Source organism: Zingiber officinale, chromosome 5B (genome assembly GCF_018446385.1).
Source record: "Zingiber officinale cultivar Zhangliang chromosome 5B, Zo_v1.1, whole genome shotgun sequence".
Taxonomy (NCBI): Eukaryota; Viridiplantae; Streptophyta; class Magnoliopsida; order Zingiberales; family Zingiberaceae; genus Zingiber; species Zingiber officinale.
Window position 1 is genome coordinate 97,469,551 of NC_055995.1, and position 72,089 is coordinate 97,541,639.

The window sequence follows — 72,089 nt, forward strand, 5'->3', positions numbered from 1 at the left end:
TATATTATATTACCAAACGTAATAATATAATGAAGATTACATTATAAATTTGATTATATTACAAGCTCGATTACATTACACCCAATTAAACGTAACTTAGGTGTTCAATTTTTTCCTCTTTGTAAAGTCATGCCACTAACTATTTCACTCCATTATATTACTTTTCATTTTATTCACAATTTTTATTATTCCGTTCGTTTTCATTTATGCATATCAAATCCAAGATACATATGTTCGAAAAAAAAAATATACAGTTTTTTATTCCATTATATTTCATTCATCCATATCAAAAGTATGGTTCTCTTCGCATCAAAGCATCAATTGTTTTTAACTAAACACGAATTGAGATACATATGTTCACATTTTTGGCAGATAATCCAACAAACAGAATTCTCAAGACATACGTGATAATCGGCTTTCCAACACATGCAAAATTATTTATCACCCTAACCCTGCAAATCTTAACTTTGAACTCATAAAGCTGAATACTACTCGTTTAAACAAAGAACATCAGGGGATTTCCAATGTATCAACAAAACCTTCACGGCGATTTCACGCACAAAACAATAGATAACCATAATATTCTCTTTTTTTCGTCAGGTACCATGTGATACTTATTAGAAAAGTTAATCCTCATCCATGCCGGGTTGTTGATCTCTCCTTGGCCCACCCGCTGGTTTCGACATTATTATCTGCACAATTGAGATTTTAATGCCAAAGAAATGAGAAATTCGGGAAACCGAAAATGAATCACACATGTGGCTTCAACAGGAAGAATGATATGACTCACTTGATCAACACGGAGAACAGTACAGGCAGCATCAGCAGCATACTTAAGAGCAAAATATCTGCCACAATGTTCCAGGGAAGGAATGTAGTTAGGGAGACAGCAGCAGACAAAATTCCAAGAGAAAAGTGAAACCAAAAGCATCCATGTTCCATTTTCTTTTGTTGTCACTTTGCCGTGTGTAACACAAAGATTTCCTAAATATTTACAACCCCAATTTCGCTAAGGTATCAAATCCAACATTTCTATAATCTCATCCAAGAGGAGTTATCTACTCTAAATTATCAAATGAATTTAGCATTTATCCATATATATGACTCAAAACATACATCTATAACCTAAATTATGTAACTATTCTTCTATGTTTTCTGAAGTGAACTTGAGAGCCATTCATTGATGCAGTATTACAGAAACTTCAAATTTATGTAATAAACAGAGTTATGAATGTGAGAACAGTCATGTTATCCAATTTCTCAAACTTACAAAACAATCTGTCCTCCGTATTTGCCTGTCCAAATATCTAAGAGAAATAAACAGCTGGGCTGATTTCAATTATGTATGACGCATGCACAACTAGCTTAATCACTAAATTCACATTTCCAGGAATTTAACAAATCCTTTAGAAACTAATACTGCCATGCTCATTATATTAATTTCAAGAGCCTCTCTGCCTACCCTTCTTCACAATAGGAAACAAAACAAAAAGAAAGCAGCAGAAGCCATAGATGAATTACAATGATAGGATTAAACAACTGAATTAGCATGTGCAAAAAAACCAACAGAAAAAACAAAAAGATAGAAAAAGGAAGATGAGCCTTAAGTTTCAATTGTAAATATTTAATTTATTATGAAGCAGAGGAATTGGAAGATGGACTGACTTAGTCACATATATGTCCCAAATATTCATGGTTGAGACATCTTTGCAGACCCCTTCTTCTAGGTCAATGCCGACACATGAATTTCCACTAGCATGCTCAGCATACAAGGAAGAAATTATCTCCATTGCATTGAGTCCAGCATTTTCAGCAAGGATTTTAGGCACCATTTCAAAACTCTCAGCAAATTTTGCAATTGCATATTGATCCAAGCTGCAATTGTGAAACAAAGAAAGTAAAATTGGTTAAGTTGAATGTCTAAGGTAGATAGTTCCCAAAGTCCATTAGCAGTGTCAATTAACACCAATTGATGATTAACAACAAAAACACACACTTGAATATATATATATATAGGAATTAAAAAAACAAATAAGTCTTAGGGCATTTATCAAGTACTGACTCTAGATTGGTAATTACAAAATGAAGCATGGCACCTGTGATAAAGGACTAATTATAAATTACACACTGTAAAGTCCTGGTTAATATCTTGATCATTTAACTAGCTAAATTCATCATAATTTTTGTGTAGGACACAGATCTATAAGGCTGACTCCTACAAGACTATAAACTGATAAAAGCCGGAATTTCAGCATTGCTGGTCAAATTAATAACCTAGCCCTCCTACAACACTTCATACTGATAGCAGTAGAAATTTCAGTATTGTTGGGCTATTGACTCCCAATTTGCCAGTGTGTCCGTCCTCGTATGTTTGTTTGTTTACACTCTAAAACAACTTCAAGCCTCCCTGGTTCTGCAATTCATAACAACCATCCACTCTAATCTCAGCAAAAAGTTCAGTGTACAGCTCTCCCTTTTCTCTTATAGATAGGACTCTCAAAGGAACTCAGTTTTCCTGAACATGTTGAACTCAACTTCAAAATTCATTTGGATTGAAAAAACATACAAGATCTACTCAAAACAAACATATGCATGGTTAAAACAACCACAACATGTGTTAAATAATTAACCCAAACGCTGAGTATCAGTCCTATAGGTCTAATATCATTTCTTCTACCTATACATTAAACTACAAAAGTAACTTAATTTGATGTCCTTCCTACATATTTCAAGTCAGATGATACCAACAAGATACTAGAGTTACTTCTGACTACTAACAGTACTGGTTGGTACTGTCATATATTCATGAAATTAATTTATGGTAGTTTCACTCAATATGGGTGACGTGAATTTTTCCCAAAAGGGGACGGAGAAACCAAATTGGCACCACTGTACATATCTCACCCGTGACAACCAAGGACCAGCATTGCATTGAGCAATACAAATATATGTCTTGGCCTGTACCAAGTTTGACAAACTTGAAAGATTAGTACCCTCTACGCATAACAAATACTATCCTAAAAGAGACTTCTAATTATTGAGAAGCTAAACATAATACCAAAGAAGGGAGTAGAAATATCATTGTTGTTGGATCATTGATTAAGAAAGAGAATTATTGAGAAGTGAAACATAATACCAAAGAAGTGAAAATATAATTAATGTTGAATCAATCTGGTATTATGTTGAGCACAGAAGAACCTCCATGTCTGGTCCTTTCCTTAAATTGCCACTTCTCCTTATGTCTAGTTCTCCAATCTTCCTTTTGCTTTGCACTTGCACCAGTGGAGCCAGTGAAAACTTAAATAGAGAACATCATATTCTCAATTTTCTATTTCTGGCAAAGGTTCGAGATTTTGAGCTATCATTTTCATCTCTAGTGAGGACCTGAACAAAAAAGTCATGTTCTCAGTTTGCTAGTTTTAGCAAAGGGTTGAGCTATTCTATCCATACTTAGGACACTCAAGTGCTTTCTTTTCCTTCACTCTATTGCATGCATGGGAGTATTTATGCACCAACTTGAACCAGAGTATTTAAAGAGTATTAGGTTAATAGGTGTAGTGAGTTTAGTTCCACATTGGCATTTTTAAGTCAAGGTTTTATCAAGACATATACACTCATTTAATTGTTATTCCATGATGAATGTAATACAATAATTTTTCTATTCTAAAATTCTACAAGAATGTTATATTTTAGTTCCTTATGTATTTATTGGAATAAATAAATGACTCAATAAACTAAATATACATTTCACGGATGATGTTGTAGGTAAGGTGCAACATGTTCCAAAATAAAAATTTCCCTGGAGAAAAGAAAAGGCTAGTTAGAGAAGCAGATCTGCTAAGTCGGTACATTTGTGTGTCAATATGAATCATACTTATCATAACCAGACTGAAATTTTCAGCATCAAAATGTTAATCCTTGCATTCATTAACACCAAAGTACCATTACATTTCACCCCAATAAATCGGAACATGTTTCAACTCTTAGCATGAGACTATCTGATTGATAAAAAAATCTCTCTCCATAACCCCATTTCTAGCAAATTGTAGTAAATTCCAATGCACAAAAAGAATAATAGCAAACAAAATTGAGACTAAAGTTTCAACGTCTATTCTAAGCTTAGAAGAGAGACAGGGAAGACTATATTTCAGGTCATTTTACTCCGAGAAAGGAAGGAGATGTGTACCAATCATCTATCTCACCTTATCTATGCAGGTAACATTCGACGAATGAAGCAACACTGAAGTAAAAAAAGAGGAAAGTGGGCACTTAACAATTTGCATTTTAAATTACTGTCATCTCCTTTTTTTTTAATCCTTAAAATCTACCAACTTTTTTTTTAATTTCTTTTTTTTTCTTAAGAAATGAGAAGGGATCCATTTGAACCTTGACTTGTGTTAAGACCAAAAGGAATTTAAATATCTTCACAATGGTATAATATTGTCCACTTTTGGCATAAGCCCTCATGGTTTTGATTTTACGCTCTACCCAAAAGGTCGTGTACCAATGGAGATATCTTTCCCTTATAAACTCATGATCTTTTCCATGTATTTTCAATATAGGACTTTGTTTGCAACCTTGCAACCCAACAATCCCTCCCCCTTTTCAAACGAAGGATCACAGGCTTCCCACGTCCGATCCTTGACCCACCATGTCCTCTTGCCCCTCGATCCACTCGACCTACTAGGATTTCCTTGCCTAGCCGCAACTAACACTTCTTGCCTGGTGTATGGTCCTCTTGATCCGGACACGAGAGCCCTCACTTCCTTTGTTCGAGGTTAATATTCTACTCATATAACTCAATTAGACCATAACTCTTGTGCACAGCGGTTAGACCTTTTAGCAGTCCAGACTCTGATACCAATTGTTATGACCAAAAGGAATTTAGATATCTCCACAATGGTATAATATTGTCCACTTTAGACTTAAGCCCTCATGGTTTTATTTTTGAGCTCTACCCAAAAGGTCTTATACCAATGGAGATATCTTTCACTTATAAACTCATGATCTTTTCTATGTGTTTTCAATGTAGAACTTTGTTTACAACCTTGTAACCCAACAACTTGGTCTAGTTCTCTGATTGAGAGGAGGCACAACAGGATTTATGAAGGAGATTACAGACTTCAATAACAATCATGCCAACATCCTAGTCAAATTTTAAATATTGATATATGTGCCCCCATAGGTGTAGCCGAGTTGGTACTCGGGTGGCTGGGCAAGGGTCGATTTTGGAGATCGTTCCCAGGATTAAATGTCCTCCCACCTAAGAGGTTGCTCAGTACCGTGATTTACCGCATCTCACTGTGAGGCCGGCAATGAGGGGCGCTCAGGGTGAGCGAAATCACCTTTTGCTTCATTTAAATCTTGATATATACAAGTGGCAGGAAAAGGATAACATGACTTATTGGTTTCCAAGGGTAACAAGGGCCATAATATAGTTATGCACATATGCAGCACTGAACATAGGGAAGAGTTGATTCATTGTCGAAGCCTTGTGGATGACGAGTGGTGGAAAAGGGGAATCTAGAGCTCAACCTTGATCAAATTGGACAGCAGGTTCAGCATCTAGTATTGAGTTGTTCCATGTGTCAGTTGGCGGACGGAGAGAAATATTTCGCCCATGCAGACCATAACAGAACAAGATCTTAGACCGTGATTTTAATTGCTCTCAGATAAAGTCAAGAGATGAATTACACTAAACAAGGACACCATTAGACCTAATGTAAAATGCTTATTGTGAACTAAACTATTAACTACATACAACTATCAACCTTAGAGTAAACCTTACACAAGAAACTAAAACATCTAAACACAACATTTTTGATTCAATCACATAGTGACAGCTAAGGATGAAACTTTTTTTTCACTTAGCTCAACCAAAGCATGAAATAGCACTATAATTCCAAAATACCAGGGATGGATATTTGAAAGCATGCATATTGGAACAAGTTCCATGGCAGATAATATAAATACCCTGAGTTGGTGCCTCTTACAAGCCTAGGTACTGCCTATGCTCATTGTGAGCACATCAATAAAACAATATTCCATTTAGTCATCTAGTAATATTTTTCACCAGTTCTTAACAATGGTTTCCTTACAATGGATCAAAACAAATGTGAGATATACATATGGTCTGATCAGATCCAATGAAGCCTTTCTAGAATCAAAAAAATAAGATTCTTTTTTATCTTAGACTATGATACTTAAATACACACAGATTAGTTGCAGGAGTTGCAAATCTGTGAGTCAAGAAGTCATGATTAGATCAGAAAGGAAAAATTACTCAGTTTCTTTCAATGCAAAATCCTTCAGCCTTCTGGCCAACTCTATCTCAGTTGCAGCAGCGCCAGGAAGAATGCGACTATCTCTGCACATTGCCTGATCAATGATGGAAACAATAAATAGAAAATTGTTCAGTCATGTGAAACATTCAGATACCTGTGACAGTAATCAGAGACCCTACTGTTAGACAACATATTCCAAGGATAACTTCATGGTGGCTCACCTTATAGGTATTAACACCATCATCAACAGCCCTCTCAAGGTCATCTAGTATACTATCAGTACTACCTCGTAGGACCACTGTAGAGACTGAGTTCCCACCTTGTTCATTCTTCACTAAGGTTACCTGTCCAAAAGAAAGTGAGCATGCAACTTAAGAAGCATGCGCCAAAAAAGAAAAAATAAACATAAATCAGTACAAAGAAAAAAGAGAAAAATACCCGGGCACCACCAATTTCTTCCACGGAAATGGAATCAGCATATCCCAGTTCATCAGGATTTGGCTGGCTGAGTTTGAGCTGTGACAAAAAATTTTGTTAAATTATGAAGCCTTTTTCCAAGAAAAGTGTACTCAAAATCAACTCACAAGCGCCACAGCACCAGTTGTGCGGCAAAATCTTCGCAGTTCGAACTTAGAGCTGATCTTTAGAACCACAAGTCTGAAATGTTAAAAGTAAAAAATTAATGCAAAATTAGATTGCATCTCTTGCATCATTATTTACCCATTTTTACATGGTTGTGGGAATAAGTTCATGTATGTGCTCAAAAAACACAACTTAAATCTATGCTTTGGTTTCGCATATCCAACTTGCAGGCCTCTTCTTCCAAGAAATCTCAAGGCTAAACCTAATTTATGTGAAAGTCTCATGTTCATTGAAAATCTTAGAAACAAATTCAGCATAGGTTTGTAAAGTCTGGTGGTATGCATAGGATATCAAATGCATATATGACAATCCTTGGAAGATTTCTAGATAAAGGTACAATGTGACACAACCTAAAATATTACTGATAAGAAACTAAACAAAATATCTACATGGTAACTACGCTAGAAGGACAGGCCAAAATAATCATTTCAATATTGAATTAATAAAAACTTTGAAAAAACATAAACAATTTTACATTACGCATCAACTTCACATACTAGTTCCCTCCATAACAAAATTCCAATATCTATCACTAAGTCTACCAAGAAGACTAGTAAAAATCAACCAAATGTAAAACAAGAGGTACTGCTAGCGTTAAGGAAACAAACTAATTACTTGTAGCGTTCACAAAAGTGCAATGCCATATCTCCAACAGCTGCACCACTGACGACCACCTTTGCCCCAGAATCAACAACAGCTTTGACAAGCTCCTCAACTTTAGCTTCTTCAGTTTTAGCATAATTTTCTAGCTGCAAATTAAAGATTATTTGCATCACAATAGATATAAGCATATTATCCCCAGAGCACACATTGCTAGCACTAAAGCACATCCTCCAAGCAGTTTGATGCATAAAGTCTAGAAATGTAATAGTGTCAATACTACTAGAATCTAAATATCACCAAAAATCCAACCAGTTGTCTCACCTCCACAGTTGAAGACAAATGATAAATTTCATAGGTTTCATTGAAGTAATATGGAGTACTATACAGCATGACATGAGCAAAGATCCTGAAACACGACTAATGCAATGGAAGATTTGAGTACAGAATGAAATAATTCACTGTTTAGAAGGTGATAGACAGCTCTTTTGCTGATGAAAGTAGGGGTGAGCAAAAGTTCGGTTAAACCTAATAAACCGACCAAACCAACCAAAATTAAAAGTTTGGTTCGGTTAATTCAGAAATTCATTTTTTTTCCCTTCAAATATCGGTTATATCGGTTTAATCGGTTCGGTTTCGGTTTTGAAAATTGGAATTCGGTTAAACTGATATTATAAGTTGAACCGATGCAGCCCAATCGATTGGTGTCAGTTCCTTCACTGAGTATTGCGACAAACCCGCATTCCCCAATCGATTGGGGAACGATTGGGGATGTCACAATCGATTGGGTTGGGAACATTCCCAATTGATTGGGGAAATGATTGGGGACATTTCCCAATCGATTGGGGCTAGTTCCTTCATGATTCCTCGCGATAAACTAATTCCCAGTTGATTGGTGATGCCGGAATCGATTGCAATCGATTCCGGATAAAAAAAAATCGATTATTTCGGTCAAAAGCCAAATTAACCGATGTTTTATTGGTTCGTTCGGTTCGTTTTTTTTTTTTTGAAAAATTTGGTCGGTTCGGTCGGCTCAAAACAAGTTCGGTTTGTTCAGTTATCGGTTTAATCAGTTCGGTTTTAACTGATTGCTCAACCCTAGATGCAAGGTTCATGTCCCCAAGTACAAATGCACACGTGTACACACACAAAAAACATTAGAGAAGTAATGATAATGGGCTTTAAGTTATAGTTTTGGACTTGGGAAGTGGGATGAGGTGGATTTGGCTAACTGATGTTGAGTTTTTTTTGTTAGTGAGTCTTGGCTGGCTTATTGGAATGTTCTGACATATTCATATATACAGAAATGAGAAATACCGTGAGCAAGCAAACAAATAAATATAATGCATATTGTGCAACAAACTCCAACCCGCAAATTATAAAAGTATTCAACCCTTTATCTAATCCTCACAATTGGGATATTGAATTGTACATTGGGCATAAATGAGTAACCATCCAAAAAATTCTAAAAACAATGAGTTATGACTGCATCATAAGGCCTATAATTTTTAAGTCAATCTATGTATCACTCCATATACTTGACCAAATTTGTGCAAAGAGAGTAGTTACACAAAGGAACCAGAATCAGTGCATCCCATGAATGTACCATCTATGTTGGTAGGCTAAGCAGATAGCGTGGTTGTCAAAATAAGTGCAAGCATCAAGACCATTTGGTTAAAGAAAATCTAAAGTATCAACCTATCAGATTTGTATGAATGGCAAAATAAGAAACTGTTAGAAAAATTAAATAGTTTGATATAAAGATTACAATGATGTTCGATCATAATAAGATACCATATTGGCTTATGAAATAGCATAATAACACAATAAAAATAATAAACAATATAATTTATAAATTAAATTACTCATATTATCAACAATCCCATACTGTTGTTATTCCATGTCAGTTGGATTTAATTGAAACGGGAGTTTTATAAGGGGCTAATAAAGAGTATTTGCTAAAATATATTATCATTTACTAAAAGACTTCTATAACAACTTAACCTATCAGCTCTTGTACTATATTTTATGCAAATGGTAGCATTATTTTATTTCCTGTAAATTTCATATCCCACTCAACATCTGTAATTTTTTTAATTAGCTGCAACATATTTAACTAACCTACATTAGCTATGGTGAACAAGAAAGTTACAAACTATCAGAAATTTCTTTAGACATAAACAGGAAAAAAAATCAAAACAATTAAGCACACCCAAAACTTATTATACTGCCCAAACCAAAAATGAAAGAAGGAATAGAGAAAGAGCCATACACATATGAATTTTTAGGTAACAGATTTAGTACCTGTTCTGCAGTGTGAATAAGAACAGTGCCCTTTGTCTCAGTTGCTGACGTATCAATACCACCAGCAAATACAGCAATCTATCAAAAGGGAAGTGCATTAGCCATTAGATTATGAGTATAGACAAGCAAACAAATTGTCCAATAGAAAAAGAAGTAAGGATGGTGGTGAGTCTAACATTTTTCAGAGAAATAAATCCTCTATATTCCATGGGCAGGAATTTTCCAAAAGATACCCACCCACAGAAAACACATGCATCTCAAAGTACAGTCTACTGTCGAATTCTTCCAACCAAATCATATGATCCCTATCTGATCCTCAACAGATCTGGGTTCATTTTACTATCTCAAATATGGAGGTACATGAATTTTTAACCAATTCAAAATACGGATCAGACCTAGGTCCAGGTTTACTATCCTCAATAGCTTTGTATTATGTTCCAGCTCTAACTTCAAGCAGCCAAATCTTTTTCCAATTAATAGGTTGTCCTTGAATTGCAAGTGCAATGCTGCAACACCCCCTTTCTTTTGAGGAGATGGCTCATCTCTCTTTCACTGTCGCTAGCCTTTCTTTCACAGGGAAAAATGACTACCCTAATTTTCCATTCTTGCTTTCCTCTCTGTAGCATAATATACATGCCACTGCCTGAACTTAAATCCATTGTTTTTTCAGTTTTTATTTGTGAAATGACAGATTTTTGAGAAAAAGACTGTCAAGATTACTATCTACGTGAATGGTGAAAGATCTTTGACTCCATGGGAAAAATCTTAAGTTACTTTAACTAAACTACTGATAAATTCTGAAAACAGTTAGCATTATTATTTATTACAAGTGCAAATTTTCACGATTTCATCGTTCAAAGGTGAAAACTTAGAGATCAATAATTAATATTTAAAGAAGACAATCACATTTGCAATTGTTTGAAGAAGAAGACTTTATACCATAAAATTGCTTTTGATTAGATGTATAATTCTTTAAAAAAATATGGAAAATTACTTGTATATCTGAATGCCATGCTGGCAAACTAACAAGTAGGAAGAGAACTTGTCTGCGTAGGAAAAAAACTGATTGCACGAAAGATTGTTTTCTTATACCAAATTTGTAAGATCCACAACACTACCAAGGAATGATTTGGTAAGATCAATTGTGAAATAGAAAGCCTGATACAATAACTATACTTCTTTCAAGGATAGACTAAATTCATGAAACCAGTTCTACCTGTTCAATCTAACATTTGCCTGGAATTTGATTTGATTCAATCCCAAACTGATTCTGTTCCCATGTGAGATGAATCACTGGGACTGTATCTGCTATGCAATCCTACAGTCCAGTACGTCACAGAAAACATTTCTGAAATAACCACCAACTTGGATGTAATCATCTGTTGACATGAAATACAAGGTCCAAGATCTTCCAATATGCCCTAATTAAATGTTTCTCTTGAATTGCTTCTAATGTTTGATGTGGGGCATTACTATGAAAGCTGTACAGGGTAATATATTGCGTTGGTTTAGTTAACTATAATAATACTGTATACATTTGTAAGTTTAGTTCTTGGAATGTAGCCCTACCACCAAACCGGATTTGGTGTGTCTCTCTATCCGTTATATTGCATATTGATATAGGAACTGATTTAGAGTTACTACTAGCATCTTCTCCCATCCGAATAAGATGAGCTAGCCTATAACTTGTTTGTTATAAGAATTTGAAACCAAAACAGATCAGTATGATTCTGTTTTCCCAACAACGAATTAGAGCAGGAACACAATCATGCGTTTTCGTAACACATTAATCCAAAATTCATAACAAGGACATCATTTTCATAAATTAATGGCAACTGATTAGGAGCTAACAATTTGAGTTCTAAATTTTCCAACTATACAACACTGGACCCTTTAGATTGCTTGTTCTTTGATCAATCCAATCATAAGGGTTGATGCGATAATCAGAGCAACCCTTCAAATAGCACACTCAAGCTTACTTAATGACAGTCAAAATATGTTTATATTAGTACTTGAAAGTTTTTATTATAGTGACATGGATACTTGGATTGCAACTTTGCAAGCACAATTTTTATTAAGGAATTTACTCTTTTTCTTTCTTTTTAAGTTCGTTTAATCTATAAAAGTGAAATTATGTAAATTTTTTGAATTTAAAAAAAAATAAATATGAATTATCTTACTCTTTTTGTTTTAAGATGGATAGCTTCATGTCTATTGAATAAACTGGTTTCCTTGTCAATTCTTTTTGAAGATGGATCCTTGGTAATTATCTCCCTTTCTCTCTTCTTATTGGATTCTTATAAAAAGAATGCTATTCTCTCACATGGTTTGGTTATCTAGTGTAGCATCAACTACTATCTTTTCAACAACTTTTCTTTCCTCATCCTTAATTAATTTCGCATCATAGCCTAAGTTGGGATAGCTAGATGTCTTAGACCAACCCTATCCTTCCCACCAAAACGTGATTCGTGTGAGGTAGAGATGGAGAAGCTAAGAAGGTAATTTAGCTTCTCCGAGAATGTCTTGCACATGTGGAAACCTTGGGACAGGTTGTTCATCATGTTTTGGAGCATGAATATCAAAGTGTTAAAGAAAGAGAAGGTAATCCATTTCACTATTCTAGAAATCAAGCATCAAGTGACAGAGTCACTTTTATAATCGAAATGCAAAACATCCTGGCTCAACTCAATTGAACTTCAATGATAATATATTCGTTTGGGCATCCTTCTGTATTGCAATTAATTGCAGAACTAATGTTATATTATGGAAAGAAATAATCATGCAGAACTCCTGTATTGTAAATGGCGGTAGGCGGTGGCAAGCCTACTGCCTCGGCTACCGAGGCAGTGCGTAGACGGTTGAATTTTTTTACTATTTTTTATAATATAATATTATAAATAGTCATTATTATTATTATATTTACTTTTAATAAAATATATTAATTAAATATAAAAAATTTAATCTAAATATTTAAAAATAAAATAATATAATATATATATTAAATTAATAGGATAATTTTATTAGACTTTAATTAAGTCTATTTAAATTATCTCAATATAAGAGTTTATTAAAATTATTAACCTAAAGTTTAATTAAACCACGTACCCTGTTTTGGTCAGGCGATGCATCCGGGCCCGTCGTGGGGCTCGGGTGACGCTTTCGGGCCCATCTTCAGGCACGAATGATGCATCCAGGGCACAACACATCCAGACTCGTCACAGGGCCGCAACGCGTTTGGACGCGTTGCTGTAGTGAAACAGCGGCAGCAACAGTGGTTCCAGGCGCAACAATGGCAGAAGAAGGTGAGTTACCACCTAAAGCACCACCTTTGCCTGAGGCGATGCAGTTGATGCCTGGTGGGATGCCATTTAGAACACTGATAGTCACCCACAAGAAAGAATCATCATATGAAATCCAATATGTGCATATATATAAGTATGTTTGTTTGATACTTGAGAAACTGTATTGTATGGACTAGATACTTAGGTTCAGGACACAACTTATGTTAGAGAATTTTCACTTTTTCTTACTTCCTATGTTTCTAAGTTTGTCTATAATCTATAAAGGTCTCATTGTAAATAGGATAGTTCAAATGAATGAATTAACTTATTCTTTTGAAGATGTGTTTCTTCATGTTTCCTAAATAAGGTAGAGTCCTTCTCAATCCTTTTGAAGGTGGATTCTATATCCTTTTTTCTCTCTTCTTGATGATTCTTTCTCAATTCTTTTGGATTCCTTCATAGTTACCCCCCTTTCTCTCCTCTTGATGGATTTGTCCTAAGAAAAAAATTGTTCCCTTGATGTGATAGGGCTACATAGTGTAACATCGACTATTTTCCTCCTTCCTCACCCATCCAACATCAACAACCATGACAGATTTTGAAAAGATAGTAATAACTTAATAAAAGAAACAGAAGAACATACAAGTCACCTAAAAGGATCAGTAAGGTGGGAAAAGATCACTAATATTCCAAAGTATATACACTTCCACTGGTTATTTTTGTTGCAACACATTAGGATAGTAACTCTTTGTCGAGTTTGGGTCTACACCAGCACAGCCATCTAAAATGTCAAATTTCAACACCAATAAGAAAGCACATCTAAGAACCATTATAGATAGTACCTTTGCTTTCTCAACCCGCTTAATTGTACCAACAGTGTCACCCTTCAAGACCATACCACGTACAACTAATGAATTGTGCAAACCACCTCCAAGTAGTTTGGCAACTCGAACGTTGTCAACATTAAAGTTTGCTGGATTCTTTGGGCAAACTTGGATGCACGCCTGCATGTGATAGCACAGTAAACCAAATGTCAGAACAAAACCAATAATTGAATGGGTGAAGCACTGAAATCCTCACATCAGCAATGAGAGGGCATAGAACATCTTCTTGTCCAAATTGCTTGCTTGCAACAGAAGCTCTCATTCTGTTAAAGACTTCGTCTTTATTCCTAACATCCATGGTTTCTGATCCTTTCTCCACCAGTTCATCCAAAATTGCAACTGTCTAATCATAAAGATGAGAGAAGTATAAATTAAGCTGGCCTTAAATCTGTGCATTTAAAACTAAACAGTGTTTAGTTCAAGACAGAAATAACCTTATTTACGGCTTTTGTATAACCGCTTATTATGTCACTAGGGTGCAAACCCATCCTAATCAGTTCCTCTGCATTCTGAAGAAGCTCTCCTGCAAATGATATGGTTAGATTAGCTCCATCACCAATCTCCTCCTGTTGGGCCTTTCCAGCTAGCACCAAAATTTTTGCAGCTGGATGCTGCACCTCAAGCTCATCCACTATAGTGGCAGCATCATTTGTCACAAAAAGCTTATCCAGATGGTTGATAACCATTTTGTTCATACCTAACAAGTACCATAATCAAAAGAGCATTAGCTGAACTCGGATAAGAAATCAAAGTTATGTGAAGTTCAATCATATTATAGCCTTCGTGAATGAGATCAACAATCCGTAATCCCAAAAACAAACACAAAAGAAAGCTAAACATCTATATACAGTTTGTAATGTGACAAGTTAACTTAAGAGAACGAAAAAGGCAAGGATCTAATGCCAAACAGATGCGCACGGCCTATTTGGCATCTTCATGAACCAGAATGGAATCCCAAGGCAATTTATCTATCTAAGATAATTCAATAAGAAGCAGTTCACCTACAAAATGACCACTTGGATATGATTTTGAGACTAAAACAACAATACGTATCCGACATTCTTATAGATAACTGGGGTTAATAAATGAGATCAGCACTTTGAGCTCAAAAGAAAGTTCTTTGGATAGACAAACCGTTGGGGCCGAGCGAGGTGCGTGTAATGTCAGAGAGCTGCTTGCATGCGTCGATGTTCTTGAGCACGGCCTCATCGAGACCAGAGAGGTGCTTGTGCCCTTCCTTGAGCATCGCCTGAATGCCATAAGCCGGCAACCCGAACGACATCTCGCCAAACCCTGGACGAACGACGAGAGACAACCAAGAAGAAAGGAGAAGAAGCGAGAACGAGTCGAGATCTCGGCCTCGAAGCCTCTGGAAGAAAAGGAGACGATCCAACTGAAACCTTTCAGCAAAACCACCCAAAACCCTAGGTTCACTTGAACCGCACGGCCGACGCGAGCGTGCGTTGCACGTGTGGGTAAAGTCGACCAAGCGACTCGACTCGAGTCAAGCCACTATTTTAGTCACTAAAGCAAAGCTCCGCACAAATATCATCTTGGTTATTTTTTAAGACAGTCTCCGTCTTAATCGAACGGTTCTAAATCGAATCATATCTCATTAATGGCAAATATTACTAGCATACCAACTGAAACCTTTCATTAATGCTAATTGAATTAAATAGTTAATCCTGAAGATATCTTTTCTAAACGTTCTGTGAGTATTGCTCTAATGAGTTTGTACATTCTTCATTTATCCTTTCATTCACAAGTTGGAGATTGGATCAGAACTAAATGGCTATCAAAGCACAATTCAAAGCTCAGCATTCGTCAGTCTGAGCCAGCTTATGATGCATGTACATTCCCAGTGCTCCCGCAACGATCACAGCGCCGGCCAGAGTCATCGCAAGCTGCTTGACTTCATACAGCTCGAAGTCCAACCTCCCAACCTTAAGCTTCCAATCGCCGAGTCTAAGCTCAGGCATCGCGCGAGCCGGCGCACCGAGTCCTCTCTTCCCCGGCTCCGTTGTGTCGCCAAATTTATCTTTCTCATACTTTTCCTCTTTCGGAGGGGACTTGAAGGACAGTTTCGGCAGCGAAAGGCAAAGAACTCCGTCGTTGAACTTCGCGCCGACGCCTCGTATGTTGCAACAGTCGGGGACGCTGAATTCCTTGTGTAAGCGGCTCCAGCGGTTGCCGTCGGCGAGGGGGCGCTCGCCGATGATCACTACTTTTCTGCTCGGTCTCTTCACTTGGACCCTGAGTTGTTCTTTGGCGAAGCCTGCAGTGTGAGTTTTTCATGAAATATTAATAATCATCCACTGGAATGAATAATAATCTCTCTTGCCAAAAAAAAAACAAAACAAATATACCCGTGAGATTAATGATGAATAATTCTTCGTCGTCTTTTTGAACAAGCTCATGGGGCGGAGTGAAATCATCATAAACACGGCGACGAGGAGCAGGTCTCTGCCTGAAATCCATCTTGATGAATGATGCAGTCAGAGGACTCGCTGCGATGTAACGCAGGTTGGGAATGGGATCATTCCAAGTCCACAGGGCATCCGTTTGGGTTTCCTTGAAACAGGGGAAAGGGAGGATTCCTGGTTTGCCATGCACTCTTCCATTAGCTTCACCTCCATGCTTGGACTGTGATGTTTCAGGAGATGACAACGCGATCATTTACCGTTCACGATGGAATCAAACAACAATATAAACTTTCATTTCAAAGTCAACCAAACATTGTTCATTGTTTTGGTAAAGAATACTTTTATCATTACATAGCGGTACCCTTCTCTAAGATAAAACAATGGACGAAGTCTTTGAATTCTTCTTGTAAAATCGAAATCATAGAGGTGCACCAGAAATCCCTTGAGAACATAGCTAGACATTTGACCAGCGCCCTACAATAAGCCGTAAACAACAAGTTTAGCACGACCAACAAGGCGCCAACTCCTGCCGTCGGAGAGCAAGTTGCTGTCCTAATTTGTGCCACCAGGTTGTGCTAGCCGACGGGCACAAATTGGATCATGGGTTCTTCTCTTATATCACGTCATCTCCTATCTTCGGTTAGTATCGAAACAGGCATGTGACTTATGACTTTGCAAAGTCATCTTAAATGTATCTCAGAGGGTTGGACAAATTATCTGTCAGAAATTTTGAGAATTAGTCAAATTTAAATTACACTGAATTAAAATTAATTTGTTTATTGAGATGACCTAAGCTAATAATTTCATACTATTAGCAGAGGCTGATTTCTACTACATGTCGAACACAGACTACACAATGATCGAGCGGACCCAACGTCCGGGTGGCTAAGAGGTTGAGCAGTGGAGACGGTCGAACGGGCCAGCTACCAGGCAAGCAGTCGGGCGAGTGAGCATATAGCTGAGTGACCAAGTCGCAAATCTGGACGAGTGTCCGACTGGGTAGAGCAGTCGACTGGGTAGTGAGGTCGAGTCACCGAGTGAGCAAAGCAAGCGTACAACTGGATGGGCGCACAGCGGGGTAGGTGGACAGGCGACCCAGTGAGTGGCCGAGCGAGCATGCGGTCAGACGGGCGTACAGCTGGGTGTGCAATATAGCCAACTTAGTGAGCAGCCGAGCGAGCATGAGGTCGGACGAGTGAGCGGTCGACCGAGCGTGCGGCAATAAGAGCGAAGCAGCTAGTCGGGCAGAGCAACAAAACGACCAAACAACCGAACGGGTGGTCGGGTGGGGCAGAGAGGCCGAGTAGCCGAGCGAGTGGTCGAGTGAGCGTGCGGTCAGCCGGGCAGAGAGGTCGAGCGGTAGCCGAGTGAGCATGCGGTCGACCGAGTGGCTGAGCGGCTGAGCAACAACCGAGTGAGTGTGCAGTTGGCCAGGCAGAGAGGCCAAGCGGGTGAATGAACCAAGGCTTACGATGGTCGCAATTTCCTTGAAACAGATTTGCCCCACCTCCGATTGTGCTTGGAGGTTTAATCGGATCGTTTGTTTCCCATAATACAATAGTTAACCGTGATTCCCACCAAGCACTGGTTGTCACAGTAAACTAAGTAGTACTCGACTACTATCATGAGCACTCTCCAAGCAAGAAATGCACGATAGAGAAGGAGGGTAATAGTAGGTGGGGAGCAGGCACTCCGCCGAGCAAGAAATGCACAACAGAGGAGGGGAATCATAGCAGGAGCGCTCCAGCTTTTTGTGTGCGTAAACTCTTTTACTAATGATCGCAGCCTCCTTATATAGGAGCTCAGACCAATGGGCAACGCCAATGATTGATCAATGATAATTACTCACCAAGCTGTGAAACACCAACGTTTCACTCGGTCGTTTAAATTCTATATTAATCTTAATTTAATGCATCTGTTACACACTTAATTAAGCAACAAAAAGATTTACATGGTAAAATATTGGTTGTTCCACTTAGACAAACTTTGGCCTGACTGGTCTGACATTCGGCCTGCGCAGGTGGTGCTCGCACATAAGTCAATATAGTTCAATGTAATCCGGACCCTGGATTTGCATCCCTTACACACCTACGTGTGAGAGAGAGCCTCTCCTCATGCATTTGTTCACAACATCAATGTATGTGTCATAATTTAAACCAACAATAAAACTAAGAGACTTCTAATGTGGGACTAACAATTCATACACAATAGAATTTCTTCGTCTCCACCTCTTTATTTCATTCACATTTCCAACAATTCCCCATATGAATGAAATACAGAGTATATGATAACATTCAACAGTTGAGTCAAGTATAGGATAGGTATGTTTTAACCCTTTGAACCTTCACTTGTGAATGTCTGTTTACATACTGGCTGACAGTAGACATGATGTCCTTGATCTGTTATGACGTTTATGTAAGTATTGACAAATCTCACTCAAGCCTCTCTCTTATACAATTCAGTTCTCATGAGTGTGTTCATTCTTGACCATGAACACGCCTGGTTCTGTAAGAAACTTTAAGAATTGTGCTTCCAATTCTCTTCGAAGCGGTCTCACTTCTTTGTCACATAGATGATCTCTCGAGAGTAACCATCTACTCTTCTTGATCATTAAAAGTTCATCGGCTTACCCTGATCCGATCACTATTTTATTGGGTTATCTCCCACAGTATATCTTGTCAATGTAAATTAGTTGTCCCTTTGAACCTATTTTTTGATATCTCCAGTCAGCATAGGTTGAGTGTCCTCTACACTGATCATTGATAACGACATCAAACTCATCCCTCGTGATGAGTTTGCAACTAACTCTCTATTTAATCCCTTAATTAACGGATCTACTAGTTTATCCTTTGACTTCATATAGTCAACAGTGATAACTTACGTTGAGAGTAGTTGTCTAATGATATTATGTCTACGACGTATATGTCTAGACTTACCATTATACAAATGGCTCTATGTCCGACCAATTACTGATTGACTTATCATATTGTATGCAAATTATCGGCATAGGTTTCGGTCATCTTGGAATATATTCCAAGAATTATCGTAGTCATTTAGTCTCTTCACCACATTTGTCAAGAGCTACAAACTCAGATTCTACTGTGGATTTGGTTATTACTATTTGCTTAGAAGATTTCTAGGAAATGACTACACCTCCTAGAGTGAATACATATTCACTCGTAGAGTTAGAGTATTTTATATCAAATATCCAACTCATATCGTTGTATTCTTCGATCATAGTAGAATATCTCGTAAAGTGCAATTCATATTCACGAGTATACCTCAAGTACCTCGGTACTTTTATTATCCCTTTCTAGTGCTCAATACCATGATTACTCATATATCTACTCAATTTACTTACTGCGTAGGTCAAGTATGGTCACATACAACTCATCAAGTACATCAGACTTCCAATCACCCGAGAGTATTCTATCTGAGAAATACTTTCACCTCAATTTTTTGATAGATGTTGACTCATATATATTGATGTTCATGTCAACCCAGTATCACCCTTGGTGAATTTTTTAAGAATTTTGTCCACGTAATGAAACTAACTAAGAATAAATCCTTTTATCATTTTAAGAATTTTGATTTCTAGAAACACATCAACTAGGTCATGTATTTCATATCAAATTAAATCTTGAGTTCAACATATCTTTAGTGGATTTGATTATCTTATCATTACTCCCAATGATAAGTATGTCATCTACATATAGACACAAGATGACGTAATCATTCTCTGTTGCTTTCATGTAGACACATTTATCATATTAATTGATTTTGAATCCATATTCCTTCATGACATTATAAAATTTTTCATGTCACTGCATTTGTGCTTATTTCAAACCATATAATAACTTCACCAATCTATAAATCTTGTTTTCCTATCCTGACATAAAAAATACTTCAGGTTCCTCTATGTAGATTTTCTCTTATAAATTATCATTTAGAAAAGTTGTCTTTACATCCATCTGATCATTTTGTAATTCTATAGAACGGTTATAGCCAACAATACTCTGATGGAAGTTATTTTCGACACGAGAAAATATGTATCAAAGTAATCAAGGCATTCTCATTATCGATATCCTTGGATTACCAATCTGGCCTTATACTTATCAATTGTGGCATCTGACTTCACTTTGATCTTCTTGAAAATCTACTTGCAACCCAATGGTTTACCTCTGAGAGGAAGATCTACAATTTTTCAAGTGTGATTTTTCAAGATAGATTCTATCTCAGATGTAATTACACCTCTCCAATAAGGTCCATCAGAAGAGCTTACTGCTTATGAGTAACTGTGGGCCTCACTTTTCGACATAAAAGTGATAAAATATGATTCGTAGGATTTTTCTACCCGAGCTCTTTTGTTGTGCCTGAGCTCAGCCTCAACCGGTTCATCATTATCTTCTTCACCTTGTGTTTCATATGCCCATTTTGAGGAGTTAGCTTCCTCTAAGGTCTTATACAGAAACACATGTTTGAAGAACGAGGTATTTCTCGATTCTATTATTGAGTTCTTGTGTATATCCGGTATTTGTGACTTATACAAAAAAAACTGATACGCACTACTGTTATGTGCATATCCAATAAATATGTAGTCAATATTTTTTGTCCTATCTTAATCCTTTTCAGATCAAGCACCAAAACTTTGGCAAGACACCCTCATATTCATAAATATTTGTAAGACAACCGTCTTTTATTCCACAACTCATAAGAGCTCTTATTTATCTTCTTCCGGGGCACCTTATTTAAAAGGTAATTAGTTGTTAATACAGCTTTCCCCCACGTGAACTCTGGCAGTTCAAAGCTCAATAAAAGAGCATTCATCATCTCTTTTAGAGTTCGGTTCTTCCGCTCGGCAGCTCTATTTTGTTGAGGAGTATATAGAGCTGTTGTTTCGTGTCTGATCCCATGTTCAACACACAACTCAGCGAATGCTGATATATATTCACTACCTCAGTCACTTCGAATCACCTTAATCCTCTTGTTAAGTTGATTTTCAACCTCATTATTATAGAGGGCAAATTTCTCTATAGCTTCATCTTTACTTTTGAAAAGATATACATAACAATATTTTGTGTTATCATCTACAAAAGTGATGAAATATTTATTTCCACCACGTGTTGGTGTACCTTTGAGGTCACATACGTCGATGTGAATTAGCCCGAGTGATTTGTTGCTTCTTTCAACATGTTGAAAAGATGACCTTGTCATTTTTGCTTCAACACAAATCTCACACTTATGTTTCAGATCAAGGTGGAATGTAGGTATGCTTTACATATTTATTAATCTACACAACACATCGTAGTTAACATATCCTAATCTATCATGCCACAAACATGAGACTAAAGCATATAAGTGGAAGTACTTTCATTTTTATTTATCTTAGGTCAGATGGGCATTATATTGAGCTTAAACATCTTATCAGATACATAGTCTCTTCCTACAAACATTCCATTCTTTGATAGTACAAGTCTGTCTGACTCAAAAATATTGTGAAAGTCATTCTTACTTAACAGTGATCCAGACACTAGATTTTTCTGAATCCCCGGAACATACAACATATTGTTTAAAGTAAGGTTCTTGCCCGAGGTCATCTTCAGCACCACTTTTCCTTGGCCCATGATATCCGAGGTTGCTGAGTTCCCCATAAACAGCTTGTCTCCATTGACTTCTTCAAAGTTGTGGAGCAGCTCCTTATTTCAGCAGACATGTTTGATAGTTTTAGTATTGATCCATTATTATTGCAGGTTTGAGCCGATCAGATTTAGTTCTAAGATCACTACGTAGAGGTCGTCCATTTTTATTCCCTTGTTCAGGTTGACCTTCTGCTTTTTCTTCGACTTTCTACATTCCGAAGATTTGTGACCTGCTTGACCATAGTTGAAGCACTTTCCAGAGAACTTCTTTTTGCTAATGCCTCATCTAGGTCCCATCATGAAAGACTTGGGATTCTTCCGTTTTGAGTTTTGACCATACTCGGCCACGTTGCCTTTCACAATAGCCTGAGAGAGTAGTTTTCTCTCTAAACTCTTATTATCTTCTTCGATGTGAAGTCTAACAATGAGTTCCTTCACATTCATCTCTTTCTGCTTATGCTTCAGGTAGTTCTTGAAGTCCTTCTAACTGGGGGGTAGCTTCTCAATAATAGTAGCCACCTAGAAGGTTTCACTCTGAATCATCCCTTTTGAGTGGATCTTGTGCAAGATCACCTAAAGCTCCTGAACTTGGTTGATCACCGTCTTGGAGTCAACCATCTTATAGTCCAGGAATCAACCCGCGATGAACTTCTTGGCCCCTACATCCTTCGTCTTGTACTTCTTGTCCATGGACTCCCATAGCTCCTTAAGTGTTCTCTTCATGCTATACACAACATACAGCGAGTTGACAAAATAGTTGAGGATGCAGTTTTAGCAAAGGAACTCAAAATGAATCCATACCTCTACTACACTGATGGTCTGCGCATCAGCATCCTTAGCACGCTTAAGAGGGTCCTCGGTTAAGAACTGAGTCATAGCATGACGAAGTAGAAAAGCATCTTCTACTACCACCTTTTGAAGTTTAGTCCACTGAACTTCTCTGGTTTTTCCCCATGATTGATCGACACAGTTCCAATTAGGGCCGAGGGGACCATCATGTGTTGAGTCTGTTGCACCTCAACACTTTATTTTGTGACCATCTCAATAAAATTGAAGTCTGTTTCAAGATTGTTGGACAAACAATCTGCCAGAGATTTTGAAAATTAGCCGAATTTAAACTATAATGAATTAAATTCAACTTATCTATCGAGATGACCTGAGTTGATAATCTCAAGCTACCGGTAAGGGCTAGTTTCTGCTACATGCCGAACGCAATTTGCATAATGGTCGAGCGGACCCAACATCTAGGTGGCTGAGAGGTTGAGCGGTGGAGATGACCGAATGGGCGAGCTGTCGGACCAGCGGTAAGACAAGTGAGCATATATCCGAGTGACCAAGTCACAAATCTGGACGAATGTCCGACCAAGTAGAGCAGTTAACCAGGTAGTGACGTTGAGTCATTGAGCGAGCAAAGCGAGCATATGACCGGACTGGGGTGTAGTCGGGCAGGTGAGCAATCGACCGAGTGAGCGGCCAAGTGAGCGTGCTGGTGGACAGGCGTGCAGCAGGGTGAGCGGTGCAGCCGACCGAGCAGTGCAGCTAACCTAGCGTGCGGGCGGATAGGTGAGTGGCTGACCGAGTGAGCGACCGAGCGAGCGTGCGGGCGAATGAGCGAAGCAACCAAGTGGTCGGTCGGGCAAAGCAGCAAAACGACCGAACGAGTGAACGGGTGGCCGAGTGGGTAGAGAGGTCGAGCGAGTGGTCGAGTGAGCATGTAGCTGGCTAGGCAAAAAGGCCGAGCGACTAAGCGGTCGAGTGGCAGCCGAGTGAATGTGCGACCGACCGGGTAGAGAGGTCAAGCGGTTGAGTGGCAGCCGATTGGGCGTGCAGTCGGCTGGGCAGAGAAGATGAGCAGGCGAATGAACCGAGGCCTGCGATGGTCGTAATTTCCTTGAAATAGATTCGCCCCACCTCGGGTTGTACTTTGAGGTTTACTCAGGTCGTCTGTTTCCCATGATATAATGGTCAACTATGATTCCCACCAAGCACTGGTGGTTATAGTGAATTGAATAGTACTCGACTGCTATCACAACACTCCGTCGAGGAAGAGATGCACGACAGAGAAGGAGGGGAATCATAGGTGGAGAGCTCCAGCTTTTTGTGTACGTAACCTCTCTTGCTAATGATCGCAACCTCCTTATATAGGAGCTCAGACCAATGGGCAACGTTAATGATCGATCAATAATTATTACTCGCCAATCTGTGAAACACCAACGTTTCACTCGTCCGTTTAAATTTTGCATTAATCTTAATTTGATGCATCTGTTACACACTTAATTAAGCAGCAAAAAGATTTACGTGTCAAAATATTGGTTGTTCTACTTGAGCAAACTTTACCTTGACCAGTCTGACATTCAACACACGTAGGTCGTGCTTGCACATGAGTCAGCATGATTCAATGCAATTCAAGCCATGTATTTGCACCCCCCCTGTGCATCCACGTATAACAGAGAGTTTCTCCCCATCCATTTGTTCACAACATCAATGCATATACCATAATTTAAACTAACAATAAAGCCAAGAGATTTCAAATGTGAACTAACAACCCATGCACAATAGAGTTTCTTCGTCTCCACCTTTTTATTCCATTCACATTTCCAACAAAATAGATACTGATTAATCATGTCCAGAAGCTGAGTCAGATAGGGGTCGATGATGAGAGCGAAAAACATTGATGAAAAGAGGACTAGGCTTCTGGACCTGAAGATGCGTTGCAGACTTTTAGATCTTCGAGAGGAGCAAGGAGGAGATGTTGAAAGTGGTAACCATGAGCCTACACACACCACAGAGAGATCGCACGGGAGCATCAAGGCGAAAATCAAGGAAGAGGTCTCTGGCGCAGGCACTCTACGCTCAAGTTAGAAATAGAGTCGAGCAAAAAGTGCAAGAAAAAGTGGAACTATAGTACATGTGTGTGTATGTGCGTACCTGGTCAACAGAGAGGACCCATTTTTTATACTGCCTCACATAACCTCCGTGATAATGAGGTGTCAGAGAATGTCAGATGATGGAGAATGTACATTGGACTTCCATTGAGCAGAAGAAGGTTGTGTAGCTTGCATATGACAGAGTATCAGAATATTCCCTGATGAATAATCATTATTCTCTACAACTAGTTACGATTCTCTAACAGTGTTGTCCCCTAGCGATAGCTCGACCAGTATTAGGGCTAATTGAGAGTATATTGGGAGTGTGCCTATGAGAAGTGATGCGTTGGGCCCCGGGAGTCCGGCCAGCATTGGGGTCGGCCAAGAGTATATTGGAGTCATGCCTAGGAGAAGTGATGGGTGGAGCCCTGGGGTCCGACCGGCGCTGGGGCCGACTGGGAGTAGATTGAGAGTCGTGCATAGGAGAAATAATGGGAGAAGCCCTGGGGTCCGACCGACGTTGGAGTTGACTGGTAGTAGACTAGGAGTCGTGCCCGGGAGAAGTGATGGGTGGAGCCCTGGGGCCTAGTTAGCGTTGGGGTCGATCAGAAGTAAACTAGGAATCGTACCTAAGAGAAGTGTTGGACGCCGTGGGGTTCGACTGGCGCTAAAGCTGACTGGGAGTAAACTGAGAGTCATGTCCAGGAGAAGTGATGGGCGGAGCCCTGGCAATTGGGGTCAAATGGGAGTAGACTGGGAGTCGTGCCCAGAGAAGTGATGGGTAGAGTCCTAGGGGTCAGACCGATGTTGGAATCAATTGGGAGTAGATTGTGAATCGTGCCCGGGGAGAAGTGATGGGTAGAGCCCTAGGGTCCGGTAAGCGTTGGGGCCGACCGAGAGTAGAGGGGGATTCGTGCTCAAGAGAAGTGATGGGTGGAGCCCTAGGGGCCGGCCTAACCCTATGGTCCGACTGGTGTTGGGGTCGACCGAGAGTAGATTGAGAGTCATATCCAGGAGAAGTGATAGACGGAGCCTTGAGGTCTAGTCGACGTTGGGATCGAATGAGAGTAGACTGAGAGTAGAAGATATCAACAACGATATCATAAAACAAAGATATCAATAATAATATTATAAACGACAATAACAATAATGATATCATAAACGACGATATCAACAATGATATCAATATTAACGATATCAACAATTACATCAATATTACCGTAGCAATAAAATAAATACAAATCAACAAACCAATACCGTTACAAAATAAAAATACATTCAACATTGATAGTACATGGTTCACAAAATCAAACATAGTGTTAAAATATAATCTACATAATCATGGTAAAAAAAAAAAACAAGTACGCCGGAACAGAAATCCCTACTTCATTTTAATAAAGAAAATCTTGTTTCTATGCCCATCTTTCCCTGACTAAATTAATATAATGAAACTAAAAAAACGTAATTATATGATTTTAACTTGCTTCGTATTGAATAGATACGCTGGCCAGTTTACATCAAATGAATTTTACAAAGTACCAGTTATTAATATATTATATTATTATGATGTCGGCCATAGATCACCGCCCAGTCAATAATATAATTATGTATTTCACTGACGTGTATGCAGATGTCATTAATATTTTCAATGATGAAGCTTCATTTGTCGCGTTTTGACTTTGACGGAATTGGTCCAATGGAACGGATTAAAAAAGTTGAACGTTCATTTGTTTACGTGTAATTATTAAAAAAAATCGCATTTCTTATTTGCCAATTTTCATTATATTCAATATTAGACAAATAAATCATAAAGCTTACTTAAAATTATGAGTTACACATAATAATTAATTTTATTTATTTTAAATTCCCACATCAACTGAACTGTACTCAGTTAATGACCCTGAAATCGCCAATCTCCGGCTGCTGGATCCGCCGGCGACGGCCATACATACTGATGTTCCTCTCCAAATCGACGGCCTTCTTCCTCGACGTAGGTCTGCAGGCGATCACCGATCACCACCGGCGGTCCTGGAGGCAGCGGCGCCGCGGAACCCGCTTCAATCACTGGCTCGGAGGGGTGGGGCTGTGGCGCATTCGTAGGCGGCGCGCCGGTGAGCCTCTGAACTAGCTCGCGGAAGCCAGCTCGGTGGACGCGGAACACCTGCAGCTGGGGACGCTCCGGGCGCCTCCACGGCTTCGAAGCCGGCATCCGGATGATGCGGAGCGGCGCCGCCGGGGGGGCTTGGCTGGCCGGGACGACGCTTCTCGAGGTGCTACCGCTGGGGTCGTTCGTCATGGGGCGATCGAGGATTGCGAGGTACGATGAGCAGTGAAAGGGCAGAGATGCCTCGTGTATTTATAGATTCGCATCGCTGCTGCAGGTCACGACTCGCGTAAAAGTTCATCACGCTGACGGCACTAAGGGGGTTTTCGCGTAAAGTTCATCACGCTGACGGCACTGAGGGGTTTTTGGGACGGTGCAGGAAGACCGCCAGGATCCAGCCTGAATGGTCAAATTGCGTCGAAGATTGAAGCTGTCGTCACTGCTGGCGTCACATTCCCCGTAGTTGAAGAGTTTCTTTATTCCGCATGACTGCGTCTCATTTGCATTGAAAAGGCTTCCTTGTGTTTTTTATTGAAAGAGTTTTTATTTTAATAATGAAGACAGTATTTTTAATGTTTTTTCATCTTAAAAATATTTTTATTTCAATAATATTATAACTATTACAGTTTATATAATTTAGCGTTCACTGCTACAATATTTTTAAATTAATTTTAATCGAGTTGAACTAGTTTTGATTGATTTTTAATAATTTTGATCAAATTAATAAAAAAAACATTATTCATATAGTAATTTTGATCCAATTGAATTAAATATAAAATTCTTAAAATATTTCTCCAATCAAAATCTTCATATAACCCATTTAAAATCTTAAATATGCGTTGTGACTTAGTTCTTAAATTTTCTCATATATTTATTTATACAAATGTCTAAATTGAATTAATATAATCACTAATGAGGAATATTAGATAGATTTAGTTGTGAATAAATATATATCTATGTTAAAAATAATTTATCTAAATGAAAATTAGTTTTAGGTAGGATATATAATAGGATAGCTCAGATATATATATATATATATAAAATCATAAATCATGTGCATCTGTGCATGTAAAAGATTTCATGTTTAAAGTGTCATTCACAAATTTAATATTGTATTTGATGTCTTTATTTTTTACTCTCATATCAATATAAGGATAAAAAAAATGATGAATATTAGTTTGGAGGAGGAGGACAGACACCCAACTACTAATTAGAATTTAATCCTACACTTTAGGATGACAATAATACTATACACTATCTATCTATCATGAGGGGATTATTGATTATATGTATGCAACTCAATATCTATTAACACCAATAATATATTGATCATGTCCGGAATCTGAGTCAAATGAAGGCAGGATGAGTTGTTGCTGGGGTTGACGGAGAGACGACGGGGACACCCTTATCACACGTGCACAAGAGAATGAACCCTCACGCGGAGCTAACGAACGGCGATCACTGAGGCGACGGTACTTCGGTACTTAGAGCTCTGCACACACTCAGACAAATATACGAAATGTTAGATGCCAGAAACCAGGGGAAAAGTCCCCGGAGTAGACTTCTGACGCTCAAGTCAGGTACTTTTCCCTAGAAGAACAGTGTACGAAGGAGAAAGAAAAGTAGAAGACAAGTGCGAATGTGCGAGAGAGCGTACCTGCTCAAGGGAGAAGACCTCCCTTTTTATATGAAAGTGCGTACCTCTAGAGCCTGACCGATGTCAGAGAATGTCGGGTGTCAGGACCTGTCTGGTGATGGAGGACGCGTGACACCCTCTCATGCACTGAAAGAAGGTTCCATTCGCAGATGACCGTAGATCATTGGAATATTCTTGACATACAGCAGATATTCTCTGACATGCGGTTACGATTCCCTGACCTTGTTGTCGCGTAGCCCCTTTCTGTCATGCCCAAGTATGACTAGGGGCAGCTTGGGATGATCTGTCAGGTATAACACCTGGCCTAAGTGTTGGATCGAATGAGTGCGAAATAAGGGGGGGTGAATATCGTGCTTTTATAAAAAAATCTTTTCTTTTAAGAGATTAAAAACAAAGTCGTGAAGCGGAAAGTAAAAAGAGACTCGTTCGGTTATTTGGTTCGAAGTCTAGGCCGACTCCTACTCCAAGGCCCGCGATCTTTGACTGCACCGATGGACAATCCACTATAACTCTTCTTTCCGAAAACCTCGGAAAGAAGCAGTGCGTACAAATGAGCAAAATAATAACAACCTACTATCTTACTGATAAATGAATACAATGCAAGCTAAAATAATATACCGACAAATATGAAAGTTGAAGCTTGGTCGGTACTTCTGGACGGAGTAGCTTGAAGAGTTGTAGAAGACTTGTAGCACGAGTGGCTTGCATAGAGGAGAACTTTTAGTCAATCAGAAAACGTTGCACAACCTCAGACCTCGAGCTTCTTTATATAAGAATTCCGATGTTTGATCGACCGATCCCTGGGTTCGGTCGATTGAACCAGCTCCCTTCCTTCCTGGTTGAGATCCGATGCTGATTCGATTTTTGATAATTAATGACCATTAAGGGTTCGATCGACCGATCCCTCTGTTTGGTCGACCGAACAGGCTCCTTCCCTGTTCGACGTCGAGATTTGCCGAGATTCACATTTACTGTGCCTTTAATGATTGATGGTTCGGTCGACCGATCCATGAGTTCGATCTACTGATCAGCTTAATTTCCTTTTTCTTTTGATCAGTGCTGATTAAACTGGTCTGTGCTGAGTCATAAGGGTTCGGTCAATCGATCTTATTATTCGGTCGATCGATCAAGCTTTGACCGGACTCTGGTCTGTTCTGGGCTCATCTGAAAACTACTTTGATTTTGCCTTGTTCGGTCGACTGATCCTCCGGTTCAGTCGACCGATCAGGCCGAACCTACAAAACAGTGTTAGATAATAATCCTGCAAAACATATGTTAGCACAGTAATATAATAATGCATAAGTAATATAAGACAATAGAACGGTCTTGATCTCAACTTGAAAACCTTCCCGATTTCTTCAGTTGGATCAGCGACCTTAGGTTGTTCCCTTCAGGAACCCGACTTCACTGTTGATCCTCTAGTTGTTTACCTCAACCTACCTGGCAAACTTTGATCCTCCAGATCTAGTTTGGACTTTTCACTTAGCCTTGATCGGCTCGCCAGGACTTTTCTCTTGATCTTTGGTCCTCCAGACCTCTCGATCACACCGCCAAGCGTCGGGTCCTCTTGACCCACTTGGACTTTCACCTGGGTCCGACGATCTGCTAAGACTTCTCCTGCCTAGCCTCCAACTAGGTCTTTTCCGGTTGAGTAAACAACCTGCACACTCAGTCAACTTGTTAGATCATAACAAGACTTAACTTGAACATTTGATAACATCAAAACTTAGTTTTGATTCTAGTGCAACCTGCACCAACAATCTCCCTTTTTTTTTATGTTTGACAACTAGAGTTCAAAGTAAAGTTAAAATATGTAAAAATTAAATAAACAAGCAATTTTAATTTTAACTCTCCCCCTGAGTTAACCAACTCTCCCCAAATTCATTATCTCTCCCCCTTTAACACATATCAAAAATAGAGGGAAACTTATAAACCAAAGAATAAGTATAAGTAAGAATGTTAGAAAAGAAATTAAACCTTTGATTGCAAAAAGTTAAAGTTTAAATATTTAACAATCCAGTTTAATTTTGAAACTGTTTGAAAAATTAAAATTTCACAAAGTAGACAAAGTTTAAAAATTTAGCAATTTTTGAATAATGTTTGAAGATTGTAACAGTAAAGATAAATCTTTCGAAAAGTATAAAATTCGAAAATTATTTAAAAAATTAATGAAGTTAAGATTTGGAAAATAGATAAAATTTAGTAAAGTTAAAGTGGAGCAAATCTTTTTTATTTATTTATTATTATTATTGTTATTATTAGTTATTATTATTTTTAAATAGAAGTAAGAGAAAAATATTTAGGAAGAGTAGAATTTTGGAAAAAAATATGAAGATTCTTTGAAAAATTAAGGAATTTTAAAAATTTCTATCAAGTTATATCAAAATGAAAAATAATTTTAAAAATTATGAAAAATTTGAGAAGTGTAAAATTTTTAAAAAATTACCACTAAGTTGAAAATTACAGTAATATTTCGAAAAAGTTTCTAAAAAGTAATGAAAATAATTTTGAAAATGATTTTATAAAAAGAAAAAGATTTTGAAATTTTGTAAGGTAAAATTTAAAATTTTAGCTCGAAGCTCCTCCTAAAATTGATAATTCCTAAAAGTCCAAGTATGGTTAAAAAAAACTAAAAAATGTCCTTATGATGAAATGCCCAACCTTAGTATAATGCTAACTACCATAAGATAGTAGCTATTGACTCAGGTTGGTCAATTTGAGCATTTGGGATTAACTAGGTTGTTACTAGCTAGTGAACTCAAATTGATCAATGTACGTTATTTAAAGCTCAGATTTATAGCGATGCACTGACATAAGCATATGAAATCTTAGGCTAAGTCCTAAGCATCCCACCCATTCTAAGTTGTACAAGCAAGGGATCCTACTATGCTTGTGAGATGCTGCTTCTAAAGCTATATGATCATGTAATTCTATGGGAAGACTATAGACTACTCAAGAAAGATAAAAATATTTTCAAAGAATTTTGGAAAACAAAATTTTGAAAGGGAAAGTTTACAAAATTAATTTTGAAAAACTACTAAGTAATATTTTTCAAAAACATGTTAAGAAGCCTACTCTATAAAACGCATCCCTAATTGTCTTCTTAAGTTATTAAATTTAGCTTCAGGTAATAGTTTAGTAAAAATATCAGCTAAGTTGATTTAGATTCAATATAGTTAAGTTCAATATTTCCTTTGGATACATGATCCCTTATGAAATAATATTTAACGTCTATATGTTTAGTCCTAGAGTGATGTACAGGATTTTTAGTTAGATTTATAGAACTTATATTATCAATGTAAGTTTTTACATTCTTATATTCAAGATTAAAGTCTTTTAAGGTATGGGGCATCCATAGCAATTGAGCTACGCATTCACCCATTGCTATGTATTCGGCTTCAGTGGTATATAAGACAACACAATGTTCCTTACGACTAAACCAACTAACTAAAGATGATCCTAGCAATTGACATCCTCCACTAGTACTCTTTCGGTCTAACTTACATCCGACATAATCCGAATCAGAATATCCAACTAAGTTAAATTGTGATGTTCTAGGATACTACATTTCTACATTAATTGTTCCTTTAAGATATTTAATAACTAAAGATAAATGAGACTCTTTTGCACAAGTTTGATAACGTGCACACATATTTATTGCAAATAAAATGTCAGGTCTGCTTGAAGTTAAATAGAGTAGACTATCTATCATGCTTCGATAATATTTTAAGTTAACCGATTTACCATTTTCGTCACTATCTAGATTAATGTTACTGGTCATAGGTGTTTTAATTTCTTTTGAGTTTTCCATACCAAACTTTCTAAGTAGGTCCTTCATGTATTTAGTTTGATGTACATAGTTATCATCTTTAGTTTGTTTGATTTGAAGACCCAAAAAATAGTTTAATTCACCAACCAAACTCGTTTCAAATTCATTTTCCATTAAAGTGACAAATTCTTTTAAGAATTTTGAGTTGGTTGAGCCAAATACTATATCATCTACATAAACCCGGACTATGAAAATGTCAGTATTAAGAGTTTTAATGAAAAGTGTAGGATCAATTTGATCTTCTTTAAACCCTTTCAATTTTAGAAAGCTAGACAATCTTTTATACCAGACCCTAGGTACTTATTTGAAATCATACAATGTCTTTTTTAGCTTAAAAACATAGTTTGGGTTTTCGAGATCTTCAAAACCAAACGGTTGACTTATGTAAACTTCTTCTTTAATTTGCCCATTTAAGAAAGCGGATTTAATATCCATTTGATATAATTTGAATCCTTTATATGTGTGTAGGCTAGCAACATCCTAATTGATTCAAGTCTAGCTACCGGGGCATAAGTCTCGTCGTAATCTAGTCCTTCAACTTGACTAAACTCTTTGACAACTAATCGGACTTTATTCCTTATGATTTCTCCGAGATCATCTAATTTATTTCGAAACACCCATTTGGTGTCAATGACTATCTTTCCTTTTGGTGGAGGGACTAGATCCCAAACTTGACTCCTTTCAAATTGATCTTGTTGGTTGCTACTCGGAAAACCTAGAGGTTCCACTGTACAAAAATTTTGTACAAAGGTCTGAACCTTTTCCTAGCTACCATGTGTTCTTTTAAATTAAATTTTGGATCGCCTGCGGAACTTAACACGTTTGATCCAAAACTTAATCTATTTGTTCTTTTAGGTTTTGACTTGGATCTCCTGCGGAACTTAACACGTTCGACCCAAGTCTCCTTAAGTTATTAATTCCATTAAATATTAATTTCCATAATTGGTTCCCAGTACTGACGTGGCGAGGCACATGGCCTTCTTGGATATGGGAGCAACCACCACCGACTAGACAAAACCTTTTATAGAAATCTAATATTTAATTTCCTAAAATAACTTTAGGTTAACCAAAGAGAACAATCAAATCACAAGGAAAAGAAAAAACAAAAGAACACAACATCGAAAACATATTCGAAATTCTAGAACGTAAGCCTCTTGTATTTGGTATTATTTCCATAAATAACTAGCATGATGCGGAAAGAAAAATTACTAGTTATACCTTGTAGAAAAACCTCTTGATCTTCTACCGTATTCCTCTTCTAACCTCAGACGTTGTGTGGGCAACGATCTTCCGAGATGAGAAACCACCAACCACCTTCTCCTCCTAGCTAGGTTCGGCCACAAAGGAAAAGCTTCACCAAGGAAGAAAATTAAAACACTAACCAAGCTCCAAGAGATGCTAGCTTTCTCTCCTTCTTCTTCTTCTTCTCCGAGTAGTATCCGGCCACCACAAGAGCTCCAATAGAAGAGGGAGATTCGGCCACCACAAGAGGAAGAGAGGGAGAGGATGACCGGCCACACCAAGGAACAAAAGAGGGAGAGAAATAATAGATGTTGTGTCTCATGAAGGCACCCTCACCCCTTCTTTTATATTCCTTGGCCTAGGCAAATTAGGAAATTTAATTACAATAAAATTTCCTCAATTTCATTGACATGATTTAATTGAGAAAAATAAAATAAAATTTCCCAAATAAACCTACATTGGCCGGCCACATCATTGGAGAACAAATTGGACAAGTTTCAATCAACAATTAAAACTTCCTAATTTGTTTCCGAAAATTTTAAAAATAAAATTTCTCTTTAAAAATCTCTTCATGGTTGATAAAAAGAAATTTCTATAATTTTAATTTTATCAACATGTGAATAATTTTAAAGAGAAAATAAAATATCTCACCAATCTACAAATAAGGAAAGAGATCTAATCTCTTTCTTTAATCTTTTGTAAATCTTTTATAAGAGAGATATTTTAATTTAAATTCTCTTTAATAAATTATTTCTTCCACATAATAAAAATTAAAATTAAAATTCCTTTTAATTTAATTTGGCCGGCCCCCACTAGCTTGGGTTCAAACTAGGGCCGGCCACCCAATTTTATACCTAGGCCGGCCCTAGCTTGTTTCCCAAGCTAGCTTGGCTGGCCCCTATTGGGTGGGTATAGAAGGTGGGTATAGAACTCTACAAATAAGAGGCTACGATAGGGACCGAGAGGAGGAATTGGTTTTGGTCTCCCGATAAAATTAATCATCCCGTGTTCGCCCCGAACACACAACTTAATTTTATCAATGATAATTCATTCCATTAGAGAACTATCATTGAACTACCGCACCAATCCCAAATTATATTTTTGGGCTCCTTCTTATTATGAGTGTGTTAGTCTCCCTGTGTTTAAGATATCGAATGTCCACTAATTAAGTGAGTTACTGACAACTCATTTAATTAATATCTAAGTCCAAGAGTAGTACCACTCAACCTTATTGTCATGTCGGACTAAGTCCACCTGCAGGGTTTAACATGACAATCTTTATGAGCTCCTCTTGAGGACATTATCAACCTAGTATCTCTAGGACACAGTTTCCTTCTATAATCAACAACACACACTATAAGTGATACCATTTCCCAACTTATCGGGTTTATTGATTCATCGAACTAAATCTCACCCATTGATAAATTAAAGAAATAAATATCAAATATATGTGCTTGTTATTATATTAGGATTAAGAGCACACACTTCCATAATAACTGAGGTCTTTGTTCCTTTATAAAGTCAGTATAAAAGAAACGACCTCAGATGGTCCTACTCAATACACTCTGAGTGTACTAGTGCAATTATATAGTCAAGATAAACTAATACCTAATTACACTACGACCTTCTAATGGTTTGTTCCTTTCCATTTTAGTCGTGAGCTACTGTTTATAATTTATAAGGTACTGATAACATCATCTTCTGCATGTGACACCACATACTATGTTATCTACAATATAAATTATATGAACAACTACAAACAAATGTAGATAATTTGACCAAATGTGATTCTTTATTCAAAACAAATGTTTACAAAAGCTTAGGCTTTCAGTATACACTCCAACAATCTCCCACTTATACTAATGACTAAGCTGCCATATCTTCTACCATACATCTGATTCTCATTCCTTCCACATGCCGATCGAAAGCTTTCGCCGGAAGGGCCTTAGTGAAAGGATCTGCCAGGTTATCCGCTGATGCAATCTTGGCGATGACAACTTCTCCTCGCTTCACGATATCTCGTATCAGGTGGTACTTGCGCTCTATATGTTTACTTGCCTTATGGGCTCGTGGTTCCTTCGAGTTTGCAACTGCACCACTATTATCACAATAAATTGTGATGATTTTGGGCAAACCAGGAATCACATCTAAGTCCATTAGAAAATTTCTGAGCCATACTGCTTCTTTAGCTGCCTCAGAGGCTGCTACATACTCAGCTTCCATGGTTGAGTCTGAAACGCATTTCTGCTTAACACTCCTCCATGAAATGGCTCCACCTCCTAAAGTAAACACATAGCCTGATGTAGACTTACTGTTATCCCTATCTGATTGGAAATCAAAATCCATGAGCAAATCGTCTGGCTTGTAAACTAGCATATAATCTCTAGTCCTTCTCGTGTACTTTAATATATGCTTTACCGCAGTCCAATGTCCTTGTCTAGGGTTACTCCGATATCTCCTGACCATGCCCACGGCAAAATAGATATCGTGTCTCGTATATAGCATTGCATACATTAGGCTTCCTACACCAAGCATAAGGAACTGCTTTCATGTCCTCTATCTCTTTCGGCGTCTTTGGAGACATCTCTTTAGATAGAGCTACTCCATGTCTAAAAGGTAAGAAACCTTTCTTGGAATCTTGCATGCTAAAATGAGCAAGGATTGTATCTATATATGAAGCTTGGGACACAACATTCTTTTCTTACGATCCCTTATAACTTTGATCCCAAGAATGTGTGCACAATCTCCTAAGTCCTTCATATCAAATTGTTTGGACAACCATACCCTTACGTCCGATAATACCTTGACATTGTTGCCAATTAACAAAATATCATCTACGATAGTACAAGAAATACCACCACGTTTCCGTTACATACACAAGACTCATCCGGACTTTGAATAAATCCATATGATTGGATTACTTCATTAAACCGGATGTTCCAAGATCTTGAAGCTTGCTTTAGTCCATAAATGGACCGATTGAGCTTGCACACTAGATGCTCTTTACCTTTTCAATGAACCCTTCGTTGCTTCATATGGATGTTCTCTTCAAGACTTCCATTAAGGAAAGTCTTGACATCCATTTGCCAAATCTCATAATCCATATGAGCAAAAATGGATAAGAGTATTCTGGATAGACTTAAGCATGACCACCGGTGAAAGTTTCCTCATAATCGATTCCTCTTTCCGAGTGTACCTTTCGCAACAAGCCTAGCTTTCAAGGTTTCTACCTTCCTTCCCCTCTTTTCCTTTTGTAGATCCACTTGCATCCAACGGCTTTTACACCATCGGTGGTTCTACAAGCTCCTGCACCTTATTAGAGTACATAGACTCTATTTCGTAATTCATTGCCTTTTGCCAAGATCTCGATCTATATCTTGAAGTGCTTCATCATATGTTCAGGGATCATGTTTACTACGGATCAAGTCCAAGACTCTCCCAAAACATGAATCTTTCAGTCGCTTTACAACCCTCCCACTACGACGAGGCATCGTCTGCTGGTTGTGTATCATATGTGACACGTGTTGCTCTCTTGTGGTATTTCATCTTGTACTGTTGGTGAAGTAGACATGTCTTCTCTAAGTTCTTCCAAAACAACTTTGCTCGGGCTTGTGATCCATTATATAGTCTTCTTCTAAAATTGGGCATTGGTGCTAACAATGACCTTCCGGTCTTTAGGACTATAAAATAAACCACCTTTCGTTCCTTTGGGATATCCTACAAACACGCGAACTTCATACGGATTCTAACTTATCAACATCTAGTTTCAAGACATGTGTCGGACTACCCCAAATCCGAATATGTCTTAGACTGGGTTTTCGCCATTCCACAATTCTATGGGAGTAGAAGAAACCGATTTAGAAGGTACTAAGTTCAGAAACATCGTTGTTTCCAGAGCATATCCCCAAAACGAATTTGTAATTCAATAACTCATCATCGATCTAACCATCTCCATAAGAGTCCTATTCCTTCGCTCTGCTACACCATTCGGGTGTTCCAGGTATGGACAATTGGGATTGAATCCTGTCTCCGATAAGTAATTCCTAAACTCTCCTAAGAGGTATTCGCCACCATGATCGGATCGGAGTGTCTTGATACTTTTACCTAGTCGTTTCTCCACATCACCTTATATTCTTTGAACTTATCAAAGCACTCGACTGCGCATTAGGTAAATGTATCCATATCTTGAATAATCGTCCATGAAAGAGACAAAATATTCAAAACCTCCTCTTGCCCGGACAGACATACACACAAATCGGAGTGAACCAATTCTAACACTTCTTTGGCTCTATACCCCTTGGCCTTGAACGGCCTTTTGGTCATTTTACCTTCTAAGCAGGATTCACAAGTTGAAAAATTTTTCAACTCTAATGAACTCAAAAGTCCATCGGCTATAAGCCTCTGAATCCTACTTAAGTTAATATGACCAAGCCTTAGATGCCAAAGATATGCTTGGTTCATTTCCCAAGGTTCTTTTCTCTTATTAGAATTAGAAGATGAGTTATAAATTTCCATGTATTGCTTTGTGGAAGAAATTGGATTTAAAGTATACAAATTGCCAACTAATGCACCAGAACAGATAATCACTTTATTTCTTTTAATAACTACATCGTTACTAAAGGAAACTGAATATCCATCTAAAAACAGTTTAGAAACTGAAATTAAATTCTTTCTAAAACTGGGTACATAAAGACAATTTCTTAAAATCAAATTTCTATTTCTACTAAAAGATAAGTAGACGTCTCCCACTGCAACAGCTGCCACTTTAGTAGCATTGCCCATGTAGATGGTAATTTCTCCTTCAGATAGTACCCCTGCAAGGAATTGCAGACATGATCAGTGGCTCCTGTATCTACACACCAGGTGCTGGTAGATAACACCGCTAAACATGTTTCAACAACTAGAGCATGAGATATACCTTTGTTTTGGTTCCTACGAGGACAGCCCGCCTTCCAATGTCTTGCCTACTTGCAGATGAAACACTTGCCCTTCGGCTTCTTAGCCTTTAATCCGTACACTGAGATTTATTCACTTTCTTTGAGCCAAATTGTTTCTTCTTCTTCTTTCCTTTCGGTTTAGAAGTAGAACCATTTTCAACATAGTGAATTTGAGAATTGTGATAAATAATCCTTCTGCTGCTTGAAGTCAGTAGTTTCCCTAATGAATAAATCCTTTTATTCATATTATAGTTCGGATGACTGCTCAAACTTCTAGGTAGCGTTTGGAGGATCATATCGATCCGGGTTTCCATCAATTTCTCCTCCAAGGATCAGTATCTGTTCAGATAAGCCATCATTTTAGGATATGATCCTTACAGGAGTACCCTCTTGCATGGTGGTCATTATCTTTCTCATAGCTTCTTGTCTAGAAGCCCTATCCCGATGACCAAAGAGTTCCTTGAGATTGTTCATAATATCATAAGTCGTTGGTAAATCTTGATGTCGATGTTGCAATACATTTGACATTGAAGCCAAAATGTAACACCGCACCATCTCATCTGCCTTTACCCATTTCTTATGATATTCAATCTCCTCTTGGGTAGATTCACCAGTCGGTGCATCAAGACAAGGTTCAGTCAGTATAAATTTATAGCTTTCAGCAATCAGAACAATGTCCAGGTTCCTTTCTATGTAATTAGGTCCAGTAAGTCTATTTTGTTGAAGTATGATGGACAGTGGGTTGAAAGTCATCCTAAGAATCACAAATAACTTTTGGTCAGAACTCTAAATTTAGAATAATATTGATTCCTCAAACAATACTATTTTAAATTAACCAACACCTCATAACACCGTGAATTTTGTATGCCACGTTAGTGTGGACGTATACAAATTCAACATTTGTAAAAGGAGGGTTTTAACCCATTAATTTTATTATCTTGTCAACCTAACTTTTGACAAATAAAATTAATAGTTGGTATTATTTGGTCACACAAATAATAGCAGTGACTCCGTTGGAGAGGATACTATTAGATGTGTCTAAGTGTATACCATTACTTGACACTAAGTCCATTAATAAGATTATGCCCCTTCCGTTGGGGAAGATCACACGCTCTTAATTAACTTCCTATAGTCATCCAAAAATGGAAGTCTGTTCTAGTGATCCGCAAACAAGGTCATCCGTTATGGAGGAAGGCACTCAGAGCCAACGCGCAAGCTTGTTTGCATCACTTACAAACCAGTAATGGAGACCATGGGATTTATTTAAAAATCCCTCTCCCACTTAGTTATTTATAAATGAGGAATTTTAACTATGCTAGCCTACTTTACTTGTAAACTAACATGCACACATAACACAATATAAAAGCAATAAATAGAAAATCTAATTTCAACTATTATGGCTTTTATCTTTAATTGTCCTCCGTGTGTTGTCATCCGAAGCTGCTGCCATATTTGGCCACCGCCACCGGGTCTAACTGTCGCATCCATCTTGCTCCTAGTTCCGCTGCGCCTCTGGTCCTTAGAAGGTTCCACGCTTTGCAAGATTCGATCCGCGACATAAATAGAATTTTACATTTTTGATCCTATATTCCATAAAAGGAATGTACATGTATCTAGATCAAAAATAAAATCCTAATAAAACTAAATACAGCTCCTGCTGTATTTTAATACAATCATGCACACACATATAAATGCCCTTGACATGTCCAAGGGTCCAATCACACACATAATTGTTGGAACCCCAAGGTTGTTTTGGTGTGATCAACAAGTTAAGTTAGGTCCTGTGTATTTAACCTTGTGTCTAAGTGTACAGGAGCTTAGGAACACAGGTACTCGAGTGGAAGACGTAGCTAGCGAGAAGGACGCATGAGTTGGCGTCCGAGGGACGAGGCGCTCGGAAGAGTACACCGGACGAGAAGGAAGCGCGGTGGTTCCGAGGGACGAAGCCGAGCGGAAGATTGCTCGGGAGCAAGAGACGCAAGCGAGAAGGTCGACGACCGAGGGACGAAGATCATGGATGAGTACGTCAGGACGAGAAGGAAACACTGCAATTCCGAGGACGAAGCCGAGGGAAGCACGCCGAGAAGACCGGAAGTTGGGTTCGGGTGAGCCTTTTCCAGGCCGAGATCACCCAAACGAGCGGATCCGAGCGGAAGAACCGGACCAAGGCGGGACTGAACCGGAGAAGCGGGTCCGGATGAAAAAGTCAACTATGTTGACTTTGGTCGTCCGGACGCCCGTCCGGAACAGTAACTTTGACCAGATCGAGGATTATCTCGATCTGAACGTTGGGGGATAAATTTTATCCCCCCGAGGGTGCTCGGAACCCATCCAGGCGCCCCGACCAAGGCTATAAATATAGCCTTGGTCCAGAAGCTTAAACAGAACTCACTGATTGTAAATCCAGTGCTTGCACACTCTCTTTTAGTCTAAGCTTCTGTTTTCTGCACTTCAACGTTGTACGAGGCTTCTCCGCCCGAAGGAGTTTTATTGAGTTTAATCTTCCTTGGATTAACAACCACATCGGTTGTAACCAAGTAAATCTTTTGTGCCTCGCTTTTCTTTATGCTTTTAGTTTATCTGCTTAACTTAATTATGCAAGTGTTAGCCTAAAGAGTTCGAGGAGGGTTTGTTTTCCTTTTTGTGTTAGCAGGATATCCAACAACCCCCTCCTAGCCGGCCCAACGGTCCTACAAGTGGTATCAGAGCCGAGGCGCTTCAGGAGGACTAACCGCCGAACGAAGCAACAAGATGGCCGGATCCAACATCCACGCACCAAAATTCGAAGGGGACTTCGCTAGCTGGAAAAAGCGAATGGAGGTATTTCTTGAAACAAATTATGATTTATTACTAACAATGGAATTTGGCTATGAAGCACCAGAGGGCAAAGCAAGAAATCAATGGTCAAAGAAGGAGCAGGCTGACCACGTGGCAAACAAGAAAGCAGAATTTCATCTGCTAAGTGTACTTCCAACACAAGAAGTCAATCGAGTCTGTACCTACAACTCGGAAAAGGAGCTTTGGGATAAATTCCTTGAGTTACACGAAGGAACATCCGAAGCCAAACTTGCAAGACAGGATTTACTTCGTAACCAGCTTACAAACCTCCGATTTGAAGAAGGTGAAACAATTGCACATCTACACTCAAGGATTCAGGAACTCATCACCAGACTTACGAATCTCGGAGAAGAGGTAAGTAACCGAGATTCGCTAAGGTATGCCCTAAATTCCTTTCCTAGAAACTCAAAATGGGCATCACTAGTAGATGCCTTTTACATTTTAAAAAATCTAGAAAAAATTTCATTAGACGAATTCTTTTCAACTTTTGAAGTGCATGAGTCAAGATGTGCAGGTCCAAAGGAGCCCAAGAATAATGTCGCCCTTAAAGCTTCGAGAGACGAACCTGAGTCAAAATCTTCTCTCGACGACGAGGAAATGGTAATGATGGTAAGACGATTTAAAAATATTTGTAAATCTAGGAAATCTAACCATCCGCAGGGAAGAAAGAAAAGAACCATCCGCTGCTACCATTGCGATGAAGAAGGGCACGTCAAGGACAATTGCCCTAAACTGAAGAACAACGGGAAGGACAAGGGTAAGAAGCCTATCCAAAATCGCAAGGCCCTAAAAGCGACGTGGGACGATACGTCGTCGGAATCAGAAGTCAAGGAGTTCTCCGGGCTCGCGTTAATGGCGAGTCATCAAGACGACTGCGAATCAAGCTCTTCCGAAATGAGCATCGAAAGCATCAATGAAGGGGGAGCCACGTCCGAAGAGAGCAGCAGTTCAGGGGGAGAAACCGACAACGAGATCGACAAGGTAAGTGAGGTACGATCTCTTCCTCCTAATAAAATGTTTAAATTCATTAAAATTTTAACAAAAAAATGTTGCAAATAAGATAATGAAAATAAAGATTTAAAAGCAATATTAGCTACATCTTGTCCGTTAGAAATGCTAGATAAATCAAATTTAGAAAATGAAAAATTAAAATTAGAAATTCAAAATTTAATTTTTCAAGTAGAAAATTTGAAAAACTCTGCTTGCTCATCTAAAACCAATTTTAGAAGGTTCAATAATTTGAATTGGTATTATAGATATCACCAGGGACAAATTAAAAATATCTCTAGAAAATATGTCCCTAAAAACTTTTTAGTTAATCCAGTAGGTTGGAACCTATATTGGGTTCCTAAATCATGCTTAAATTAATTTTAAAAGTAAAATTAGCGCTTTAAGTGAGAAAATTAAATAAAGAATTTCTTTATGAGGCTTTGTCTAAGGAAGTGGTTGTTGCTCCAATAACCAAGAAGGCCTAGTGCCTCGCCACGACCTGGAAGCCAAAATATTGAAATAAATGTTTAATTAACTTACTAATGAAGCATTAATACAAGAATTAATTAGTGCTTGAAAAAGGTTACTCAAAACATTTTATTTCAATTTACCTACTTAGAATTTTTTTGATTTTATTTTTATACTTAGAAATATTCTCAAAAATTATTTTTTCCTAAGTTAAGAACTTTTTTCTTGAAACTAGAAATCTCAGCTTTAATTACTTAGAAAAATTTTCTAAATTTCTTAAAAACTTAGATTTTTTTTAGAAATATTTTTTCTAAGTCTTTAACCCTTAGATTATTTTTCTTGGAACCCCATTTTTTTTGTGATCAAAGGGGGAGAAGGGAAAGTATAAGTCTAGGGGGAGGTAGATAGAATTTAATTTTTTTTTCTATCTTTTTGCACTTAAATTGCAATTTAAGTTAATTTACTTAATTCAATTTTATGTCTATTTTAACCCTAGCTTAACTTGGGTTGATCACACCAAAAAGGGGGAGATTGTTGGAACCCCAAGGTTGTTTTGGTGTGATCAACAAGTTAAGTTAGGTCCTGTGTATTTAACCTTGTGTCTAAGTGTACAGGAGCTTAGGAACACAGGTACTCGAGTGGAAGACGCAGCTAGCGAGAAGGACGGCACGCTGTGCGTCCGAGGGACGAGGCGCTGCGGAAGAGTACACCGGCGGACGAGAAGGAAGCGTGCGTTGGTTCCGAGGGACGAGAAGCCGGAGCGGAAGATTGCTCGGGGAGCAAGAGACGCAGCTAGCGAGAAGGTCGGCAAGGGAGAGAGCCGACGGGCTCGGTGCGACTGAGGGACGAAGACGCGGCAATTCCGAGGGACGAGAAGCCGGAGGGAAGCACGCTCGAGAAGACCGGAAGTTGGGTTCGGGTGAGCCCTTTTCCGGAAGGCAGAGATCACCCAAACGAGCGGATCCGGAGCGGAAGAACCGGACCGAAGCGGGACTGAACCAGAGAAGCGGTCCCGGATGAAAAAGTCAACTATGTTGACTTTCGGGTCCGGGGCGCCCGGAACTGACCGGGGCGCCCGGACCCATCCGGGGCGCCCGGAACCCTTCCGGGCGCCCGGAACAGTAACTTTGACCAGATCGAGGATTATCTCGATCTGAACGTTGGGGGATAAAATTTATCCCCCCAGGGCGCCCGGAACCTTTCCAGGGGCCCCGACCAAGGCTATAAATATAGCCTTGGTCCAGAAGCTCATCATCAGTTCAGAAATTGTAACAACACTTGTGTGCTTCCATTGCTTTGATTAGCTTCTTTCTTTTTGTGCCTACACTGCTGTAAACGAGGCTTCTCCGCCTGAAGGAGTTTTTAGTGCAACAATCTTCCTTGGATTAACAACCTCCCCGGTTGTAACCAAGTCAAAACCGGTGCCTCGTTTTTATGCTTTATTTTCTGATTAATCTATTTTTTTTTCAAGTGTTAGCTTAATTGTCCGAGAAAGGGTTGTGTTTTACTCAGGGCTATTCAACCCCCCCTTCTAGCCGGCCGCATCGGTCTTACAATAATAACTAAAAGCCATAATAGTTGGATCCTGCATCCACAAAGTTAGCACATCCTACTATTAACCTGCCTAAATTATGTATGACATGTGCATAATTAACCTAATACCAAATACACAGAGGCAAAACCTCGCTCTGATACCAATTGTTGGTTGCTACTCGGAAAACCTAGAGGTTCCACTGTACAAAAATTTTGTACAAAGGTCTGAACCTTTTCCTAGCTACCATGTGTTCTTTTAAATTAAATTTTGGATCGCCTGCGGAACTTAACACGTTTGATCCAAAACTTAATCTATTTGTTCTTTTAGGTTTTGACTTGGATCTCCTGCGGAACTTAACACGTTCGACCCAAGTCTCCTTAAGTTATTAATTCTATTAAATATTAATTTCCATAATTGGTTCCCAGTTCTGACGTGGCGAGGCACATGGCCTTCTTGGATATGGGAGCAACCACCACCGACTAGACAAAACCTTTTATAGAAATCTAATATTTAATTTCCTAAAATAACTTTAGGTTAACCAAAGAGAACAATCAAATCACAAGGAAAAGAAAAAACAAAAGAACACAACATCAAAAAACATATTCGAAATTCTAGAACGTAAGCCTCTTGTATTTGGTATTATTTCCATAAATAACTAGCATGATGCGGAAAGAAAAATTACTAGTTATACCTTGTAGAAAAACCTCTTGATCTTCTACCGTATTCCTCTTCTAACCTCAGACGTTGTGTGGGCAACGATCTTCCGAGATGAGAAACCACCAACCACCTTCTCCTCCTAGCTAGGTTCGGCCACAAAGGAAAAGCTTCACCAAGGAAGAAAATTAAAACACTAACCAAGCTCCAAGAGATGCTAGCTTTCTCTCCTTCTTCTTCTTCTTCTTCTCCGAGTAGTATCCGGCCACCACAAGAGCTCCAATAAAAGAGGGAGATTCGGCCACCACAAGAGGAAGAGAGGGAGAGGATGGCCGGCCACACCAAGGAACAAAAGAGGGAGAGAAATAATAGATGTTGTGTCTCATGAAGGCACCCTCACCCCTTCTTTTATATTCCTTGGCCTAGGCAAATTAGGAAATTTAATTACAATAAAATTTCCTCAATTTCCTTGACATGATTTAATTGAGAAAAATAAAATAAAATTTCCCAAATAAACCTACATTGGCCGGCCACATCATTGGAGAACAAATTGGATAAGTTTCAATCAACAATTAAAACTTCCTAATTTGTTTCCGAAAATTTTAAAAATAAAATTTCTCTTTAAAAATCTCTTCATGGTTGATAAAAGGAAATTTCTATAATTTTAATTTTATCAACATGTAAATAATTTTAAAGAGAAAATAAAATATCTCACCAATCTACAAATAAGGAAAGAGATCTAATCTCTTTCTTTAATCTTTTGTAAATCTTTTATAAGAGAGATATTTTAATTTAAATTCTCTTTAATAAATTATTTCTTCCACATAATAAAAATTAAAATTAAAAATTCCTTTTAATTTACTTTGGCCGGCCACCCAATTTTATACCTAGGCCGGCCCTAGCTTGTTTCCCAAGCTAGCTTGGCCGGCCCCTATTGGGTGGGTATAGAAGGTGGGTATAGGTGGGTATAGAACTCTACAAATAAGAGGCTATGATAGGGACCGAGAGGAGGAATTGGTTTTGGTCTCCCGATAAAATTAAGCATCCCGTGTTCGCCCCGAACACACAACTTAATTTTATCAATGATAATTCATTCCATTAGAGAACTATCATTGAACTACCGCACCAATCCCAAATTACATTTTTGGGCTCCTTCTTATTATGAGTGTGTTAGTCTCCCTGTGTTTAAGATATCGAATATCCACTAATTAAGTGAGTTACTGACAACTCATTTAATTAATATCTAAGTCCAAGAGTAGTACCACTCAACCTTATTATCATGTCGGACTAAGTCCACCTGCAGGGTTTAACATGACAATCTTTATGAGCTCCTCTTGAGGACATTATCAACCTAGTATCTCTAGGACACAGTTTCCTTCTATAATCAACAACACACACTATAAGTGATACCATTTCCCAACTTATCGGGTTTATTGATTCATCGAACTAAATCTCACCCATTGATAAATTAAAGAAATAAATATCAAATATATGTGCTTGTTATTATATTAGGATTAAGAGCACACACTTCCATAATAACTGAGGTCTTTGTTCCTTTATAAAGTCAGTATAAAAGAAACGACCTCAGATGGTCCTACTCAATACACTCTGAGTATACTAGTGCAATTATATAGTCAAGATAAACTAATACCTAATTACACTACGACCTTCTAATGGTTTGTTCCTTTCCATTTTAGTCGTGAGCAACTTTTTATAATTTATAAGGTACTGATAACATCATCTTCTGCATGTGACACCACATACTATGTTATCTACAATATAAATTATATGAACAACTACAAACAAATGTAGATAATTTGACCAAATGTGATTCTTTATTCAAAACAAATGTTTACAAAAGCTTAGGCTTTCAGTATACACTCCAACAGATCTAACTTTTCTTGCATCGGAATTACCCAATCAGGCTCTAACAATGCATCATTAATGGTTTTAGGTTCAATTTTGGATATTAGTGCTATTTGACTTAAGTTTCTAAAGGTGGATCTTGTTTGAACCCTTAATTTAGGATTACCTATGATTTGGTCAATCAGATGATTAGGGTTTGATTTTAAAATTCGTGGATTAGAATTTTTAGGTTGTTTGGTTTATGTTAATTGTTCTTTTTCCTCTTGATTGGTTGAACCTAGTTAAGATGACGTTTGGTTTATGGGTTTGGGAACGAGGGAATTGATTCATTCCCAAACCTTGTGTTTGGTTGATGGGAATGAAATCAAGATTTTGGAATGAAATCCAAAAATTTGGGTATGAATGAAACCCACCTTCTCCCTTGGGTTTTGATGGAATAGGAATGTGAATTAAGTTTTAGACAAAAATATTCTTAATATATTTGTTCAATTTTTTTTAATTTCACACTCTCTCTCCTTGTTCTCTCTCATCATATTTTCTCTCTCTTTATTTTATCATCACACTTTCTCTCTCAACATATTTTCTCTCTCCTCATTCTCTCTCATCACATACTCTCTACCATTTTTTCTCTATATTCTCTCCTATCATACACTCCCTCTCCTCATTTTCTCTCTCTTCTATTCCATCACACTTTCTCTTCCATTACACACTTTCTCTTATTTTTTGATCATACTTTCTCTCTCATCATACTTTCTCTCTCCTCAATCTCTCTTAGCATACTCTCTCTCATCATACTTTCTCTCTCATCACACTCTCTCTTTATTTTCTCTAATCACACTTTCTCTCTCAACACACTTTCTCTCTCATCATATTTTCTCTCTCTCCAATCTCTCATTTTCTCCCATCACACTTTATTTCTCTTCATTTTTTCCCATCACTCTTTCTCTCTCATTATAGTTTTTCTCTCCTCACTTTTTCATTTTCTCTTATAATACTTTCTCTTTCTTCATTTTTTCCATCACTCTTTCTCTCTCAGCATACTTTCTCTCTCCTCAGTCTCTCATTTTCTCTCATCACACTTTCTCTCTCTTCATCATCGTATTTTCTCTCTCTTCACTATTTCATTTTCTCTCATAATACTTTTTCTCTCTTTATTTTTTCTCATCACTCTTTCTCTCTCATCATACTTTTTCTTCTCAATCTCTCCTATCATGCTCTCTCTCCTCATTTTCTCTGATCATACTTTCCCTCTCTTCATTTTTCCCAACATACTTTCTCTCTCATCATTTTCTCTCATCATATGTTTCTCTCACATTCAACTTTTTTTCCCATATAATTTTTTCTCTTATTTTCCTGTAAGGGTAAAAAAGGAAATTTAGGTTCATTCCGATTGAAAATATTTAACTAACCAAACATCATTTTTAAGAATGATACCAAAGCTCATACTCATTCTCATTCCATAATACTATGTATGATACACATTCTCATTCCGATTCCTAGGAGAGAACCAAACACCCCCTAAGTAATGATATTATTTTCATCAAAAGTTACATTGATGGTTTCTTCAATTTTCAAGGTGGTCTTGTTATAAACCCTATAGGCTCTGCTTGTAGATGAATAACCAAGAAAAATTCCTTGTTGAGTCCTTGAAGTGAATTTCCCTAAATAATCTTTAAGGTTTAAAATATGCACATTACATCCAAAGACTTTAAAATATTTTATGTTAAGAATTTTATTAAAATAAACTTCGTAAGATGTTTTATTTTGACTTTTGTTAATTATAATTCTATTTTGAGCATAACAAGCTATATTAATAGCTTCATCCCAAAAATATTTAGGTAAATTGTATTTATTTAACATTATTCTTACAGCTTCTCATAAAGTTCTATTTTTGTGCTCTACTAGGTCATTTTATTGTGGAGTTTTGGGGTATGAAAATTCATGATGATAACCATTTTCTATGCAAAAATTAGTAAAATATTGATTTTTGAATTCTCCTCCATTATCACTTCTAATTTTCTTAATTCTAACTTCTTTTTCATTTTCTATTTGTTTGTAGAAATTTCTAAATGTCTCAAAAGTTTCAGTTTTATTAGATAAGAATTTAACCCAAGTGTATTTCGAATAATCATCAAGAATTACTAAGTAGTAGAGGCTTCCATTTAATGATTTTATACCATGAGAGTTAAATAAATCTAAATGTAAAAGTTCAAGTATTTTATTAGTTATATTTTGATTAGTTAATTTATGAGTTGATTTAATTTGTTTTCCTTTTTATTCAAGAATTACAAAACTTATTTTCAGGATTTCCTAATTTTGGTAGATCCTTAACTAATCCATTTTTGTTTAATTTTATTAAATTCCTAATATAGGTGTGAGATAATCTCCTATGCCACAACCATGTATCTTCTTGATGTGTTAAAAAATACTTTGGTAATGTTTTAGGTAAATTAATTGAGTATATATTTTTATCTCTAAATCCTTTTGGTAATATTGTAGCTGAATCATTGTAACTTAATAAACATTCATAAGAAAGAAATTTGACCTTAAATCCTGAATCACATAATTGACTTATACTAAGCAAATTATAATGAAAATGATCAACAAGTAAAATCTTTTTAATTGATATATTAGATTGTAATTAAATTTCACCTGTACCAATTACCTTTAGTTTGTCATTGTTTCTAAAGGCAACTGATCCTAGGTTTTTGAACTTGATATTGGTAAATTTGTGCTGATCCCCAGTCATATGTCTGGAGCAGCCACTGTCCAAGATCAATTTATCCAGAGCTTTGGATTCTTACACAAAACGTAGAATTTAAACCAAAGTTTGGTTAAAGGATGAATGTAATTAAGTGGGTAAATTTTTAGAATTTTTGAGTTATATTGTTGAATATAATACTAGGGTTGAATTAGTTTAATTAAGTTTGAATATTATTTAGTGTTTAAAATAATTTTAAGTTTTTTTTAAAAAAATAATTTTTAATTAAATTTTAAAAATAATTAAGCTTTTAAAAATAATTTTTAATTAAGTTTTAAATAATTTTTTAATTAAGTTTTAAATAATTTAGTTATTTAAAATATTTTTAATTAAAATTTTAAAAATAATTAAGTTTTTTTAAAAATAATTTTTAATTAAGTTTAAAAAAATTAATTAAGTTTTAAAATAATTTTTAATTAAGTTTTTAAAAATAATTTTTAATTAAGTTTTAAAATAATTTAGTTTTAACAATAATTTTTAATTAGGTTTTAAAATATTTTTTAATTAAAAATAATAATTTAGTTTGAAATTAATTAAGTTTGAATTTAGTTTGAATTTAGTTTAAGTTTTGAATTTAGTTTGAAATTTGAAAAAGGTTATTGAACTCATGTTAGATTCAAATTTAGCTTTGGGTTAATCAAATAGACATCCTAAGGATAAGTTTTCAGTTCAGTGGCGAGACATATGACTTTCTTGTATATCAACGGTGGATCACTTGCTGAATACTTTCCAAAATAGTCCTGCCCAAAAAACTTAATACTAAGTTTTGGTCAAACTAGCTCATGTTTAACTAGGGTAGCTTCGGTCAGATCTGCTAAGTCTAGTGCATCAGGTAGAATACACAAGATTCAGCTTAGACATGTCTTCGACAAAGTTTCCTTGACGTTCTATCATCCCAATCCATTCTGATGCTATGTTGTAGGGTTTGGTAAACTTTGTTAACTATCTGTTCTAAGTAAACCTAATCCTAAGTGTGTAAGATTAATTAATCATGTTGGTTGAATTATTTTTCTAATTGGTCCCCCTGAGTTATAGCTTAGATATGATCTATCTAAGTAATGAATTTGACTTTTAGGGATCAAGTAGAGATTTGGTTTAATTGGTTTGGTTAAATATTTTATTTAGACTCATGCTTGGACTTGACTTCTAACATTTTGACCAATTAATGACAAATATGGTTTGTTTGTTTGATTTGGTTTATAGCCAAGTCCTGATTTGTTGTACACGGCTCGTTGCGATCCAAGTACCATATTTAGACACTTGGATCCCAGTTCAAACTTTTCCGACGTTTTCTTGAGTCACTCGACTTGACCTTTCAAGTTGGAATTTTCTTCCTCAAGTTTTGCAACTTGAGTTAAAGTTCCGACATGGTTAGTCGAGTCACTCAAGTTAACTTGCTTCTTAAGGTGGTATATTTCCTTAAGTAGCAAGTTATTTTGTTTTTCGAATTGTGATAATTTTCTAAACAAACATTTAACAACTTTAAGTAAATTTGACTTCGAATAAATCGTTACCATATTTGGACTTTCGGAAACGGATGCGGATCCGTGACTTCTCTCGGACTCGATGTCGATCTCGGAATCGCTGTAGTTTCCGGAGTCGTACTTTTCCTCGGAATCGGATTCTTCGTTACTTGCCATAAAGGCAAGATGGCTAGAATGCTTTGGTTCTTTCGCATCGAAATCCTCAGAGGATGACTTGTCTCATGTCATATGAAGGGCTTTCTTTCTTCTTGTCGACTTGGGTCTTTCTTCCTTTCGATTTGGGCATTCGTTTTTGAAATGCCCCTTCTCGTTGCATCCATAACAAATCATTTCTGATTTGTTTTGCACCTGGTTAAGTGGTGTCTTTTTAGCACTTCTTCTGAATTTCTTCTTTGTCAACAATCTTTGGATCATGTTGACTAGTTCTTCTTCATTTGTTGAGTCAGAGCCTGACTCACTTTTTGACTCGTTCTTTGTTCTTGATTTGGTTTCATTGCTTGGACCTGCATACAAAACAACTCCTTTCTCGACATGGCTCATGTTAGATTGTTCGTGTAATTCCAATTCACAAAATAACTCATCTAACTTAAGAATTGAAAGATCCTTAGAAACTTTGTAAGCATCTACAATTGATGCCCACAAAGCATTCCGCGGAAAGACATTTAATGCGTACCTTATTGTGTCACGGTTCTCCATATTGTGTCCGATCATATGGAGGTCGTTGAGAATGCCCTTTAGTTGAGCATGTAGTTGCGATGTCGTTTCTCCAGGAAGCATTTTAATGTTAAATAAATTGTTTAATAAAATGTCTCGTTTATTTACCTTTGATTCGTTAGTCCCCTCGTGTAGTTTTACTAGGCAGTCCCATAGTTCCTTAGCGTTATCGTAGGGGTCGACTCGATTTAACTTCTCCATTGTGAGCCCGCACTGAATGGTGTTGATCGTCTTGAAGTTTAGTTGTGCCTTCTTGATCATTGGGGGAGTCCAATCTTCTGGTTCTAATGGTGTCCCGTCTTTCGTCGGAGGTGTGTAGCCTTTCAATATTGTGAACCAAAGCTCAATATCAAACTTTGAGTAACACTCCATTCTATTCTTCCAATAACTAAAATTTTCTCCTTTGAACAGTGGAGGTCGGACAGTGCTGTATCCTTCTTGGTAAGAGTTTGACATCCTTGAAAAAATAACAAACAGATTTCCAAGACTCTCGTCTTGGGATTAGTAGTGTTGGAAAAAGAAGTAATAAAAAAAAACTTCTAAGAGAAAAGGAAAAGAAATAAGAGAAAAGAAAGTTTTTTTAAAAAATACTTTGAAAAATGATTAAGTACTTTCAGAGCTACAAGGCTTTGATACCAATTGTTGGATCGAATGAGTGCGATAGGGAGGGGGTGAATATCGCGCTTTTATAAAAAAAACTTTTCTTTTAAGAGATTAAAAACAAAGTCATGCAGCGGAAAGTAAAAAGAGACTCGTTCGGTCACTTGTTTCGAAGTCTAGGTCGACTCCTACTCCAAGGCCCGCAATCCTTGACCGCACCAAGAGGCAATCCACTATAACTTTTCTTTCCGAAAACCTTGAAAAGAAGCAGTGCATACAGATGAGCAAGATAGTAACAACCTACTATCTTACTGATAAATGAATACAATGCAAGCTAAAATAATATACTGACAAATATGGAAGTTGAAGCTTGGTCGGTACTTCTGGACGGAGTAGCTTGAAGAGTTGTAGAAGACTTGTAGCACGAGTGGCTTGCGCAGAGGAGAACTTTTAGTCAATCAGAAAATGTTGCACAGCCTCAGACCTCGAGCTTCTTTATATAAGAATTGTCGATGTTCGGTCGACCGATCCCTGGGTTTGGTCGACCGAACCAGCTCCCTTCTTTTCTGGTTGAGATTCGATGCTGATTCGATCTTCGGCAATTAATGACCATTAAGGGTTCGGTCGACCGATCCCTCTGTTCGGTTGACCGAACAGACTCCTTCCCTGTTCGTCGAGATTTGCTGAGATTCGCATTTACTGTGCCTTTAATGATTGATCGTTCGATTGACCGATCCATGGGTTCGGTCGACCAATCAGCTCAATTTCCTTTTGCTTCTGATCGGTGCTGATTGAACTGGTCTGTGCTGAGTCATAAGGGTTCGGTCGACCGATCTTACTATTTAGTCGACCGATCAAGCTTTGACCGGACTCTGGTCTGATCTGAAAACTGCTTTGATTTTGCCTTGTTCGGTCGACTGATCCTCCGGTTCAGTCGACCGATCAGGCCGAACCTACAAAACAGTGTTATACAATAATCCTGTAAAACAGATATTAACACAGTAATATAATAATGCATAAGTAATATAAGATAGTAGAATTGTCTTGATCTCAACTTAGAAACCTTCCCGATTTCTTCAGTTGGATCAGCGACCTTAGGTTGTTCCCTTCAGGAACCCGACTTCACTGTTGATCCTCTAGTTGTTTACCTCAACCTATCTGCTAAACTTTGATCCTCCAGATCTAGTTTGGACTGTTCACTTAGCCTTGATCGTTTCGCTAGGACTTTTCTCTTGATCTTCAATCCTCTAGACCTCTCGATCACACCGCCAAGCGTCGGGTCCCCTTGACCCACATAGACTTTCACCTGGGTTCCACGATCTGCTAAGACTTCTTCTGCCTAACCTCCAACTAGGTCTTTCCCGGTTGAGTAAACAACCTGCACACTCAGTCAACTTGTTAGATCACAACAAGACTTAACTTGAACCTTTGACAACATCAAAACTTAGGTTTGATTTTGGTACAACCTGCACCAACACTAAGTCTTGATGAGTAGGAAGAGCTGTGGCGAGATTGCTTAAGAGCTGATCGGGAGTTGGCCCACTGAGAAAACTAGACCCGAATATAACCAAGCTATGAAAACCCGACCAATCGGAGCAGGTCAGGCATCACCCCGATTGTCCATCCTGATTCAGATGTGGGATCCTGATCTGTAAGCATCCGACCGAGCATCATGCTGCTGATGACATCAGGCGGTCCTACCTTTTCTTTCTCTAACTGCTGACTGCCACATCCTCCTGACTGTTGACTGCCACACCCCCTTGATTTCTGACTGCCACATCCCCTTGACTTCTGACTATCACGTCTCCTTGACTTCTGACTACCACTTCTCCTTCACTTATAATTGTATGGCCTTATCTGATCCTACCATTGTGCACTGTATCACAAGCCTCCCCTCCAAGTCTAGTCGAAAGAGGCTCAGGTCCGACTGACTAGACCCAGATCCTGGTTTCATTTATTTCACCATTATGACTCTAAATGCTGCTCCTTTTCCCAAATCCTCGGTTGTGTAACATGTTTAATTGCTTAATCAACCTAGGAGGAAGGGTCACTTTAACTTTTGCATAAGTTGTCCTCTCTTTCCCCTCTTCTTTAAAAGGAGGATGATTGCCATCAATAAAATCGTACTTTCTTTCTACTGGCGTTCCTTAACCATGGATTTGAATTCCAAGTCGAATGAATTGCAGTGCCTTCGTTAACAATTGGATCATATGACTCGACTGTTTACCCAAAGGAGTACGACCTTAGCCGAGATGACGTAGGATAGAGATCTTCAATCTTCTCTTCGCCGAGAAATTGAGGAACTTTGGTTAGCCGCTAAATCTCGACCCCGGGCTGAAGTAGCGTTGAAACAAAAAGCTTATTCAGACCTGGAGAACCAAGTCCAATTCCTGATCCATTTGAAAGAGAAACATGCCTCTTTCATAGCCCTTCTTCAAGAAGAAAACTGGCTCAAAGAGGAAGCCATTGCTCAACAACATCGCATTATTCAGTCCACCAAGGCGGAGCTTATTCAGGCGTAAGCTTATCTGGAGCAAGCAGGTCAAGCGGAACACTTTTGCTCAAAGTGTCGACTGACTGCTGATACTAGAAGATAACTCTGATCACTTAGATGTCTCAAATGCAAAAATGAGATTTTGAGGAGTGTCTTCTGTATTTTATCAAATAAATGCAAATCTGGTTAGGTTCTGATCTTTATTCATGTTTCTTTTTTCTTTTCCTCCCAGACACTTTCTTATTGTATGTAGACCCTGAGGGGTGGTCAGTGAAGGCTTTGCTTGTCGATAACCTGCTCGGGGTGAGAGTGTAGAAAGCTGCCCCATGGGATGTTAAGTGCGAGAATATGCTTGTTCATAACTCACGCTTGGACCAGAGTCGGAAGGCGTGAGAGTATGCTCACTTATAACTCGCGCTGGGGCGAGAGTCTGGAATCTCGACCGAGAGGTCGTTGGTCGTGAGAGCATGCTTATTTATAACTAGCGTTGGGGTGAGAGCCTGGAGGCATGAGAGCATACTCACTTATAACTCGCGCTGGGGTGAGAGTCTGGAGGTGCGAGAGCATGCTCACTTATAACTCGTCCTGGGGCGAGAGTCTGGAATCCCGACCGGGAGGTCGTTGGTCGTCAGAGCATGCTTACTTATAACTCGTGCTTGGCAAGAGTCTGGAATCCCGATCGAGAGGTCGTTGGTCGTGACAACATGCTCACTTATAACTCATGATGGGGCGAGAGCCTGGAGGCGTGAGAGCATGCTTAGTTATAACTCATACTGGGGCGAGAGTCTAGAGATGTGAGAGCAAGCTCACTTATAATTCGCACTGGGGCGAGAATCTGGAATCCCGACCGGGAGGTCGTTGATCATGAGAGTATGCTCACTTATAACTCGTGCTGGGGGCGAGAGTCTGGAGGTGTGAGAGCATGCTCACTTATAACTCGCGCTGGGATGAGAGTTTGGAATCCTAATCGGGAGGTCGTTGGTCGTGAGGACATGCTCATTTATAACTCGAGCTGGAGGCGTGAGAGCATGCTCACTTATAACGAGAGTCTGGAGGCGTGAGAGCATGCTCACTTATAACTCGCGCTGGGGTGAGAGTCTGGAGGCGTGAGAGCATGCTCACTTATAACTCGCACTGGGGCAAGAGTCTAGAATCTCGACCGGGAGTTGGCCTGGAAGCCCGACCGGGAATTGGTCTCTGAAAGCCTATCCGGGATTTAGTCTGGAAGCCTGACCGGGAATTAGTTTGGAAGCTTGTCTGGAGGTTGGTCTGGAAGCCTGTGTTGATCCCCGGGTAGCTTCTGGAGTATGCAAACTGATCGTCGAGGCTAGTGTTCGACACTATCTCCGTAAACGATATTGCTCCGCTACGGTGCTTAACGGATTGTTGCAATTCGTTCCCAAGATACAACGACGAATGTCTCGGAATCGTAGCACTCCGACTTCCGAGACCAGCGAACCTTTTAGTAGACTTTTTGGACTCTTGTATGCACAAGATGAGATGAATGCTTGAGGAAGAGAAGAGAGGATTGAGTGAGTATTCCATCATCTGGAGGGTTCTATTTATACTGAAAGAAGAGGTTGAGTACCCTTTGGGTGAGTGGATGTGTTCCTTGGGCTGGATCGATCTAGATCATCTATTCTGAAGGGTTGTAACCCTTCACCAAGCCCACTTCAATCTCATCCATCAGATCTGAGGAGTTGTGACCCTCAGATCCGCCTATTGTCATCGGCCATCGGATCTGGATCCATTGACTCGATGCTTCAGATCAAGTCTCATCCCAGGCCGTCAGATCGTTACTCTTTGCGATCTAACGCTCTAGATCACATCACAAGCGATCCATCATACCTATTTGATCAACGTTGATCAACGGTAGCCATCCATTCCCTAAGTCAACTGTCCAGTCATCTCCCTTTGCCCACGAGGATGCCGCGTACGTCACCCGAGTGCCACGTAGGCACTGCAATGTCACCTGGAGCATAAATTTAAGCTCCTCAATGCTCCTCGCGACGATGCGTACGTGCAAAGTGCAAAGTGCAAAGTGCAAAGTGCAAAGTGCGCCTACAAAGCGCCCATTACGCACGTGCGCACGTGGCGGGCTCACAGGTGCGAGCACCTGCTCGCCTTGGGCTAAGGGGTCACCTGTCCTTTTATTTTTTGTGTTAACTCCATTAACACATCTTCATTAATAAGTAGATAATACACATCGAGAATTTCCGATGTGGGACTATTCTCCCATGCACTTTATTAATGAATAATAAATGTTATTTTGTGCTGACTTTAAACATTAATTTCTCATTCACCCTTAATCGGTTTTGAGCAAATTAATAGTCTAAATCTATCTACGCGAATCATAGATTTCAATTTTGAAGTCGATTACGACTTTCAACAATTGATGGCTTCCTTCCTCTAAATCCTTTTGGTCCATTTAAGGCCCCAATATCCAACAATCCCCCACATGAATGGAAATTAATGCAATGCGTGTATGCATGCTGACATTTTACAAGAGTCCAATCGATAAGTCACTGTATCGGGAGAGGTAGCTTGTGGCTTTGAACCTTCCGTAGTGAAATGCTATCGAGTATACTAGGCTGCGCAGTGAACGTGATGTCTTGAACTGCTCAGCTGTTGGTGTATACTTAGACAATAACACCCACACAGAGATCTATCTCACCTACTTTAGGTTCTCATGGTTGGTTCCGTTTCGGCCATGGATACCATCTTGGATTCATGAGTGTTTCATTGAAGCGACCTGTCTTCACACTCACATAGGTGACACTTCTATCAAGAGTATCCTACCATACTCCACCTTATCAGGTATAGAAGTCACTAAAAGCATAAGCTTAACCTCACTACATGAGGTAGGACAGCACAAATTCATCCTAGGATTGGGATAGAGATAAACTATCTAATGTGATGGACCACAACTTCTGTAACTTCGTTGTCCCATTGAACCAAGATCTTGAGATCTCCAGTCAACAAGGTTGGGTAACCGCTACAGTCGTTTTTAGTTGTAGATTTTTAATCCCATTCCTCTTGATGAGCAGTATACTTGATCTCGACTCAACCCCTTCGTTAGAGGATCTGTCAAATTATCTTTGGACTTAACATAGTCGATTGCAATCACTCCATTCGAGATCAACTGCCTAATGGTATTATGTCTACGACGTATATGTCGTGACTTCCCATTATACATATTACTCTGTGCCCTTCCAATCGCCGATTGACTATCACAGTGGATTAGTACGGCAGGCACATGTTTCACCCAGCTAGGAATATCTTCCAAGAAATTCCGCAGCCATTCAGCTTCCTCAGCTGCTTTGTCTAGTGCTATAAACTCGGATTCCATAGTTGACCGAGCAATGCAAGTCTGCTTAGTGGATTTCCAAGATACTGCTCCCCCACCGATCATGAATACATATCCACTAGTGGATTTGGAGTCTTTTGTATCTGATATCCAATTAACATCACAATATCCTTCCAACACAGCGGGATATTTTCCATAATGTAATCTATAGTTCATAGTATATTTCAAATATCTGAGAACTTGCATCAATGCTTTCCAATGGGTGTCGTTTGGATTACTCATAAAATGACTCAGTTTGTTGACCGTACAGGCAATATCCGGACGTGTGCAGTTTGTGAGATACATCAAACTGCCTATTATCCGAGAATATTCCAACTGCGATATGGTCTCACCATGGTTTTTCGCTAAGTGTTGACTTAGATCCATAGGTGTTTTCACTGAAGAGAGATCGTACGCATTGAATTTTTTCAATACAGATTCTACATAATGGGATTGTGTTAAAACTATCCCTTCTGATGTCCTGAGAATTTTAATTCCCAATATAACATCTGCTTGACCCATATCTTTCATATCAAAATTTCTGGTCAACATTTTCTTTGTAGTCATGATTACATCATGATTATTGCCCATTATTAGCATGTCGTCTACGTATAGACAGACAATTACATAGCCTTCAGGTGTGTTTTTGACATAAATGCATTTGTCACATTTATTTATTCTGAATTCGTTTGACAGCATTACTTTGTCAAATTTTTCGTGCCATTGTTTAGGCGCTTGCTTAAGTCCGTACAACGACTTAACAAGTCGACACACCTTTTTCTCATTTCCAGGAGTCATGAACCCTTCGGGTTGCTCCATATAAATTTCTTCTTCCAACTCACCATTTAAGAACGCAGTCTTAACATCCATTTGATGTATTTCAAGGTCATACAGTGCTGCAATGGCTATTAGCACTCGTATGGACGTAATCCTTGTCACCGGTGAGTATGTATCAAAGTAATTAAGGCCTTCCTCTTGCTTGTACCCCTTGGCTACAAGTCTGGCCTTATACTTGTCAATTGATCCATCAGCTTTATACTTACGTTTTAGTATCCACTTACAACCTAATGGTTTATTACCAGAAGGAAGGTCTACTAATTCCCAAGTATGATTATTCATGATAGACTCAATTTTACTATTGACAGCTTCTTTCCACATTGGAGCATCGGGTCTAGAGAGAGCTTCACTTAATGTTCTTGGTTCCATTTCTGACATGAAAGTCATGAAATCTGGCCCGAACGATTTCTCAACTCTAGCCCGTTTGCTACGACGTGGCTCTTCACTTTGATCGTCAATAGTCCTTTTATAACAGCTAAGTTCGGTAACGTCATTTTTGTTTGAACTTCCGTTGTTATCACTTTCAACGTTTCCCTTTTTATTTGGGAATACGCTTTCAAAGAATATCGCATTCCGAGATTCTATGGTTGTTCCCACATGTATATCAGGAATGTCTGATTTGTGAACTAGGAAATGATATGCACTACTATTATGGGCATATCCGACAAATATCGCATCGAACGTTTTAGGTCCGATCTTTACTTGCTTTGGTTTAGGTACTTCGACCTTTGCCAAGCACCCCCACACTTTCAGGTATTTGTACGATGGCTCGCGGCCTTTCCATAGTTCATATGGAGTTTTATCATTTTTCTTATGAGGGATTCTGTTGAGAATGTGATTTGCCGATAATATTGCTTCCCCCCACAAGTTTTGAGGTAAGCCTGAATTTATCAACAAGACATTCATCATTTCTTTTAGTGTCCAATTTTTACGTTCGGCAACACCGTTTGATTGAGGTGAGTAAGGCGCCGTTGTTTGATGGATAATGCCAGATTATGTACAAAATTCATCAAACGGTGCACCATATTCTCCACCTCTATCGCTTCGAATTATTTTAATTCGTTTGTCAAGTTGGTTTTCAACTTCTATTTTATAGGTTCTGAACGCCTCTAGGGCTTCGTCTTTACTTCTTAAAAGAAAGACATAACAGAACTTTGTGCAGTCATCGATAAAAGTAATAAAATATTTTTTTACCTCCTCTAGTTTGCACAAATTTCAAGTCACATAGATCACTATGTATTAACTCTAGAGGAGTTGTTGTCCTTTCCACCGAATGAAAAGGTGTTTCGTCATTTTCGCTTCCACGCACACTTCACATTTGTGTGTTCCGTCAACATTGACGTTTAGTAATAAATTTAATTTGACGAGACGTTTGAGAGTATTATTATTCACATGTCCGAGTCGATCATGCCATAAATTAAAACACTCAACAACATAGCTGGAAGCATTTATTTTATTACCATCAAAATTTCGGAGTACAGGCATTACAAGCATTTTGAATAGACCTTTTTCTAGGTACCCCTTTCCTACGAAGACACCATTCTTCGTAAGTACAAAGTTGTCTGACTGGAACACTAGCCTAAATCCGGCCTTGACCAATGCCGCTCCAGAAACTAGGTTCTTACTGATGTCGGGAACATGAAGTACATCAATGAGTGTTAGCTCCTTTCCGGACGTCATCTTCAGAACAACCTTTCCGAGTCCAACAATTGGCGACATCGTGGAATTACCCATATAGAGCTTCCTGCCATTTATCGGAGTATACTTGGAGAACATCGCTTTATCGGAACAGATATGACGAGTTGCTCCAGTATCAATGAACCACTGCTTCGGGTTGGTATCCACCAAGTTGGCTTCAAATACAACCGTAGTGAGATCCAAGTCCTCAAGAGAGGTTGCGACATGATTCGCAACATCCTTTGGTCCCTTGGTTGGCTTCTTTGGGCGTCTGCAGTCCTTGGATAGGTGTCCTGCCTTTCCACAGTTGTAGCAGGAGCCTTTGAACTTCTTTGCTTAAGCCTTCTTTTTGAACTGCTTCGGCTTTTTGGCGTTCGGCTCGACCAGGTTGGACATTTCATCTATAGTCCGCTTGGTTCCTCTGGAGTCGGATAACTTTCGATTATCCTCCTCTATTCGTAGCCTCAGGATCAGGTCTTGCAGCCCTATTTCCTTTTGCTTGTGCTTTAGGTAATTCTTGAAATTCTTCCATGACGGAGGGAGCTTCTCAATTACCGCAGCAACTGCGAATATCTCGTTCAGCTTCATGCCTTCGGCGTCCAGATCATGCAGTATTAATTGCATATCTTGGACTTAAGATGAGACGCTTTTTGAGTCCACCATCTTGAAATCCAGAAACCGACCGACGATGAATTTCTTCAATCCAGCATTTTCGGTCTTGTATTTCTTCTCAAGGGATTCCCACAAAGATTTTGCCGTCTCCAGAGAACAATATACGTTATATAACGTGTTGTCCAAGGCGTTGAGTATATAATTGCGGCACAGAAAATCTCCATGAGACCACGCATCGCTAGCAGCCTTACTACCTTCCGTAGCGGCTGGCGTGTCTTCGTGCAAAAACCGTACAAGGTTTAGCGTTGTTAGATAAAACAACATCTTCTGCTGCCATCTTTTGAAGTCGGTTCCGGTGAATTTCTCCGGCTTTTCTCCGTGCGGAATGGTTGTCGGAACGACGGTCGGAACGACCGTCGGAATGTCGTTGGTAGCCATATCAGTTTGCAGGGAATATCGTTTACGACTGTTGATCCCCGGGTAGCTTCTGGAGTATGCAAACTGATCGTCGAGGCTAGTGTTCGACACTATCTCCGTAAACGATATTGCTCCGCTACGGTGCTTAACGGATTGTTGCAATTCGTTCCCAAGATACAACGACGAACGTCTCGGAATCGTAGCACTCCGACTTCCGAGACCAGCGAACCTTTTAGTAGACTTCTTGGACTCTTGTATGCACAAGATGAGATGAATGCTTGAGGAAGAAAAGAGAGGATTGAGTGAGTATTCCATCATCTGGAGGGTTCTATTTATACTGAAAGAAGAGGTTGAGTGTCCTTTGAGTGAGTGGATGTGTTCTTTGGGCTGGATCGATCTAGATCATCTATTCTGAAGGGTTGTAACCCTTCACCAAGCCCACTTCAATCTCATCCATCAGATCTGAGGAGCTGTGACCCTCAGATCCGCCTCTTTGCGATCTAACGCTCTAGATCGCATCACAAGCGATCTATCATACCTATTTGATCAACGTTGATCAACGGTAGCCATCCATTCCCTAAGTCAACTGTCCAGTTATCTCCCTTTGCCCACGAGGATGCCGCGTAGGTACTGCCACGTCAGGTACGAGCCTGACACGTCACCCGAGTGCCACGTAGGCACTGTAATGTCACCTGGAGCATAAATTTAAGCTCCTCAATGCTCCTCGCGACGATGCGTACGTGCAGTGCAAAGTGCGCCTACAAAGCGCCCATTGCGCACGTGGCGGGTGGCGGGCTCACAGGTGCGAGCACCTGCTCGCCCTGGGCTAAGGGGTCACCTGTCCTTTTATTTTTTGTGTTAACTCCATTATCACATCTTCATTAATAAGTAGAGAATACACATCGAGAATTTCCGATGTGGGACTATTCTCCCATGCACTTTATTAATGAATAATAAATGTTATTTTGTGCTGACTTTAAACATTAATTTCTCATTCACCCTTAATCGGTTTTGAGCAAATTAATAGTCTAAATCTATCTACGCGAATCGTAGATTTCAATTTTGAAGTCAATTACGACTTTCAACAATTGATGGCTTCCTTCCTCTAAATCGTTTTGGTCCATTTAAGGCCCCAATATCCAACAGCCTGACCGAGAAATAGTCTGGAAGGTTGTCCGAGATTTGGTCTGGAAGCCTGATCGGGAATTGGTCTGGAAACCTGACCAGGAATTGGTTTGGAAGGATAGCACTTGTGGCTTGGAAGGAGTTGGCCTGATGGACTTAGCCTAATGCTTTTGCGATTACAAAGTACATTACATAAGACTTTAGTTAAATTTGAACCTTACTCTGATTCCGAAGATGGGTCGAGGCGTCAAATTTTGATCAACGTTTCCCGCCGTCTCTTGCTTCATTTCCCGAGGCCGCCGCCTGAAATTTTCCGATCCTCGAGGCATGATCTTCATGAGGCAGGGTGCTCTTATTTGCATATCACCTTCATGATTTTCTTATTATGTTCATCATAAATACCCTTTCATAAGGAGCTCCTGAGAAATACACAGAGACATTCACATAACCCCTGAGAAATCCTTCATTTTAATAAGGAAAATCTTGTTTCCATGCCCATTATTCCTGGACTAAATTAAAATAAAAAAAAAATTGAAAAACGTAATCATATGATTTAAACAATTCCTTCCAGTATAAACAAAAGCAGAACCCTTTAGAAGTACTTACTTCATTTTAATTAGGAAAATCTTGTTTCCATGCACATTTTTTTCTTGTCTAAATTAAAATAATGAAAATGAAAAACGTAATCATATGAAAAACTAAATAAACCTACTTTGTTAGCTATGCCTTATCACATTCCGAGAGATTTGGATGAAAATTTTAATGAAAACAGTTCTTGAGTTCGTTATAAAATTTTCAATTCTCAATTTTCATTTTCCATTCAATACCCATCAAATTTCCAAACTTTTTCATATCTATCATCATATTACTATAATTTCTAAAGTTATTTAAATTCTCTGAGTGGCGAGCCTCAAGCTCCGTTTTATACATATCCTCTAGAATATTAGCAGAATAGTCAATATTTCATGCAAGCCCCATCTCATGGAATTAATCCACTTCAATCACCGGAAATTCAATCAAATGAATTGAAAAGAGCTAGTGTTGATGCAACTGATAGTAATAAAGGTATAAAAATACCTTATGCAGTCCTCGAATATTCACAATTTCCTTCATTCTCATCTGAAATAGGGTCCGACGATATTATTCTTAATTAAGCACCAAAGATGGACAATGAATCAGATGAAGATCATAGCAAGTGAACAGTATGAAAAGTAGCATATGATAAGCTCCTTGCAACGACCTACACAATTATGAGTGAAGATTTAGTAGTTGATAATACCCAGAAGAGTGAGTCTTTTTGGAAACGGATGACGACATACTATAATACCAATCGAGATAAGGGAGTTAAAAAGAGAACTGCGAAGAAAGCAAAATTACATTGGATTTTATTGAAAAAGATTGTGAATAGATATAATGAAATCTAAAATAAATGGTATAATGATCGACTAAACGGATGGAGTGAAGAGGATTTGATGGTGCGAACACATGAAGAATACAAGAGTACTTTTAAAACTACTTTCTAATATGAACATGTGTGGAGGATCATAAAAGATAGTCCGATGTATGCTCCTCAATCCTCATAGCGATAGACTACAAAGAAAGCAAGAACATCAAAATCATCAGGTGCACATACTGACTCTTCTAATCCTAACATAACTGTTGATCTAGATGATAGAGAAGTCCGATCTCGTCCAATGGGACAGAAGGTAGTAAAGAGGAAAGACAAAGAAAAAGTATGCCTAATTGATGAATTGAATAAGGTTGTGCAACAATCAATGACACATTTGGAATAGTATAATAATAATAAGAAAGTGAATCAACTTATCCAAGCACATCAGTAATAGATATACGAGGTATCACAGATGAATAACTTCAAAATCATTTAGCGACATGTGAGCAGCTGAAAAAAATTTGAACATGTAATTAATTTCTATGATTTATTTTATCCGCTCCCTGTTTATTTTATTAATTGTATTTGTAATTTCTATAGTTTATCATTATGTGTTTTATTAAGTTAATATGGTTTCTACCTCTGTATTTCAATTTTAAATTTATAAAATATTTGTATTCGTATGAAGTAGTATTTTTCTTAAATTTATATATCTTCTATTGTATTTTTTCTTAAAATTAATTGGAAGTTAATAAAAAAAGTGATATGAAAGTGAGGGCTACATATATATGAAGAAATATTTGGATGCTCTGAGTATTAATAAAAAATAATAATAATTCCAGTTAATCTTATTGACTATCCCTAGAGTGACCAGTGGATCAAGTTAATAATATAATTATTCATTTCACTGAGTGTATGTAGATGTCATTAATATTTTCTTGTGCAGATGTGTTTTGACTGTAGCGGAATTCGTCCAAATATTCAAATACTAAGAGCATCCACATCAGCTACCCTATCCAAAGATTTTACTCTAAATTTTGGATAAGGTAACTAAAAACTCTTTGCATCAGTTACCCTATCTATTCCCTAAATTTAGATTTGATGAATAGTGATTCTCTAAATTTAGGGAATAAAACCTCCACCCTAAAAATAAAATAATATTTTTTTAATCTCTCTCTTTTCACTCAATTTTTTTAATCTCTCTCATTTCACTCATTCCATAAATATAATAATAAAAAATAGAAGAAAGAGAAGAAAATGATAAAAAAAATTAAGGATGATAGAAATTTTAGGATATTTGATGTATTGTGTAGTGAAAAATGATTATCTAAATTTAATAAAATGAGTCATTTATTTTAAATATAGTAATAAGGAAATTGATATGAATACTCTTACATATGCATGTATTTTTTGGAATGGTCATGACTATGACCTCTTACTTGATTTATGGAATAAAAGTCCATTTGATCTAACCTTATTCATTTGTAAACGTGTAATTATTAAAAAAATCATTTTGTTTTTGCGATATGCATATATATTCATGACCTATTATTTTTACTTTTATTTTTTATAAGTTCAACATTTTATGTGTGTATCCCTGGACATTTTCATATGATTATCATATCAATTTTCTTTTCATTATATTAAATATTAGACAAATAAATCATAAAGATTACTTAAAATTCTGAATTACACATAATAATTAATTTTATTTATTTTAAAATTTTCCCGCATCATCAGTACTCAGTTAGATCGCCAACCTCCGGCTGCTGGATCCGGCGGCGGTGGCCATACATACTGATGCTCCTCTCCAAATAGACTGCCTTCTTCCTCGACGTAGCTCTGAAGACAATCGCTGATCACCACCGGCTGCCGAAATCCAAAGCAATCAGTAGTAGTGTCAATCCAATCTCCGGCTGCTGGACTCGCCGGCGACGGCCATACATACTGATATCCTTCTCCAAATCGACGGCCTTCTTCCTCAACGTAGCTCTGCAGGCGATCACTGCTCGCCACCGGCTGCTGAAATCCAAAGAAAGCAATAGTAGTGTCGATCCAATCTCCAGCTGCTGGACTCGCCGTCGACGGCCATACATTCTGATGTCCCTCTCCAAATCGACGGCCTTCTTCCTCGACGTAGCTCTGCAGGCGATCACTGATCGCCACCGGCGGTCCTGAAGGCGGAGGCGCCGCGGAACCAGCTTCAATCACTGGCTCGGAGGAGTGGGACGGTGGCGCATTCATCGGCGGCGCACCGGTGAGACTCTGAACTAGCTCGCGAAAGCCAGCTCGGTCGACGCGGAACACCTGCGGCGGGGGGCGATTCGGGCGCCTCCACGGCTTCGACGCCGGCATCCGGATGATGCGGAGCGGCGCCGCCGGAGGGGCTTGGCTGGCCGGGACTCTACTCGAGGTGCTACCGCTGGAGTTCGTCATGGGGCGATCGAGGGCTGCGAGGTACGATGAACAGTGAAGGGGCAGAGATGCCTCGCTTATTTATAGATTCGCATCTCTGCTGCTCAGGGGTTTTTGGGATGGTGCCCACCCTGAATCGTCAAAGTAAATTGCTTTTCCCCCCTCCCCTGACACGCGCACCTCCCCTCCCCCCTCTCTCTCCCCTTTAAATGTCTGTTCTGCCCCTCTATCTTTTTTGATTTTTTTTAGTTTTATTTTTAAATTTAATTTAATTTATTAATTTTTTCATTCATACTTATATATTTTTAAATTTCTATTTAATTTTAATTTTTTAATCAATTTTATTTATTATTTTTCATTAATATTTATATATATTTATTAATTTATTTAGTTTTATTTTTTAATTAATTTTGTTTATTATTTTTCATTAATACTTATATTTTTTAAATTTTATTTAAGTTTTATTTATTATTTTTTAATATTTATTTAGTTTTATTTCTTTAATTAATTTTGTTTATTATTATTATTATCAAATTTTTTAATTTTTTTTTATTTTATATAATTTTTAAATTACTCTCTTCCTGTAAATTATCTTTCTAATTTGATACTTAAATTACCCCTCATCCAACTATTGACACATGTCATAATCTTCTCTCCCTTTAAATTATCTCTCCCTCCAACTATTGATACATAACACATGTCAGAATCTCTCACCCTCTTTAAATTACCCATCCTCCAACCATGTCAATGGTTGGAGGGAGGGATGATTTAAAGGGAGAGATCCAATTATGTCAATAGTTGGAGGAAGGGATGATTTAAAGGGAGAGAAGATTATGACATGTATCAATAGTTGGATGAGGATAATTTAAGTGTCAAATTAGGAAGGTAATTTACAGGAAAGAAGTAATTTAAAAATTATATAAAATTAAAAAAATTAAAAAAATTTGATAACAATAATAATAAATAAAATTGATTAAAGAAATAAATATTAAAAAAATAATAAATAAAATTAATTTAAAATAAAACTTAAATAAAATTTTAAAAATATAAGTATTAATGAAAAATAATAAACAAAATTAATTAAAAAATAAAACTAAATAAATTAATAAATTAAATTAATTAAAAAATAAAAACTAAATAAAATTTATATAAAACTGAAAAAATAAGTATTGATAAAAAATAATAAATTAAATTAATTAAAAAAGAAAATTTAAAATATACTTAGAGTTATTTTTAAACAAAATTAATTAAAAAATTAAAATTAAAATTAAATAAAAATTAAATGAAATTAAAAAAAAGGAAAAAAAAGAGGAGGGGGCTACATGCGTCATTTGGCAGGGAGAAAAGGGAGAAGAAGAGGGGTGTGTGTCAGATCGGGAGGGGGAAAAGCAGCTCTCATCGTCAAATGGCGTCGAAGACTGAAGGCGTAGTCAGACGGTGCCACTGCTGGCGTCACATGCCACGCGCAGTGCAAGAATATCTTTAATCCGCATCTCATTTACAAGGTCAAAAAGGTCAAACATGGCGTCTGCTTCTTTTTTATCGAATACAGTTTTTTAATAATTAAAACCTATTTTAATATTTTTTTAATCCTAAACAAAAATTTTTATTTCAATACTATTATACTAATTTAGTAGTGTTCACCACTGTAATATTGTTAAATTAATTTTAATAAATTTTAATAATTTTAATAATTTTGATCAAATTAATAAAAAATAATTTAAAATAAAAAATCTTCTCATATAATAATTTTGATCGAATTAAATTTAATATAAAAGTATCACATCTATATCCATAAAGCATCATATTGGACTATCAATAAACTTTAAATTTGTCGTTTAATAAAAATGCCCTTTAATTGATTTCAAAAGGGGTCTCTCGAATCATTTTGCCTATTCAATTAATAAGATGCCCTTTAATTAAATCTAAAATGGATTTCTTTATTCATTTTGCCCTGAAACGCCCTTCGATCAAGTCCAAAAGGTAATCATTTTGCCCACGACCATCGTATTCGTCGTTATTGTGACGTCATGATGAACTAACCCGGCATAACAATAACAGTATGCAAGGAATTAATTAACGGTGGAGGTTTGCGTTAGAGTCGTGGCCTCGTGCTATATCGTCAAAATCACGAGGCGGCTGCCGATTACGAGTAGCTACGGCATCCAGTGACGTCTAAACACAGACTTTTAGAAATTCGATAATTTACCAAAAAGACGTTTGTTTTGAATATTATATTTATTAAAAAATATATCATAATTTTGTATTTATTAAAGAGCATAATTAAATCATGTGAAATTTCTATTTTAATCCTCCCGTCAACTTCCCCTCTTTCGTTGTGATTTTTTAGGTATCCAAATCATATTTTGAATTATTTTGATTTAAAAATGATAGTACAATCATTTTTCTCCCTCCGTCTATCAACTCGAGCATGCCTAGGTGTTCTTCGTAAGTCTCCGATTGTAGCTCCAATATGGTGACGAAATCATCCCCCTAGTGAAATCCTACGTAATGTCTTCGTACCTTGATCAAGCGACATCTAGCATTTAGACCAAAAAATCTAGTGTTTGTTAGGCTCAGGTGTAGGATTTTAGGGTTTCCGTCAATAATATTCTTTCATAATGGCATAAAGAAGGGGATCGGGTGTATCGTCCTCTCCACTTGAATTATCTGTAAAGGTATCACCTTTCTAAACTCTGTTAATCTAAAACTCTGTGATTTTGAAAAGCTCAACGAGAATGATTTTAAAATTTTTAAATTTTCAAAATTTAGGATTCATGTTGGACAGAAGCTGCATTAGAACAGTGTCTTAGGCCACTTAATTTTTTTTTTTTCAAACATCCACAAAGAATGGAAGGCATCATGGATCTGTGATTTTACATGACTGACATATAACAGTGATCAAACAGTCACCCTTTAACATTTTTTTGGACATACAAGATATGCAGTATATCCATGATATTTTGGCCAATATATTTCAAAATTAGGATTCAAGTACTCAAACCTTCAGATTCTCAGGTGCAATGTAATTTTATTACAAAGTAGTTGTATAGTAAACTCCAATATTTTGTAAAGGTGAATATTTTTGTCAGCTAATGACACTGATAGTGGGTTCATGCATATTGCAAATAAGGGGCTTTAGGCCTGATACGATATCGTATTAGGTCTAACGTGGGCCTGATACGATATCGTATCAGGCCTAACATGGGCATGATACGATATCGTATCAGGCCTAACGAGGGCCTGATACGATATCGTATCAGGCCCACCTTGTGGCGAATACTTATATATATGTTGGTAGATGTCAACTAATCATTTAACTTGGTCAGGCGTTCTCGTTGCCTTCACAAGAAGAGACGCTTCACTGCTGCTTGGTATTGCAGACCGAGGAGCTTCGATTCCGATCAATTCAAATAAAGCATGCGGTGGCATCTTTTTAACATACTTCTCAAACAAAAAAGAAGCTACTAGATCAAGAATTGAGGAGTTGCTTAAATTTTATGGCAATCGCGTTGAAGGAGAAGATGATGTTTTATTATTTTACAAATTCTATTTTTGTATATATTTGTTTGTGTCTTATTTTCTTCTAGTACATATAAGGTCCCATTATGTCTTATAGATATAGTAGATGATTTTGAGAATCTTGCTAGATTCAACTAGGTTGAAGCTATCCATGAATTTATGGCTCCACAATTACCTAAGATTTGGGACATATTTTTTTTTTTAACTCGGACAACACATTCTAACACCAACCTCCCTTACCTAAAGGACTTTGCTGGTCTTTTGGTAGTAAGTTTAAAAATGATGGTAAATTTAACAAAAATTTACGGACATTTATGAATAGTTAACACTTGCCATCAGATGGTAAATCAGGCATGATTTTTGGAGTATGTTCCAATCCAAAAACCTTACAAAATAGAAGGAGCAAGAATAAATAAGTGGAGGAATATTCCTTCATATATTAGTAAGGTGAGCGATTTGTTCGATCGAGTCTCATCTAAAGAGGTAAATTTTAATTACTGTGACCTTAGTTTGGTTAAAAGGAATTTTTTAAACATGTGTTTAAATATTTTGACAGGTTCTGATTGACCTAATCCCTACCCAATATGAGAAATCATTGGTTGAGAACCTTGTTGGTGTTGATGACATTACACGTGGAATGGCCACATCACAGTTTGAAGTAAATGAAGAAGGAAGGCAAAGTAATAAGGAATATTGTAATTGCATTATTCAATCAAACAGAGTTAAGGAGCTAACAATAGAGAACATGCATTTGAATGATAGGGTGAAAGACTTACTTAAAATATTAGAAAATAAAGACATGTAATCTCAATATAGTGAGTCTGTAGACGATCCTCAATGCGAACCAGTAGCTTTTGCAACTAGAAGTAGGAGAGGACGTGATAGAAGTCACTATGATTACATGGATACTTCAATTGATAGTCCATTGTGGCTCCAAATTTTATCTAAGAGGCAACGAAAAAATATACAAATATGTGAGCCTGCGGAGAACGTTTCAAGACAAGGAGAGGGGAAAAAAGTTTAAAGGAACATGATGTGCTGGAGAAGGGAAAAGGAAAAATTAATGTGGATGATATGGAAGAAGAAAGAGAGATTGTAGAATTAAAGGAAGATGAATCTAAAGAAGAGGCAGAGAATGATGTAGATAGGATTGCTTCACAAAATCAAATCAAGAAACAAGCCATTGATGTAAGTAGATATTTGCAAAATTTATAGTAATTTATTTGATTTAATTCACTATTTAAAATTCTTTTATATTGATGGACATAGTTTATGAAGAAGCAATTTAAGACTTCGAAGAAAAAAAACAAGATCAAGATGTGGCATACTTGTTAAAAGTGTTGAAGAAACTAAAGTATGTGAATTACATAGTTGATGTAATTAATTTATAAGTCAAGACAATTATATACTTTTTCTAATTTAGATGATTATATGGTTCTATAATTAAATTCTGTAAATTATAATCATTGCTTTATTTTGTAGATTTATAAATGAATTCGTTTGGGAGGAGCCACCCTTTGCTTTAAATGTGTATTCCCTCTTATCTGGTGTGAATGGAGAGATGTTGACAAATGGGGAGGTAATAGACACGTATTGCAAGATTCTATTTAGGGGGGGACATCCTCGTCTGGTAGGACATACAACAAGTCTAT

The 72,089-nt window shown here is 37.8% G+C and overlaps 2 protein-coding genes across 3 annotated transcripts; both read right to left on the bottom strand.

Annotated features, from left to right (window-relative positions):
* Nucleotides 1-303: 303 nt before the first annotated feature.
* On the bottom strand, nucleotides 304-15,397 carry LOC121985131 (T-complex protein 1 subunit theta-like). 2 transcript variants are annotated; one of them, XM_042538414.1, is made up of 13 exons: nucleotides 15,130-15,397; nucleotides 14,430-14,692; nucleotides 14,192-14,338; nucleotides 13,954-14,115; nucleotides 9,831-9,908; nucleotides 7,542-7,675; nucleotides 6,869-6,941; nucleotides 6,723-6,800; nucleotides 6,506-6,628; nucleotides 6,284-6,378; nucleotides 1,666-1,875; nucleotides 791-848; nucleotides 304-692 (listed from the first exon to the last, which is right to left on the bottom strand). In XM_042538414.1, the coding sequence occupies exons 1-13, from the start codon at nucleotides 15,275-15,277 to the stop codon at nucleotides 627-629; spliced, it is 1,635 nt and encodes a 544-aa protein (XP_042394348.1). In that variant the 5' UTR covers nucleotides 15,278-15,397; the 3' UTR covers nucleotides 304-626. The 2 variants fall into 2 exon arrangements, with proteins under 2 accessions (XP_042394348.1, XP_042394349.1); XM_042538415.1 differs by lacking the exons at nucleotides 304-692; nucleotides 791-848; nucleotides 1,666-1,875 and adding an exon at nucleotides 3,077-3,384.
* A 260-nt stretch (nucleotides 15,398-15,657) lies between these two features.
* On the bottom strand, nucleotides 15,658-16,521 carry LOC121987665. Its single transcript, XM_042541398.1, has 2 exons — nucleotides 16,362-16,521; nucleotides 15,658-16,270 (listed from the first exon to the last, which is right to left on the bottom strand). The coding sequence occupies exons 1-2, from the start codon at nucleotides 16,471-16,473 to the stop codon at nucleotides 15,810-15,812; spliced, it is 573 nt and encodes a 190-aa protein (XP_042397332.1). The 5' UTR covers nucleotides 16,474-16,521; the 3' UTR covers nucleotides 15,658-15,809.
* Nucleotides 16,522-72,089: the final 55,568 nt, after the last annotated feature.

Excerpts from the sequence above, each read along its gene's own strand:
- LOC121985131 (XM_042538414.1), bottom strand. The coding sequence starts at position 15,277 with ATGTCGTTCGGGTTGCCGGCTTATGGCATTCAGGCGATGCTCAAGGAA. Across the intron at positions 6,942-7,541 it reads CACTTTTGTGAACGCTACAA|ACTTGTGGTTCTAAAGATCA; the intron begins GTAATTAGTTTG and ends TTAACATTTCAG. Across the intron at positions 1,876-6,283 it reads TTTGCATTGAAAGAAACTGA|CTTGGATCAATATGCAATTG; the intron begins GTAATTTTTCCT and ends TCACAATTGCAG.
- LOC121987665 (XM_042541398.1), bottom strand. The coding sequence starts at position 16,473 with ATGGATTTCAGGCAGAGACCTGCTCCTCGTCGCCGTGTTTATGATGAT. Across the intron at positions 16,271-16,361 it reads ATTCATCATTAATCTCACGG|GCTTCGCCAAAGAACAACTC; the intron begins GTATATTTGTTT and ends CTCACACTGCAG.